The 72,089-nt window shown below is 39.6% G+C and overlaps 1 protein-coding gene across 1 annotated transcript; it reads left to right on the top strand.

The window, feature by feature from the left end:
* Positions 1–12,756: 12,756 nt before the first annotated feature.
* NDP (norrin cystine knot growth factor NDP) lies at positions 12,757–41,837 on the top strand. The gene is made up of 3 exons (XM_056131238.1): positions 12,757–13,089; positions 27,249–27,615; positions 41,575–41,837. The coding sequence occupies exons 2-3, from the start codon at positions 27,454–27,456 to the stop codon at positions 41,800–41,802; spliced, it is 390 nt and encodes a 129-aa protein (XP_055987213.1). The 5' UTR covers positions 12,757–13,089; positions 27,249–27,453; the 3' UTR covers positions 41,803–41,837.
* The last annotated feature ends 30,252 nt before the right edge of the window (positions 41,838–72,089 follow it).

Genomic DNA, 72,089 nt, shown 5'->3' on the forward strand with positions numbered 1-72,089 from the left:
GGTGCAAATAACAAGGATGTACACATATGAGTAGTATTAAAGTAGAAGATTAGAGAACTTGGTCCCTAGTGTGAGGTGTCAGTGGGATACTTAAATGGTGATTTATTGGGAATAAGTGTAAATTCTTGCTTCAAAGTTCAGAAAGCAGACTAGGAACTAGGAACAGAAATTAGCACTTGAACCATAGGAGCTTTTCTGAAGAAAAGAATTGAGCCACGGAGAAAGAGATTACAGAAAAGGAGTTAACATGACAAAAACTAAGGTAAAGAAGAATTTTAAGAAAGAGTTCCTCACTTGTGTAAGAAACTATTGAAGGATAGAAATAAGACCTTTGGAATAAAGTGGAAATGAGGGTCTATGCCTTTAGTGTGGAATTCCCTCGGCAGTTTGGCAAAGTACTGAGGAGAGTATTAATAGTTCTGTTTCTCAGCTGAATAAGAACGGATATATTTCAGAACCATAATAAAGCAAGGCAAGATTGCAAGATTAGTATCTTCTTTAAATATGTTGTTTTTTTCTCCATTGTTCTTCGGATACTTTGAATCCTTGCATTTTTTAATTTTGTGTGCAGAATAATTTATCTTTATCTTTACAGACAGGAATTTATTTGAAAAGGACTAGATAAAGATCTTTAGTTTTTTTATTTCACCAACAATGCTGCTTTGAATGTGATTTTCATGAGGTTCAAAAGGTGCTTAAATTTAGAGCTGAGAATTCTTTATTCTTTCGTCATCTTTTTATAAACCCAAGATTATTCATGATTTATGCCTTTGATGATATATACAGTATGTCTTAAGAAAAAGATGTCCTCTCAATGCTTTGAAGATGGTCATAAAATGCAGAAAAAATGCCAAAAACGATTATTCACTAAAATTAGCACATACATAGCAGTTCATTCGTTTGAATTTGCATTTTTATATTATTTATTGAACTGATTTTTAAATCATTCACAGTGACTAAAGACTAGTTTTTAATTCAAATGTGGTTTACAATTGCCAGGGCGCCCACCCCCCCACCCCCACCCCCCATGCTGTCTTCTTCATCAGCAGCATTTTCCTTTTGTGGAGAAAGAAGGGGGAGTGTCATGTTGTTGCTGTTTTTAAAAATATCCTTTATTTTTTAGAGTAGTTTTAAGTTCACAGCAAAAATGAATTTAAAAGAGAGTTCTCATATTCCCCAGCCCACAGGCAAGCATAGCCTTCCACAGTGGCAGATTTGTTGCAATTAATGAACCTACACTGACACATCTTTATCATCTAGAGTCCTGGTCTGTATTCATGTCCACTCATGGATTTTAGCCAAATGTATTGTGAAGTGTGTCCATTATTATATCATGCAGAATATTTTAACTGCTCTAAAATCCTCTGTATTCCGTCTATTCTTCCTTCCCTCAACACAATTCTGTACACCATACTTCCCCATTGTTCTGCCTTTTCCAGAATGCCAGATATTGGGAATCATAAAATAGTAGCCTTTTCAGATCGATTTCTTTTATTTGGTGATGTGCATTAAAAATTCAACTTCATATAGTGTTTTGTGTAGTATTGCCATTTTGATAATGTTAATCCTCACTATTGATGAGCAGGGAATGATGTGTCTCCATTTCCTGGTGTTCACTTTTATTTCTTGAAGAAGTGTTTTACATTTCACCTCTTTGATTAGGCTGATTCCAAGGTACTTGATTTTCTCAGGTACTATTGTGAACAAGATTATTTTTTAATGTCTCTTTCTTCTCTTTTGTTATTTGTAAGAAAACCATGGACTTTTGGGTGTTGATTTTGTAGCCTGCCACTTTACTATATCGACCTATTGTTTTTAGGAGTTTTTCCATAGTGTTTAGGGTTTTCTAAGTACAGTATCATATCACCTGCAAATAGTGATAGATTTACCTCTTCTTTTCCTATCTTTATGATCTTGATATCATTTTCTTGAATAACTGCTATGGCCAGAACTTCCAGTACTATATTGAATAGGAGTGGTGAAAGTGGGCAACCTTGTGCCCATCTTAGAGGGAATGCTTTTAATTTTTTCCCATTGAGAACAATACTAGCCATGGGCTTGTGGTAGTTAGCTTTGACTATATTGAGCAAAGTTCCTTCAATGCCCATTTTGCTGAGAGTTTTCATCATTAGAGGGTGCTGGATCTTTTCAAATGCTTTCTTTGCATCTGTTGATATGGTCATATGGCTTTTATCTTTTATTGATATGATGAAATATGTTGATTGACTTGCAGTCACTTGCGGTCCAATCAGGATACCCATGACATTTTTCAAAGAAATATACAAAACACTCCTGAAATTCATATGGAACAATAAACCCCCCACGAATAGCTAAAGCAATCCTTGGGAAAAAGAAGATGGGTGGCATAACCTACCCCAACTTCAAACTGTACTACAAAGATGTAGTAATTAAAACAGTACAGTGTTGGGCTAGAAACAATAGAACAGAGTTGAATATTCTGTCACAGACCTCCAAATATATGGCCACTTAATCTTTGACAAAGGAGCAAGAAATGTGAAGTGGAACAAGGAAAGCCTCTTCAACAAGTGCTGCTGGGATAACTGGATAGCTACCTGCAAAAAAATGAACGCTGACCTCTGTCTAATGCCAGGCACAAAAGTCAGATCAAAGTGGATTAAAGACCTCAATATCAGACATGAATCCATAAGGTACATAGAGGAAAATGTAGTCAGAACCCTCCATGACATTGAAGCTAAAAGCACATTTAAGGAGGAAACAGTACTGACCATGCAAGTGGAAGCAAACATAAACAAATGGGACTACATCAAACTAAGAAGCTTCTGCACTTCAAAAGAAACAGTGACCAAAATACAGAAATAGCCCACAGAATGGGAAAGAATATTTACCCAATAAGCATCTGATAAGGGATTAATATCCAGGATATACAAGACACTAGTAGAATTATGCAAGAATAAGACCTCCAACCCATTAAAACCCATGGGGAGAAGAAATGAACAGAAGCTTCCTCAAAAAAGAAATACAAATGGCCAAAAGGAACATGAAAAAATGTTCCACATCGCTAGCCATCAGGGAGATGCAAATCAAAATAACAATGAGATATCATCTCACACCACAGAGACTGGCACACATTCAAAAGAAGAAAAGCAACCAGTGCTGGCGTGGATGTGGGGGAAAAGGAACTCTCTTTCACTGTTGGTGGAATTCCGACTGGTCCAGTCATTTTGGAAATTGAGCTTCCATATGACCCCGCAATACCACTTCTGGGACTATATCCCTTCGGTGCAAAAAAGCACAGTAGAAATGACATCTCTACCTATATGTTCATTGCAGCACTGTTCACAATAGTCAAAATCTGGAAACAACCCAAGTGCCCGAGAACAGACGACTGGTTAAAAAAACTTTGGTACATCTACACAATGGAATACTATGCAGCTGTTAGGAGAGATGAAGTCATGAAATTTGCTTATAAGTGGATAGACATGGAGAGTATCATGCTAAGTGAAATGAGTCAGAAAGAGAGGGACAGACATAGAAGGATTGCACTCATTTGTGGAGTATAAAATAACATAACATGAAACTGACACGTGATGACAGTAGATACAAGGGCCAGGAAGATTGCTCCATAGCTGGAAGCCTGCCTCATGAGTGTGTGTGTGTGGGGGGGGGAGGTGGGAAGGCAACTGGAATAGAGAAGGGATCACTAAGAACAGGATGGTTGGAGGAATCGGCCAGGATGGAAGTTGCTTGCTGAAAGTAGATAAAGGAGCAAGCATGATAACCTCTCTGTATCTGCATTGCAAACCATAATGCCCAAAAGTAGAGAGAGTATGGGGAATATTGTCTTCTGTGGAAACTGGGAAAGGGTTGGGAGGAGGGGTATACTGGGGAGATTGGTAGTGGGGAATGTGCACTGCTGGAGGGATGGGTGTTTGAACATTGTGTGATTGTAACCCAAACATGAAAGCTTGTAACTTTGTCACAGTGATTCAATAAAATTAAATAAATAAATAAAAATTTAACTTCCTTGAATTATATTTGACAAATAATTATAAAATAACATACATATGAATCCCTTATGACTTTCTTGACTTTATAACACATTTCATTTTAGTGCTGAATAATATTCTGTCATTTGAATGTGCCATAATTTATATAATTACCTATTAAAGGACATCTTGTTTATATCTCAGTTCTGGAAATTATGGCTAAAGCTGCTATATTACCTATGTGTAATTTTGTCTGGACTTAAGTTTTCAACTTCTTTAAATAAATTTCAAAAATTATAATTGCTGGATCATATGGTTATATTATGCTGAATTTTCAAGAAACTGCATAACTGTCTTCCAAGTGGATACGTACTGTTATGTATTCCTACACATAATAAATGAGAGTTTTTATTATTGCACAGCCTCACAAGCATTTGCTCTAGATTATGGCTATTCTATATGTGTAGAATACATATGTAGTGGTATGCCATTTTAATTTGTATTGCCCTCATATATGTGGGATATCTTTTATGTATATTTTTAATCTTCCATGAAGTCGGTGTTTATTTGTTCATTTTAATCTGGTTGTTATTTTCTTTCTTTTTTGTTTTGGCTTTTGGGCCACACTTGACAATATCCAGAGCTTACTCCTGGTTTTGCACTCAGGGATGATGGGAATCGGGTGACTGTACAGGGTTCTGGAACTCGAACTCGGGTCTGCTGTGTGCAAGTCAATTGCCCTGCTTATTGTAGTATTGTTCCAACTCAGATGGTTTATTTTCTAATTGTTGGGTTTTAAAACTATTTGGGCTTTTTCTCAGAACTGTCTTTTGAAAATATATTATCCCCTTTTTTTCTATTCTCATGTCTCTGCATTTTGTGGAGCAGAAATTATAATTTCATTTATTTGGGGATTTTGGGCCACACACGACAGAGCTGACAACATTCCTGGCTAGACTTGTCGTGTTGGTGATATAGTGGTCAGCATAGCTGCCTTCCAGACTTGAGGGAACCATATTGGGTACCAGGGATCCAACCTTGGTCACCCACAGGAAACGCAGGAGCCCTACCTGCCATACTATTTCTCCAATACTTGATTTTGTTTGTTTGTATTCCTCATATTGTTATTCTTTCCTTCACAGCTTTCTTTTGGGGGGCGGGGCGGGGGGGAGTTAAGAAGACTACATCTGGCAGTGCTCAGGGATGACTTCTGCTTTGTGTTCAAGGATTACTCCTGGTAGTGTTCAGGGGATCGTAGAAGATCTAAATAAAGTCAGCTACATGCAAGGCAAATGTTCTTTGCTTTCTTTTTTGTTTTTGCTTTTGGGCCACACTTGGCAATACTCAAGGCTTACTACCCATTGTACTATCTACTTCCCTCAGCTTTTTCGGGATATATCACTGCATCACTGTATCACTGTCATCCCATTGTTCGATTTCCTCGAGCAGGCAGCAGTAACGTCTCCTTGGTCCTAGCCCTGAGATTTTAGAAAATGCCACATTTGAGGCTCTTTCGGGGTCAGGGGAATGAGATCCATCATTGTTACTGGGTTTTGGCATATTGAATATGCCATGGGGAGTTTATCAGACTCTGCCGTGTGGGCAGGATACTCAAGGTAGCCTGTAGGGTCTCCAAAAGTAAGAACTAGGTAATAAGAGGTTGTTCGGCCGCGAATGTGGCTGTGCACTTCTGGGAGCTGGATTTTATAGTCTCTGGGTCTTGGCCATTGATGGGATAACACGGGACCAGGGGACAGTTGGTGAGTGTAACTGCCTAACTACTGGAAGATGGAGGATCTGGGCGGAGGAGGCCCAGTTCCAATCTGAGCAGGTTTGGAGATCTCCACCCTGGGTCCTGCACACCTGGGTTCCTCTACCAGTTTCTTCATGCATGAGGCTCGTCCAAACGTGTGGAGAGTGGTCTTAAGCATGACTGTGGCTGGTTCAAGATGTCTTTGGCTTCTGGGGCTCTGCTCAGGGAAGGGAGGTAAAATCAACCCCCGCCCCAGAGGTCCTGGTGAGGACAGCCAGGCACGGGGGCAGGAGACTCTGGGCTGGTCTCCTCTGGGAGCTGGGTTTTATAGTCTCTAGGTCTTGGCTGTTGATGGGATAACATGGCGCCAAGGGAGAGTTGGTGTGTGTATAAGGGATATAAGTGACATATAATATTGTGTAAGTTTAATGTGTACAATGTGCGATTTTATACTTTTATGTATTGCAAAATTATTACTGCAGTAACCTTTATCATGCCATACACTTACTATTTCCTGTTATGGTCAGAGCTCTTTGTAACTTGCAAGAACACAGCAGTATTATTAACTATAATCACCATGCTGTACATCAACTCTCCAGAAGTTATCTTCAAACTGGAAATTGGTACTTCTTATCAGTATCTAGTTAATTATCCTACTTCCTTCTCCTGGAATAGTTTCTAAGTGTTTGACTATTTATATTCCACATATAAATGGTGTCATACAGTAGTTGTCATTCTTTCACATTTTATTTAGCTTCAATGCCTCAAGCTTCATCCATGTTGTCCCCAATTGCAGAATATCCTTCATTCTTATAATCAAATAATAGGCACTGTCACTGTCACTGACCTCCCATTGTTCATCAATTTGCTAGAGCGGGCCCAGTAGTGTCTCCATTGTACATACAAATTTTCTTTATCTAATAATCCATTGTAGGACTCATAGGTTGACATTATATTTTGGTATTGAGAACAATACTTCAATGAACATGACATTGCAGATATGTCTTTAAAATCTTTCATTTCTTTTGGATATATATCCACAAGTGGGATTAATGGATCAAACGGTGTTTCTATTTTAACCCTATGTTTTTAGGAATCAAGAAGAGGTCTTAAAAATACCAAATACCCAATATCCACCCATAAACAGACTGTTTGTTTGGGGACCACACCTGATAGTGTTCGGGAACTACTCCTGCTTTAGAGCTTGGAGGCTCCTCCTAGTCCTATTGGTGATTACTGAAACAAACGATTGCAGGTATCAAACGTAGGCCTCCTATAGGCAAACTATATGCACTAGACCTTTGAACCATCTCCCAGGCAATAATTTATTTTAATTTGTCTAAATTTTCCCTGGGCAATAGTATTTTTAATTATCAGTGCAACAGTCAGCTGTGCTGGGAGATGACAGAAGCCACTCCTAGGTATGCTCAAATCCAGCAGTGCTTGAGTGTATTCTAGGGCTATACCCAGTGTTGAATGCGGATGTGCGACATACAACCCAGGGTCCAAAACTGAGGTCTCACATATTTTAAACATGTACTCTTCCACTTGAGCTAATTCTCTCACTTGGGGTTTAGAATTTTAAACTTCTTTAAATGTTAATTTTAATGTTGAGAAACACTTGTGCAATGCCACAGTAGCTTTTCCTTAAATTTTAGTCTTTCTATGATTTAGTCTTCCTTACTGACTGTAATCCGTCTGTACATATGAGGCAAAGTGAGCCTCTTCTGAAAACATCAAGCATCACCTTAAATCTCCTGCAATTAATACCCACCCAATTGCAAACAAAACTGTATTAGTTTTCTTGGGTTGCTATTTAAAAATATAAAACACTGGGTTGTCACAAATAAAAAGTGTTTTTATCTTTAGTTCTTGAGGCCAGAAGTCTGAAATCAAAGTGTTAGCAGTGTCATTTTTCTGACGTCCCCATAGAAGGATCCTTCATGGTCTCTTTTAGTTTCTATTGTCTTTAAGCAATCCTTATGATCCTTGGATTATTGAAATATCACTATAGTCACCTGGTTTACTCCCTGGTATATCTTTTTTGCAATTCTTCCTGTGCTCCCTATCTTGGTGTTTAAATTTCCCAATTTTGATTAAAGATGTGAATCACATGGTATTAGGGCCCACTCTAATGACCTTGTTTCAGTTTAATAACCTTAATTCCAAATAAGGTTACATTCTGTATTACTAGAGACTAGAAATACCTTTAGCAAGTCTTTTGTTAGTAGGGACACAATTCAACTGTTAACAAAACTCCCAAAGTTGTACATAGGATAATAAAAATTTTGTGCCCGTACATATGCTTCCTGTTTCACTTCTGATCATATCTTGTCTTTTTCACTGTTCTAACTACCTTGACATATTTATGTATGATATTCACTCTTAGCATTTAAATGAAAATGTTAGCTCCACAGAAAGACCAATTCCATTTAACTCACTCTTCTTCCTGTATAATTTGCTTTTATTATTGTGGCAGATACTACTTGCTAGCTATCCAACTATAATTCATCCTCTTTCACGACTAAGAATCTGATGATGTTTAGTTTGCCATATAGTCAGTTCCTTGGATATGGACTATGATGGTTGCTATTCCCTTGTCAATGGGATATAGGAAGCCCTTAGGATTTCTGGAAAGATTTTTCTTTTGATCGACATATCAAAAAAACAAACTCTTCTTTCCTTCAATATTTAGATATGCTTTTTGAAAAGTTAAATTTGCTTTTTAGAGTTTCAATTGCCATCTTTGATCCATCACCTTCCAGAGGAGTATCCATGTAAACAATGTATTATATATACATACCCATGTTTGATGAAGTGGGAAGATCCTGGGTTTTTTGGTAATACCACAGGTAATGTGCCAACCCTACTCTAATCTACTTATTGACTGAAGATTATACAACTTGTGTTTGATGCAACTGATATTAAGATTTTGGCTATTTGCCTTAATAGTGTCTTGGGGCAGGGAATGCCTGGAAATACTCAGGGGTTATTCCTGGCTCTCTGCTCAGAAGTAACCCCTGGTAGTGCTTGGGGGCCTAAAAGTGGTGCTGGGGATTCAATCTGGGTCACCTGCATGAAAGGAAGTGCCTTGCCTCCTATATTATTTCTTTGGCCCCCAAAGTGTCTTTACTGACTTATTCAGTCATTACTAGAGAAACTGTATCTACCTTACCCATTGTTGGGATGAGAACAACATCTGACTGTGAAATACCTGTTTAATCAACATATGGATGAATGAAAGTTTCTATCTGTATCACTGCTGTGCTTCTTCTGCCTCAGGCTTCTTCTACTTACATAACCTTGCCTTTGTCTGACTGCCTTTTCATTCTGTCTCTCTCTCCTTTAACCCCACCAGACCCTTGTTCCTGGTATGTTTTCTCTGCTATTCACCTTATCCTCCTGGCAGACCACTGCACAGGTTTAGAACCAGTCAAATATCTATGTGTCACTCCATAGACTCACCTTTGTCCTCTGGTACATACTTTGTGCATTCAAAGCCCAGGAAAGTTCTCCTGTATAAACGTCCCTAATCTTATCATATCTTTTTTTTATTAAGCCTCTGGTAACATCTGTTTTACAGTACCTGTGTAAATCAACATTTCTCTATTGACTTCAATGTGGTGGCCATCTTAAGAATTTGATACATGTCCTACTTTTATTTTTATCATATACAAATACAGACTATTACTATAAAGGGGCTACTAAATTAATTTCTGTTGGTGACAGCATTAATAATAGCTAAGTCACAAGATTTTGATGATAGAAAAATCAGAACTCATATCTACCTTTTGCTTGCTGTTTTAACCATAGTGGAGTCACCTAACCTCTCTGAGTCTTAGCTTTTCCATTAATAAAATTAAAATCTACTCCTAGTGTTTTGTGTCTCTAAAAGAGACAGTAAATATAAAAATCTGGCCCAGAGCCCAGCAGAGTAAAGATTCATTAAATTGCTATTATTATCAATAGTTTTTAATAAATAAATTCACATTCATTAGGATGGCAAAAATTACTATCATAATAGATGATTATAAACCTGTTAGACTATACTTAGACTCTGCTAGTATGTTGGGATTTTATAGACACATACACCATTTGTATCTATGTTATTGACTTTCAGTGGTTGTTTTATTTTGTTTATTTGGGCCACACCCAGTTGTCTTCAGGGTTTATTCCTGGCTCTGTGATCAGGGATCACTCCTGGTGGGACTCGGGGAACAATATGGAGTGCCAGCTAGCAGACTGGTAGTGAATCTGAAATCATTTGCTTGGGAAAATAGCTAGAAGGAAGGAGAAGCTACATTTTCATTTGTATGGTAATGATGTTAGTTTGACTAAATTTGGAAAATTTAATGTTCAGATTAGGATTCCTGGTTGCTAACCTCAAAAGCAGTCTCTAGTTAATTAAATCAGAAATAAATTTACTAGCAGGATCTTGGTGGGTCTGGTGATTGGGGGGCAGTTCACATGGCTGGGCTTTGTCACCCCCTACTCTTACTGTAGTAGTCTCCAAACTGCTTATTACAGAGAAACCATAAAGGTATAACTTGTGAATATCTGCATAACTTGTCCTTCCTTTAAGAATGGCACATCTGGTGACCCGTACTTGGTCATACCTAGATTTCCAGCTTTCTTGAGGAGGACAAAGGAAACACTTGTTCCCTTCAAGTCTTGCACTGAGGAAGCAGGGAGGACTTGCTTCCTACCTGCTTTGGGATTACCCATATTTCCAAAGATATTTGCACTTAATGAATATCCACTACAGCTACCAAGAAAGAGAGGGGAAATCTGAAACAACATTAGAAATCAAAGGTTTTGAAATGAGCCTTTGAATGATTGCTTTCCCATCCAGCTGGTAGACATCACCTCCAAACTCTTCCCACCGGGAATGCCTATGAAATAACAGTATTTTCAAACCTTTCCACTTAGATAGAAATTTAACAGGGGCCCTTCTTTCTCAGCAATGTGAATGATGGCCAGTAAAGTAACCACATATGGCACTGTGACCTTTCTAAAGAGCAGGGTGAAGTTGTGAAAATGTTACTGTTGCCAGATACCTATTGCTAGGCTCAGAAATGGGTCTTCTGGAGCCAAATAGGTGGAGTCAACGACACCCTTTTGAAAGAGGCAGCAGATGGTGTTCTTTGCCATTTCTGACAGAATAATGGCTGGACAAAGCTGTGGGCTCCATCTGGGAGAGACATACATCTGTCTACTGTGGCCAAGGAGCCAATGTGTTTGCAATCTCTGCACTTTCTGTGGTGCTCTTTCAGAAGAGCAGATTGTAGAAGGCTGGAAAATTCCATCCAGGAAGAACTCCACCTTTCATGTTACTTCAGACCAGCTAGAGGGACTCTGTGAATCCAAAGCAGGGTGGAGTGATGAACATAGGTTGAGAACGCTGCAAATTATTTCTTAGGAGACAAGAAAAGGTAAATGGACATCAAGATAGGATCTTTGTACATGTTGGTGGTCAAAACATTAACCTCCCAGTTTGACCCACAAAATTGAGCCAGAAAATGTGTTCATGACTATTTCCATAGCTCTTACTCATCTACAAGTCATTTCCCCTTTCAGATTATTTCCGATTTTGAGGCCCAATTTCCATTTGCATTCTGAATTTAAGACAGTTAACCTTTACCATCATCAGTCAAGTGCCAGTTAATACAGGGTTATAAACTTGTCATTTGTACTCTATCCTTTCAGGTACTCTGTGACATACTTGCTCTCAGGTAGGGCTTTCATGATAGCATAAAAGAAATGTGAACAGAGAGATAGCATAGCAGGGATGGCACTTGCCTTGCATGTAGCAAATTTGGGTTCGATCTCTAGCTCTCCCTGAGTCTGCCAAGTGGTGATCCCTGAGTACAGTGCTAGGAGCAAGCCCTAAGTACCACTAGGAATGGTCCAAAAACAAACAAAAAAGAAAGAAAGAATGAAAGAAATGCCACTTCATAGTAAAACTGAACATTTTAAAGACATTTCATTCAATATCAGTGACTGCAGCAAAGGTTTTATGGAAAAATTATGTGATTATTAATTAATTACAATGATGTTATACCATTGAACATGATAGTTTCAGCATCAACAATTACGCAAAGCTCCTCAAATAAATTTCTTCTTAGGTTTTATGATATAGTTCTTCTGTGAAATAACATTTTTATGCTCTCAGTTAAGTTTTAATCATTGTTAATAAAAAATACTAGGGATTGGATCCATCTGACATTAAAATAATTACAGTGGTTCAATGTTTCTTTGTATTTTCCATTAAAATTGCCAATGATTTTCTGTCTTAATTTTAAATTTCTTAAGGGCAAGAATTATGAAAAGTTTCCCTTTGTATTCTCACAGCTCACAACAGTGTTATCCAGCTAACAGACACTTAGCCCACACACATAATTTGCTTTTGCCATTTTCTTCCTGGTTATAATGAGGTGGATTGGTCTTACCTGTTAGTCTCACACTCACTTATCTCAAGGAGTCATGGACTACATGTTCTCCTTGTTTCTAAATCAGATCTGAAATTTTATTCTAAATGATGCCAACGAAAATGCTTATTAAAGTGCCATTGTGGATTTAATCATGTATACGCTGCTAAAAATCATTTAATGGTAGAAAAACCCAGAAAAGGAGAACTCTCACCACCCACACACATGGTGATAAAATAGGGCAGAGTTTTGCACTTGCTTTAACAGCATCACTGGAGAAGTAGTTCTGTTTCCCATCGTTCTCTCTCTTACTTTAAAATTTCAACTTCATCCCAGTCAGCTGCCAAAATGCTTAAACAGAATGCTACTTGGTCTTTGCATTTCCAAATTGATGTGTCTTTACTGGGAGCTGCATATCTCTGTGGCAGCCACATGTGTGCAAATGGAAATCCAGAATATTCATTAAGACCCATATTATTTCCATAATGCCAAAAAGAGAACAAGAGAAAAAGGGAAAGGAAAGTTTGTCGTTGTTCTTCTATGTAGTTCCCATCGTTAAGATGCTCTGTGGAAGGGAGCCGAGCGGTGCGCAGCGGCTGAGTCCCTGATAAGGAGCGCCTCACATTTCCATGGCATTCCCATTTGCTAGTGCGCTGCTGCGGCCGCACGCCTGATTGATATATGACTGCAATGGCACTTTTCCATTTGACATTCTCTCTCTCTCTCTCTCTCTCTCTCTCTCTCTCTCTCTCTCTCTCTCTCTCTCTCTCTCTCTCTCCCTGTGTCGCTTAAACAACAGTCCTAACTTTTGTGTGTTGCAAATATAAAAGGCAAGCCATGTGACAGAGGGACAGAAGAACAAAAGCATTTGGAAGTAACAGGACCTCTTTCTAGCTCTCAGAAAAGTCTGAGAAGAAAGGAGCCCTGCGTTTCCCCCAAGGTAAGCAGGAAAACAAGCGCTGACGGCTTGTCTAGGAAATTTCTTCTTTCCAAACAGAGCATTTCATCCTCCTCTCAGACAAAGAGACAACCTTTAAATACCACTTAAATTTGCATTAATTTAATTTGCATTAATCTGTAGCATGCTAGCATTGTGGGTTTTTTTTTCTTTTTAAATGAACGGGTCTTTGAAGTCGGTGACAGAGCGAGCAGAGGAGACTCACAGAGAGGCTGGGAAATCTCTTTTAGTTTGACTTCAGAGATTTTATTTTCAAACTTTCTGCGTAGTTAGATGTAACTTTGTAATTATTATTCTATTTGATCCTGCGAGAGGAGACTGAGAAGCAGCAACTTGCGGGCATGGATTCCTGCAGCCCCAGTATCTTCCTCACCGCTCTCATCCCACTGACAATGGGGGCACTATTAACGCGGGCAAGCCTGCAAGTTTAAAAGTGCACTGTTTACTTTTATTACTGCTTCTGTATGCTGCTGATCTCCTGCCAGGGTTCTGCCGGAGGGTTTAGAATGACTCCAAACAATAGGCAACATTTATTTCTAGCTTTCTGTACCATGCTTTGCAGAGATCCAGTTCCTTTGCACCCGTCTTCCCACTGTGCAATGACTTGCTGCCATAAATGCGGTCAGGAGCACTTTGGAAGAGGAGGATGGGTTTACTATGTTATTTTGATTGGGCAGAAAGTCCAAGGAAATGCATGCTGTTTGCTTTGGCCTTATTGCAAAGTTATTTTTAGTAGTCCGCTTGTCTGTGCTGCACAACTGATGCTACAATGTCCAAGAGGTGACCAGGAAAGGATGCTCCCAGCAGCACAGGGACCAGGATCTTTAAGCTTGACTCCTACAAACACCTGAGGAATATTCAGATGGTTCTTTCTAACTCCTGAATACAAATTCTCTCTTTGAATGAACAATTAGACTGTAGGAGGCCTGGGCATAACTCTTGCTTGGGCGACGGGAAATTTGATTGTGTACAGAATGCTAATGACTCAGAACGCCCTGTAACTGAGGCTCATTGTAATAATGGAAGAACATAGATAAACCTGTATTTGAGAGATTGACTCTTTTCTCTACTGAAATTCAAGTGCAAGAAAGGACGTTATTTCACAAGAAAGGAGTCCCGCATCCTAGTTTTTTGGTAACTGTTATTAATAACTATGAATATTGCAATTATATCTCTTTTCATTTCTAATATTAGTGTACTTTAATTATAAGGAGCCAGCTCTGGCAAAGTTTATTAAATACATAATATTAATTACAGGTACATTTGAAAACATAGACGCACCTAAAATGCAGTGTTTGTTGTGGGTGTCAAGCAAGAACAGTAGGGACTACAGAATGCTACTCAATTGTGTTACAACAATTGTAACAACATGTCCATTTTCTTCTCTCTAATTCTGCAAAGTAAACTTTAGGGTTTTTTTTGCCCGGTTTCATTGTGGAGTAGGGCTATGGTTTATGGGTGAAAGTTTCTGATTTTTCTGGATAACTAGACTAACAAACAATGTTGATTGAAAACTCTGGCTTTTGAATAAGTTAATTTATAACTTTGGAATATTAATTATTTAAGAAAGTCTGAAAAACTATTATGAATTTAATTGCTAAAGAATATAACGTGATTTAAAACACCTCCTGTTAAAAACATTTACCTAAATCAAAGCAATTTTCTTAAGCTAATATTCAGATTACCATGATGAGAGGCATCTGAATCAAAATGCAATGGTTTCTATCATCTTTTAAAACAGCACCGGGTTTAGGTAAAGGGAGAAGTGGCTGAAGCCTTGTGTATGATTATGATTGTGTACCAAGCAGCTGACACCAACAGATGGAAGTATGCTTGTGGAGTTTTCAGTTTTAATTCAGTAACAATTACACTATCATTTTTCAATACATTTAACAATTTCCAACTCATTTATTTCCCTTGACCCTTGAAGAATGTGCCAAATTTCTTGGAATTACAACCACCAGTGACAACCACCAATTTCACCATATTGTAAAAACTCACAATTCAACTGCTATTTTTCATATTGCTTTATTATTCATCCCCTTATTCTTGCCATGAATTATGCTTGTTCTGGTGGGTGCAAGATAAATGAAATGCTGTCCCATGCCTTATAGTGTTCTCTGTTCTATCTCCTGTTAGATTTTGGAACTAAAATTAACTTTGCCAAAGGCTAAAATGGTCAATGACTTCTTTGTTATAAAGAACCATTTAAAATATTTGCTGATATCCAGATTTCTTGAAAATGGCTGTCACTGATAAACAAATTTTCTTTCATTTTTGATTAAGGAGTTCCTCTTAGATTTTTATCACCGGAGCCTAGGTACTCATTGTCCCAAACTAAAACAATCTGATCTTTTCCACATGAATAGAAGCCTAGAAAGGAACAATTGTCTTTTCTCTACTCCTTTAGGAAGGGCCATGTGATGTCTCTATCTGGGATAGTAATGAGTCATTTATTCAGCAAGTAACATCAGGTGCACTTGAATTGATAAATCACTGAATTAGAAATGTGCACAAAGAAAAATACAGTCACTGTCTCCCACTGTATACTTGCTCCATCCCCCAGATAAAAACTAATGACTTTTGGACCAGGCCTGAAGTTATGAGGACCCTGGAAAGAATTTACAGGAAGCTGTTCCTCAAACCATGAAAGCCATGCACAGTACTGTTTTCAAATAATCCAGTCTCATATTTTTCTCAGATTGGTAGGTTACTGGGGAGAAAACTTGAACACAGCATCATCATGGTCCTTCACTTGGCCTTTACCAATAGATAATCCAGTGGCAATTGGATTAAAAAACCTCTGACTCCCTGGGGTGCCTGACTCACCCTAGAAGACCTTTAGCTTATTTTCTAGTGACCTTTGAGTCCATTCCCAACTCTTCCCATAATAGCCAATTACTGCTACTTTGTTCAGGGTCCCAAGCTGTGCCAGTGGGAGCGGAAAGGATGGAGAGGCAGGTGGAAGCACAGAGAAGCACTCAAGCCAAGGCAGAAGTAGGCACCTCGGAGCGTTGGTGAGCTCCAGGCCCCAGATTGCTATGGCTTGCCCTAGCTGTGATCAGCTGTCATTTCCTCTTCATGTATGACACTGTAGAACATATTAAAATTTCTCTGAGATGGTATGTTTGGAATTTCTCTGATGCCCCACCTCACCAACTTACCCAGACAATAAAAGCAAGGTTGTAAGCCTTTGAACAGCTGGCAGGCTATATATTTCTCTTCTTTCTTTCAGATAATCTAATTCAGAAAAGAATCCAGCTAGACTGGCAGTGCCATGTCTGGGTACTTGTTTCCTGCAAGTGCTTCCTCCACTACCTCCTTTGCCTTCCCTGGAGTCTTCCTGGGTGGCATGTGGCTTTTCTTTGCTTTTGCTCCCTACCACTCCCACTCCGCCCCTTTTCCCTTCGCCTGAGCTCCTTCCATTGTGAGCTTGTTCTTTGCTCTGCCTGTTTTGGGCAGCCCGGGTCTTGTTCTGTCCGCAGACAACAGCCCGTGAAGTCTCCCCATCTCCATAGTATTCCCAGCATGTCATTCTTGGCAGAAGTTTTGCTGGACTGTTGCGGTTGGGGGGCTTTTGGAGCACTGAGCCTGAACCCACTTACAGAAAACAGCAGCTTCATAGCTCAGCTGCCCTTTAGGCTGCAGAGAACTGGACTGCAGTGACTCGGGTTGGCAGGGAGAAGCATACCATCACAGTGATCTGCACATCTCCGGCAAAGGCTAAGGGTTGGGCCCAGGGAGCGTTATGGGAACGCCTGACTGCACTTCAGCCTACATTAAGAGAAATGTGCTATTCTGTATCGGGAGAAAAACAAGTGACTTGAAACAAAGCTCCCTGGATTCTGCCCCACCCCTCTCCTCCATCCTTCCCATATCCTTCCCTTCTCAAGCATAAAGGAGGAGAGAATGGACTTTTAATTTGACTTTCATGGGCCTGAACGTCTTTATGAAACCCATGTGGAGAAAGGGAGAGGGGAGAAATGAATCTCGAGTTGAGGCAAACAAAAAATTCATGGAACTGGGGAGAGTAGGGAGGCTTTTTTATTTTTTCTCCTAATAGCAGAACAAGAAATTGCTTTCTGCTTTGTAAATGGAAGGAACTGGACTTCTCAATTAGACATTCCCATTTAAAAGCCTCATGTAACCCCCTCTGTGCAGCATCTTTAAAAGATGCTGTTCATGTCCTGGAGACCAAAAGGTATTAAGGAACAATCTACAATGCAGCTTCCTATTCCTTTCTTTTCCTGGGGGCTTTGGTAGTCTTTTCCGAATTAGCTAAAGTTCATTAAAAGGCTCAAAAGAAAAAATTTAACAGAGCTGAATTAAAATGAGTTTTCCCCTATTAGCTTGATAATAAGGGAAAAGAAAGGAAGGAAAGAAAGAGAAGAAAGAACCAACTTCTCTCTTTTGCCACATCTTGAGATTTAATATGAATTATTCCATACAAGTCCCTAGACTAGAGGATCTATTTAAAGACGCCTGGCAGCATGAAGAGAGAGGGTAAAAATACAAGCACTCTTTTGTCCAACAAAGGTTTTCTTAGGGAAGACATTAAGAGCATTCCTATTTTTCCTGTCTGCCCCTGCCAGTGGCACCATTCCAGCTGCTAGTACCCACTCCTCACCCATCAGATCAGCCACGAAGGACATCTATATTTAATTCTAGGAGAAAACAAAGGGTGGTAAACCATTCTGAAACCCCACATGTGGGGGTAGAGAAGGAAGGTAGAGTGGTGGCTTGGCTGTGCAGGTTGCATGCTACAAATTCATACACCCACACATTTGAGTTTTGAGGAAGACTGTGCTGATGGTATTGTTTCTGATGCTAACTGCCCTCACATCTGAACCACTTTTTCCCCTTGTGTCTTTGGCAATATTGCGTGGCAATATTTGTGTCCCATTCATCAGAGGGTCTCAGAGTCTCATGGGTGAACATATATCACTGAAAGTCACACCCTCGACTCATTTTCAATAGTCAGAATGTAACACCCTCAATGGGGTTCACAATCTTGAACAATTACTTTCTTGTTAGAATAAGTGCTGACTCAGAAAATTCAAAGAATGGTTGACTTCAGTTGGCAATGTCTCCAGTGCTCAGAATAAGAAACTAATCTAATTGAGGGACGCTTTGCCCTCATCTCAAAATCTAAACAGGAACATCTATTAGTAGTACATTTAATTTTGGTTCTATAAGATTTCTGGTAGATATGTATTTCTCTCTCTTTTTCAGAACAACTAAGTTTTTCCATACAATTTTCTCTCTTCTAGAACCTGGCCCAGTTTCAAAAGTTTCTTTTAAACTGTGATCCAACCAATTGCAATATCATTTAAAAACAAAAGGGCAGCAGGTTCATACATTCAAGAAAGTTGATGAACTGACAGAAAATGTGTAGGAGTGGTATTTCTACAGTGTTAAAAATCCAAAAATAGCCCTAAACAAGAAGTTCCATTCTATACTTCCATTAAGATAGGGAATAAAAATAGGAAAAGAGAAGATCATAGAAGGAACAAAAGAGAAGGGGGGGGTGATTATTTTTGTTGTTCAAAATCTGCCACTGCAGATTTTCAAATAGCCCAACCAGAAATTGATGCTTTCTTTAATTTTACCTACTCCTTCTCAGTAAGAGGGGTTGAATTTTGAAGCTGAATTATTTATTTGACATTAGAAAAGGTCACCTCCTAAAGTGAAAAAATATTCCCATCCTTAACAGTAAGTAAAAAATAGATGCAGATGCTCCTTACAGGGACAAGAACAATCAAAGAAATCCAATCAAAGTTCAATTTCTCTTTAGAATGCCAGGTGATAATTTAGAATGTGATTTGCCCCAAATTACAGAAAATTACTCCCTTTCAGAATTAAATTTTTTCTTTGAAGGTTGAAATCCAAAGGCTGTCAGGGAGAGTTGTTAAGAAGAGAATTGGCAATCAAAGGACATAGCTGTTTTGTGGGGTGATTGAAGCAAAGCAAAATTGAAATAGAAAACAAGTAGTCCAATAGCTCAGTTATTAGCAATATGTGGAAACATTTTTATGTGATTTTGCCTTGTTATAGGTCCGTGTCCTCAAGTTTTCTTGATTAGACCAGGATTGAGTTTAGAATTCAAATCCCATTATCGGGGGGGAAAAGGTAAATTGAATGGATGATGGAAGACTGATCCGTTCCTATTGTTTATATCTCATTTCTAACAAAGGGCTCTACAGTTGTTAGGTGAGATAACTTCTTATTTATTTTTGTGTGTGTAAGAATATTCAAATCAATTTGGAAACACTTTACTAGACACTTTGAAGAAAAGCCAGCAAACTCATTTGGCTCCAGGGCAAAAGAGAGCCATACTTTGAGCTGACCTTGGCCACTTCTCTTCTTCTAAGGCTCTTTTAAGCCAGAAGTCTTGTGGCAGTGTAAAATTATCAGCACCAATGTCTCCTGAACACCTGCCCGCCATTTCTTTTTTACAGGGAAGAGTATACATTCATGTGTTTTGGCAGCACTGTATCGCCAGGATGGTGTATTTCAGAACTACCCCAGAACTACCCTGATTTCATTCCAAAGGGTCTTAGACAAGATGAACAGCAAAGAGTGTCTCATTCCTCACATGAACCTCCCTTCCTGGGAGGGATGTCTGAAATGAAAGGAATTTTTGCTTTTTGAAATTTGTGCTCTCTGAAATCACTAAAAGGGCAGTGGCAGGTTTTGAAAATCAAAAGTAATCTGTCTTCTGTGCTTTGTCTGTGACTTCCTCTCTATTTTTATTCCGTATTGATAAAAGGAAGGAAGAGAACTGCATGTTTAGGGCCATTGTTGATTTGTAATCCTACAGTAAAGGCCACTCCTAAGCATTTTCTGACAATCACCTACCTTATCAGCCAGAGTCCTTAGTGGGCTGGCTAGATTTACAGAAATAATTCAACCCCTCCAAGTAAAAGGCTCCAAATGTGCTTCCTTGACACATGAGGAATCAGGCATGGTCATTTTCAAATTTTGCAAGATTTGTATTCTAAAAGTCAGTTATGTCAACCATTAAGAATTGAGAATTTTCATGGGCACTCTAGTAGCCCACAGAAGACCAGAACAGTATTAAAAAACCATACTCAGTGAGACTGTCCCAGGGATTTATGAATGTATCCCTCCTGGCACAGAAGATCCACAGATATTTTTTCCACACATAGTCTCATTCTCTTGACTACTCTAACTCTATTTTTTCTACATTTGAAGAGAATACAGCTCTTCTTAAAAATCTTCCTTTTCTATCCTGAACCAGATTGTCTCACAAAAATCCCATAAAGGCATGAGGATCTGTGACTCAGTTTGGGAATAAGAAAGAAGAAGGAGGCTGGGACTTGAACTGTAGCATCACCATAAAATGAAAGACATCTACTTCAAGCATTACTAACTATTGGTAGTCTTTCTTCCATCCCCATTTAGTGGAAACTGGAAAGAAACACAACAATTTTCAAAACCACTTCAACAGAGATGGGAACTGGTTGGTTCAATATCCTTACACACTGCTTCCTATTATAAACAACGTACTACTAGTTTACAAGCCACATTTACTATGTTTCTAGCATTGAACTAAACCAATTGGTTCTTAATTGCTATTTTTATTTCATATAACCAATATGGCCTTAATATGTGTGAATTCTTCTAACTCAGCACTTGATGTTGTCTCAGGTACCACATTAGAATTTGTTTGAACCTTACTGCTTTACTGTACTCTTTAACTTCTTGAGTGAGGAAGGAACTCTTGTGGGATTCCTGTGGCAAATAAATAGCCCCAAAGTAGGTGTTGCTCTCTGAGAAGAGAATATTAGAAATGGATAGAACCATAGAAGCTTGTAGGCCATTCATTCATTTTATAGATGAGGAAACTGAGTCTTAGAGCAGGCAAGTGACTTAATCAAAATCACACAGCCTATGATGGGATGGTAGCATTCAGAGCTGGAGACACCCCATATCAACCTCCCTTCTACAAGAACAGGACACCTTAGATGTTCTTTGGGACTCAGAATGCATTAGTATGGTTATCCACTGTTTCTAACAAACAAATACAAAATATAGGGACATGGGAAACTTTCGGCATAGGCTAGAAGTGGGTATTGGGGAGGAAGAGATCAAAGCTGTAGGCAAGAGTGAGTTTGGATAATAAAGAAAGCTTCTTTTGCATTTTATGAAAATCAATATTTCAAGTATCAGTCATTCTCAAGGTCAACTCGTCCCAGACTATCCTTTTCCAGACAGTTTAAACAGAAGATACACACAGGTGGGGCTACTTGACAGTTGGCCCAGTCCCAGAAATGCATCTACTTCTATTCTTCCTTTCCTGCATCTCTGTTTAACTAAACATTGTGTTTTTATTTTTCTTGTTTGAGCTACATTTCTCCTTCCCTTTTGTTTCTTCTATCTCTTTATGCACCACCATAGCTGCTGAGCTTAGTCACACTGGCCAGTATTGGAGACTGGGAGAACATAGAGTTCTATCTATCACAGATATGGAAGGTTGTTGCTTTATCTCTAAAAGTGGAACTATAGGAAGAGACATTGCCAGGCACAGTCAGGAAACCTTGAACTGCATTCTACAATGACTTTTCTTGATACTGCCAGATGACTAGATGCAGGAGCTACTTTCTTCCAACTGACCTTGTGGTTTCCCATCCTTGAAGATGACTTGGGGGTGGCAGGATGGAGACGTGGAAGTATTCAAGATCAGTATTCTTGCCTCTGAATCCATTCAGGAATGGCTTCTTGGCTGTTACTCATATGCTGTCAAAATGGAATAATATTCAATACTAATCACTGAGCGCTAAGGATGCTTCATAAAATCCAACATGCTATTTACAAGTTTATAAATTAAGTGTCTCAAGAAGAGACATCTGACTTATTTTCCAAAGAATCTAGTTGAACAGATCCAGTTGGAATGCTTTGAGGGCCTATTTACTGCTTCAAACTTCAGATTATACCTAGAATTTCTTTCTTAGCTAATCCTAGTACATAGAGTATTATCCAGTGGAAATCTTTCATAAATTCCTTTGAGAGAAGCGCTATGTTGTGCCATCTTTACCTTACTCATGCCTAATATAATTATTTTAAATTATAATAAATATATAATAATTCTGTTATTCTGGTGCCATTCCAAAGTCATTATGTTTTGTTTGCTTTAACTAATCTCCCTAGAAATGAGGCAATGCATGCTTCCACAAATTTCCTGTTAAGGGAGTTAATCAGTGTGTCAAAAAATTACACAGAAAAACAGCATGTCAAGACTTTTTTGCTTGGAAATATATTGAACTGGACAAGGAAATTGGGATAGAGAAGACCTATGGTTTCTACTGTTCCTTGACTCTTATCTGCTAGATCAGAAGGAAAGAAATAGGAATAATATGATTAACAAACATATATTAAATCAACACTTGAAGAAAAAAAAGCCCAAAGGTAGCAATACCTGTATATATTAGTACTGAAATAAACCCAGAAGTGAAACGTAGATACTAATACCCCCTCTTTCCTGGCAAGCAAAGTAATAAAAGAGGCATTTTTGGCACATGTTACTTATCTTAGTCTGTAGCTGTTTTAACTTGTGTGAAACCAGTACTCTCTGCCCTCTGCCATGTGGAAGGTCAGCCCAAGAGTGAGTTGATTTTTTGACACAGCATCATTTCTCACCCACCCAGGTGGCTAGGCCACTGTAAGCTTTGCTCTATTATCTCGTTGAGGATCACAGGTGGAGAAATCTGGGAACTAGTTGTTCTTGTCCACTGGTATTGTTTGGAGGGTAGCTCAAAAGTCGGGCACGCCGACCTACATAGTTCTTCTGTTGGCAAGGGCTCCATGTTGGTGCTATTAGAATGTGGGCTCTGTACATCAGCCAAGTTCCTGTCTCAGAGACAGTACCAAAGCAGAGGGCAGTTCTGGTGCTATTGAGTTCAGGAAGAGAGTTACTTTCTCATTCATTTGAGTCAACATTTGGCTTTAAGTTACATGGCTTTTAAAAATTAAGTCAAATAATTAATTTAATTTTGAGGCAACTATAGACTCTCCTAAAACAGTTTACCATAAAATGAAGTACTTAGTAATGTATATTTCCTTCATTCTTGACTTTATTTAAAAGAACACATACACACACACACAACTCTGCAAATTCTCAGCAATCTGTTCTCCAACCAGTGCAAAAACAAATTCACCCATTTCCATGCTTTTCTTAAGAATCATACTTATTTATTTCTCACACAATTATTTTATTCAATTTGAACACTTTAGACAAAAAAAAAACTCGCAATGCTATGTAGCAAAAATCTTTCAGTTTTGGTTTGGGAATTTGGTAAATTCAGTGACATACTTACATTGTTGCTTAAATTCTTATTCATAGTTTAATATGAAAAGTGAGAAAAATGGTTATGCTTTGTGAGCATGTTGAAATGAAATATCTATTTCTTTTTTGTGCCGATACATTTCCTCTGTTATTCTTTTATAATTTATTACTTCTTTGGTTAGAACTTATTGTATTTAATGAAAAAAACAGACAATAAAGTTACATTTTAAATGACATTGATAAATGTTCGTTAGGATAAAACTCATAGTACTTTCAGACAAGCCATTAATTCACCGTTTGTGGGGCAGTGAGGGGAAAGGGATTCACTGTGCTTCCAATTCAGGACATTGTCACTAGGTGGCAGTAGTGCACAAGAATTATCTGACCAGGGACTGGAGCGATCGTACAGCCGGTAGAGGGCATTTGCCTTGCACACGGGCGACCAGAGTTTGATTCCCCGCATCCCATATGGTAACCCCGAGCACCTCCAGGAGTTGTTCCTGAGTGCAAAGCCAGGAGTAACCCCTGTGCATCGCCGGGTGTGAACCAAAAAGAAAAAAAAGAATTACCTGACTTGTCATAATTTAAAAAAAAACGGAAATGAAGAATCACTGATTTATAATTTAATTATTATTTCTAAGCAGAGGTTTAAAATCTTCAAAAATGTAATAGGTGATAAATCCGCAAGTTCAAAAAAGCCTACAAATAAAAAAGGTATACATTAAAAGTCTTTCTTCTATACTTGTCACCAAACTCCCATAACTAATTCTATTAGTTTTAGAGTATCTTCCCAGAGGTTTCCTATGAAAGAAGACAAATTCATACTATACATATACACACATATGTATTTTGTATTTATCCCACACCGAGCTGTTCTCAGGCTTGCTCCTGATTTGCTCAGGGATCACTCCTTGTGGGCTCAGGGAACCATATCAGGTACTGTGGATTCAATCTGGCACTGATGCATGCAAGGCTCAAATATATATCCTTACCACTTTGTGTTTTAACAAAATCAGCACATAGGGTTTCTGCATCCTCTTTATAGTAGCATAGTGGCTCATGACATAAAAAGTTATATATTTAAACAATGCCCTTAGTGATGAATATTTTGTGCTACTGTGATATTTCCAATTTTACACCGTGGCAATAAACATTGAAGTGAATGACCAGATGCTTATGAGATTTCACATGTGAGATAATTCCCAGAAGTGGAATTTCTCATTCTAAATTACATACATTTGCAATTTTAATAGATATTGCCAAATGGTCTCTATAGAACTTTATCAATTATACTGTCTCATCAAAAGAATATATGAGTAGACTTTGAAACCTTTGTAAATCTGGTTGAGCAAAATAGTTTCATTTTAATTTCTCTCAAATGAGTGAGGGTGCTCATCTTTGTTTAAGGATCTTGTATATTTCCTCTTCCACAGAGCTACAAATGCATTCACATACAGACATATGTGAGGTTTTACTATGGTAAAGCATTGCTTGCTTCTGCTATTGAACTGTACAATTTTTTCCATTTACTTTACTCATTTAGCCATATCTTCGGGGCATAGCATTGAAGAGAAGTTTCTGCACATGGGGTAAAAAGGGCTAGAACTTAAATTGTCTATTTCTCCTGTCATACATTTGCCATTTGACTCCTTGAGGATATATCTGTAGATTGGAATGGTGAAAGGAGAAATATAATAAATCCACATCCGGAGACTAAGACTTCAAAGAAATGTATAACCACTTAGAATATTTTATTCATATGAAAATTCATGGGAAGGCCAGTAATAATGCAGCTGCTGAATATAGTACTCAGAAAGCTCTACTCTTTGAGCCAAACTTTTGGTGAGTTTCATGGAAATTGCATAGGGATATCTAGACTATTCATCTGAACAAGTAACTATAAAATATTCTCTTCTAAATTTTTTTCCAAGATAGAGCTTTAGAAAGATTTAGGTCAATTTTAGTGGGATGCTACCATTACCATGTCCATCATAGGAAATTAATACAAAGTTGAATGAAAATATTGTGTTCTCAATTTTAGGATTATTCTTTGGTAAAGGTAAAGGTAAAGGTAAAGGTAAAGGCCCTCCTGTTGATCGTCGATTTGCTCGAGCGGGCCCAGTAACGTCTCCATTGGAGACTTTGTTGTTACTGTGTTTGGCATATCAAATACTCTCGGTAGCTTGCCGGGCTCTCTGAGAGGGGCGGAGGAATCGAACTCGGGTCGGCCATGTTGGCCGCTTATAAGTAGTGGTAACTACTTATAACCACTTATAAGTTATAAGTAGTGGTAACTACTTATAACCACTACTTGCATATGTAAGTAGTGGTAACTGTTTCTTTAATTAGCAAATAGTTGCGTTTTAGAGAAACAGTGAACTGAACCCAATATCTATTTCAAGCTCTCATAGTCTACAGATAAAGAAACTGAGGCTTGAAGAGTTGAAATGACCTTTACAAGCTTCCTTAGCTAAGCTATGGTAGTGCTAGAGTCTGTGTTCCCTTATATCTGGCTTTTACTTTCCTGAAAAAATTATAGGCTTGAACTTCCTGAAACATATCCTTGGAGGTTCTGCCATTGAGAAGAATGTTCCACTTTGAAAGAGTCCTATGTCATATTCCTTAGGATCCCTTACCAAAGACTTGCAAAGCAGCTTTCTGGGGCTAAGTGTGTCTGAGGGCACTAGACTCAATTAGCTTTGCTTTAACAGTTTTGCTGTTAAAGCAGAATGAATTGACTGATATGAACTTGAATGTCTTATCAACATGTTTACCTGTTTGTCCAGATTGTCTAGTAGTAGGAAGTGGGAAAAAATTATATTGCGAACAAAATAATCAAATTTTGATCTTAAATAACTTTGAAAGTTTTCCCGAAGCTTTAATGTTTCATTATGTTTAATATCATGTCTAGTCCCCTTAATTTGACTCAAAAAATCAAAATTAGTTTTGGTACTGTGTTTTGGTATGATAAAAGATATCAATGTTGGTCATGCCTGGGTAGTAAATGAGGTGATTCAGGGTGGTCTGTAGATCCCATTTCTTTGGCCAAAAATTATGTTTAAAGGAACAAAGTAAATTTCAAGGGTATAAATATAGCATGATCCCATTTTAATGGTAAGTTTCCACTCCAACTGCTACTTACTTTTTCAAATTATACCACATGGAAAGGCTCCACAGAAGTATACTTCGTTGGCAAACACATGTGTAGTCCTAAACACACTGGAATCCAGTTAGCATTATTTCAGATGCAGGTTGTCACTGAGGCTGGGTGGCATGGGACTAACAAAAACAGGATGAGTCCATAATGCAGAAATGGAAAACTAAGTGGGTGGGTGGATATGAACTTGGAAATGGAAAATATGGTCCCCCCTGGGGCATGGCCTGTATTCATTAGTACTGACCTATCTCCCCTTAAACCAGAAAACTGACATTGACACTAAAGCTTGTTGAAAGACTAAAGAGACTCTCGTGTCCCCACCAGCCAGGGATAAGGATGAGACCACCCAAAGCAGTTATGCTGTTCCCAGAACCATATGTTTAATTTTTATACTGGGTTCAATACTATCCTTACTCCTAGGAACATAGATTCCAGTAATTAAAGGCAACATATGCTTCCATTAAACCATTGTGTCCACCTCCAAATGTTTTTAAATATTTAGTATAAATTATGGGATGTGGTGGGCTAGAACGGATGACAATTTATGCTAGTGAAACTCTAAAAGCCAGTATTCTTCACTAGCAATGACATGGGAAAATTCTATTCAATACCTCCTGGGTTCCATTTTTGTCTCTGGGCAAATGTTTCTGGAGAAAATAATTTCTGTTTTCATTCCAGCTGTGTAGCAGATTCTGTGATGATTGACTGCAAGTGTAAAGAATAAGAAAAACTTCGGCATACAAAGGACAATGACAGCCAGGAAGCTTCAGCCATATCCTGCCCTTTCCTTGAAAGGAACTGGATCCTAGAAGGTGGAGCATTTCCAATTTTTAGTACTCTGCCTCCCTCTACTGTTCTTCTTGAGAACTTTTTTCTTACAACAATGAGAAATCATGTACTAGCTGCATCCTTCTCTATGCTCTCCCTGCTGGCGCTAATGGGAGATACAGATAGCTCCTTGATGTTGGACTCGGACCCTCGGCGCTGCATGAGGCACCATTACGTTGATTCTATCAGTCATCCGTTGTACAAGTGTAGCTCAAAGGTAAGACCAAGTTTCTGTGAAGATAAAAAAAATTACTTCTATAAGCAGAAAACAAGCTTTATTTTGTTTTGTCAGAGGATGGAGAACTATGACTATAACCTGGACCTGACGTATATGGTTACAAGATAGAAAATTTGTGGCAAAATCATGCTTTTAGGGTTTCACACCATGCTTTTTCCCTGCTCCTTTTAAAATACAGTGCTGGGGATTTTTTTTAAGGTAAGGTAAGGTAAAAAGGTAAAGGCCCTCCCGTTGGTCGTCGATTTGCTCGAGCAGGCCCAGTAACGTCTCCATTGGAGACTTTGTTGTTACTGTGTCTGGCATATCCAATACTCTCGGTAGCTTGCCGGGCTCTCCGAGAGGGGCGGAGGAATCGAACTCGGGTCGGCCATGTTGGCCGCTTGTAAGGCGAACGCCCTACCGCTGTGCTATCGCTCCAGTCTTTACTTTACTTTACTTTTTTAAGGTGTTAAGGATTAAACTCAGGGCCTCACACCTGCAAGCTAAGGGCTCTGCTAATTAGCTATGTCTCTGGCCCTGCTTTTCACTTTTTGTCAGTAAGACGTATTAACCGTGTTATACTTAGCCAAGTTCTCGCAGGCTGATCAAAGTCAGTAAGAAAGACTTGTAATGTTCTCACATTAAAACTGTTACTAAAAACACAAGATGGATATGCTTTGTCCCTGGCTAGAAAATTGTTGAGTGATTGTGTAATTTTTTTAACGAAAGAAAATAGTCTAACAATTATTATGACTCCATTCTGCAAAAATAAAGAGAAAGGGAATATCAGAAATAAAATTAAGTGGTAAATAAATGTACTTATTGAAGAGGAGTTAGTAAAACAGTTGGTTTCTGGATTTATAACCCAAGCTTTTCTCCATCTACCATCACGATCACAATCATGATCATCCTGTTGTTCATCGATTGCCTCGAGCAGGCACCAGTAACGTTTCCTTCTTCCTAGCCCTGAGATTTTAAAAGAGCCATATTCAATGCTCTTTCAGGGTTAGGAGAATGAGACCCATCATTGTTACTGGTATTTGGCATATTGAGTACGACACAGGAAGTTTGCCAGACTCTGCCGTGTGGGCAGGATACTTTCGGTAGCCTGCCAGGTTCTCCAAAGTAATAATGAGATAATAAGATGTCGCGTGGCCGCAAATGTGGCCGTGCACTTCCGGGAGCTGGGTTTTAGAGTCTCTGTGTCTTGGCGGTTGATGGGACCAACCTGACGCTGGTGGCACCTGTTGTGTGTGACGCCTACCTACTGGAAGATGAGGGATCTGGGTGGAGAAGGCCCAGTCCCAATCCAAGCAGGCTTGGAGATCTCAGCCCCAGGACCCGCATGCCTGGGTTCCTCTGCCAGTTCCTTCATGCATGAGGCTTGTCCAGATGTGTGGAGAGTGGTCTCAGCATGACTGTGGCTGGTTCTGGAGGTCTTCGGCTGCTGGGGCTCTGCTCAGGGGGGAGGGAAACTCAACCTGCCTCCCTCCAAGGGGCCCCGGTGAGGACAGCCAGGCACGGGGGCAGGAGTCTCCACCTACCATGTTTATGCTAAAATGGTTTCAAAAGGCAAATGGCAATGTTATTTTTGATCCTTTTTACATTGATGACACATGTACTTCCTATTTGGAATACTTCGTAACTTTCTTGCACAAGCAAACTATGAAAACAAAACACTTAGTTTTGAGGTTAGGTGTACAAAGGAATACCATGCTTCAAAGGCCACCATGGTGGTGGCTGGTCCTGGAGGTCTTCGGCTGCCGGAGCCCTGGTCGGGGTGGGGAGGAAAGCTCAACCCACTCCCCTCCAAGGGACCCCGGCGAGGAACAGCCAGGCGCAGGGGCAGGAGACTGACTGCACTGGTCTCGTCCGGGATCTGGATTTTATAGTCTCTGAGTCTTGGCCGCTGATAGGATTACACAGCGCCAGGGGGCCAGGTGGTGGGTGTGACCCCCGCCTACTGGAATTTGGAGGATCTGGGTGGAGGATGCTCGACTCCAATTCGAGTAGGCTTGGAGATCTCGGCCCCGGAACCCGCGTGGCTTTGTCCCTCTGCCAGTACCTTCATGTGTGCGGAGAGTGGTCTCAGCATGGTGGTGGCTGGTCCTGGAGGTCTTCGGCTGCCGGAGCCCTGGTCGGGGTGGGGAGGAAAGCTCAACCCGCTCCCCTCCAAGGGACCCCGGCGAGGAACAGCCAGGCGCTGGGGCAGGAGACTGACTGCACTGGTCTCGTCCGGGATCTGGATTTTATAGTCTCTGAGTCTTGGCCGCTGATGGGATTACACAGCGCCAGGGGGCCAGGTGGTGGGTGTGACCCCCGCCTACTGGAATTTGGAAGATCTGGGTGGAGGATGCTCGACTCCAATTCGAGTAGGCTTGGAGATCTCGGCCCCGGAACCCGCGTGGCTTTGTCCCTCTGCCAGTACCTTCATGTGTGCGGAGAGTGGTCTCAGTACATGAAGGTACTGGCAGAGGGACAAAGCCACGTGGGTTCCGGGGCCGAGATCTCCAAGCCTACTCGAATTGGAGTCGAGCATCCTCCACCCAGATCCTCCAAATTCCAGTAGGCGAGGGTCACACCCACCACCTGGCCCCCTGGCGCCGTGTAATCCCATCAGCGGCCAAGACTCAGAGACTATAAAATCCAGATCCCGGACGAGACCAGTGCAGTCAGTCTCCTGCCCCTGCGCCTGGCTGTTCCTCGCCGGGGTCCCTTGGAGGGGAGCAGGTTGAGCTTTCCTCCCCACCCCGACCAGGGCTCCGGCAGCCGAAGACCTCCAGGACCAGCCACCACCATGCTGAGACCACTCTCCGCACACATGAAGGTACTGGCAGAGGGACAAAGCCACGCGGGTTCCGGGGCCGAGATCTCCAAGCCTACTCGAATTGGAGTCGAGCATCCTCCACCCAGATCCTCCAAATTCCAGTAGGCGGGGGTCACACCCACCACCTGGCCCCCTGGCGCCGTGTAATCCCATCAGCGGCCAAGACTCAGAGACTATAAAATCCAGATCCCGGACGAGACCAGTGCAGTCAGTCTCCTGCCCCTGCGCCTGGCTGTTCCTCGCCGGGGTCCCTTGGAGGGGAGCAGGTTGAGCTTTCCTCCCCACCCCGACCAGGGCTCCGGCAGCCGAAGACCTCCAGGACCAGCCACCACCATGCTGAGACCACTCTCCGCACACATGAAGGTACTGGCAGAGGGACAAAGCCACGCGGGTTCCGGGGCCGAGATCTCCAAGCCTACTCGAATTGGAGTCGAGCATCCTCCACCCAGATCCTCCAAATTCCAGTAGGCGGGGGTCACACCCACCACCTGGCCCCCTGGCGCCGTGTAATCCCATCAGCGGCCAAGACTCAGAGACTATAAAATCCAGATCCCGGACGAGACCAGTGCTGTCAGTCTCCTGCCCCTGCGCCTGGCTGTTCCTCGCCGGGGTCCCTTGGAGGGGAGCAGGTTGAGCTTTCCTCCCCACCCCGACCAGGGCTCCGGCAGCCGAAGACCTCCAGGACCAGCCACCACCATGCTGAGACCACTCTCCGCACACATGAAGGTACTGGCAGAGGGACAAAGCCACGCGGGTTCCGGGGCCGAGATCTCCAAGCCTACTCGAATTGGAGTCGAGCATCCTCCACCCAGATCCTCCAAATTCCAGTAGGCGGGGGTCACACCCACCACCTGGCCCCCTGGCGCCGTGTAATCCCATCAGCGGCCAAGACTCAGAGACTATAAAATCCAGATCCCGGACGAGACCAGTGCTGTCAGTCTCCTGCCCCTGCGCCTGGCTGTTCCTCGCCGGGGTCCCTTGGAGGGGAGCAGGTTGAGCTTTCCTCCCCACCCCGACCAGGGCTCCGGCAGCCGAAGACCTCCAGGACCAGCCACCACCATGCTGAGACCACTCTCCGCACACATGAAGGTACTGGCAGAGGGACAAAGCCACGCGGGTTCCGGGGCCGAGATCTCCAAGCCTACTCGAATTGGAGTCGAGCATCCTCCACCCAGATCCTCCAAATTCCAGTAGGCGGGGGTCACACCCACCACCTGGCCCCCTGGCGCCGTGTAATCCCATCAGCGGCCAAGACTCAGAGACTATAAAATCCTGATCCCGGAACCGCGCTGCCGCATTCGCGGCCGCGCGACATCTTATCAGAACTTCTCTTTATGACATCTTATTATGTCATTCCTACTTTGGACAAACTTGCAGGCTATCGAATGTAGCCTGCCCACAGGGCAGAGTCTGGCAAACTCCCCGTGGCGTACCAAATATGCCAAATACCAGTAACAATGATGGGTCTCATTCTCCTAAAGAGCCGTGAATATAATCTCAGGGCTAGGATGAAAGAGACGTTACTGGGGCCTGCTCGAGGCAATCGACGATTAACAGGATGATGAAATGATGAAATGAAATGAAATGAAAGGCCACCAAGAGTGGTCAGCCAATGGACTACCCAGAATGGAGGCACACAGGAGACAAAAACACATTTAGAATGAGAGTTTTTATGACTGCCACTGCCCCTAAACAGTCACATGATATATATTTCCGCATTTGGCAAATACAATTTTGTTTATGACAAAATTAGAGATGTTTTTCACTTTTAGTCCTGAATAAAATTATTTAAGATTCTAATATGTCAAGTACTTTATTAAATGACTAGAATAATTAAAAAGCTTCTGTAATCTTAACTGCTATAATTAAGGACATATAAGTCAATATCTCCACTCTACATTTAGAAACAGTACTTCTGCTATCTGCCTTTAAAATTTCCATAACTTATCTGTTTATAGCTCAAAGATGATGGTTTATTTTAACATAGAGGAATCATAATTTGAGTTAAATCTCTTCAACCATTATATTATTAAAATCTAGGACCATGGGGAAAATAGGGACTTTCCGCTTAAGAGAAACTATTTGGCTCTTATTTGTATTTATAGAACTAAAAAAGGAGTAAATAGATAAACTCAAATTGTTTCAAGATTGCACTCCCTTCAGAAGGAAAAAATGAAAATAATTTTTAAAAAGATGGGAAGTGTTTTTATGACTGTGATTACTCAAAAATTATAGGCCCAAAGGAGGTTGACTGGAGCAATTATTCACTTCTTTTCCCTCTCCCTACCAAAGCAGATTGCATTAGTATTTAGTGTCCCTATTTCATGGATAATTTTTTGCTCTATTAAGATGTTCTCCATACTTCTAGCGCTTAATTCTTTTAATTTAAAACATTTTATTGAGGTACACTAGCTTACAATACTATAAATGTTTATGTTTTATGAGTATTATGTTAGCACACTATGCCTTCTATTAGAGCATAATCATTTTTCTTTAAACAGAGTAAGTAAAATTATTTCAAAGATTGTGTCAGTGTGGTGAGAGGAAGGAGCAGAGAAATTAGAATGTCTCCAAAATGATCTAGTAAATGATCTGGAAATATTTGATGGGATGATGGAAGAGCAAGCGCCTTAGCAATTATCACGTTCATTAGTCTAGGGACAGCAAAAAAGAGACATTATCAACTCAAACCTAACAGATTTACAGTGTTGATCATGAGCCTAAAAAAACAGATTACCTTTGTTCACTTCTTCCAAAATTACACAGTAAATAACAGCTTCAAAATTATGATATTAGGAGAAATGTTCATAATTTCATGGTAACAATCTGTTTCCAAATATCCCACATTTAGCCAAATTTTATGTAAATTATGTTTATAATTATAAACCTTGTTGTCTTGGCCATAAAATATGCCTGGAAGTATCTCAGCTACTGAGAACTTTTCTGGATTATATTTTCTCAGTATCGAGGAACAAAAAGTGTCTTTCCAAGGTTAGATACTGGGAAAACAAAAATCTTCCCAAGGTTAGATACTGGGAAAATAAAAACTTTTCCCAGTATCTAACCTTGGGAAGGAAGATGAAGGAAAAGAGGATTGTATAATTAATATTCAGCATCTTAAACTATACAATTTAATCACTGTCAATAAATTTGTGATGGAAGGCATTAAAACTCCATTTTTCCCCAGTAAGACAACCTAATAACAGAAAGAAATATTAAGTAGTTTGTTCAATGTCATTTAACTCAGACATGAAAATGTGTGCTTCCAATAAACATTTTGCTTCTATTTGGATCTTCATGTTAGAGGAAAGCAAATAGACCATAGGAACTAAGTAAAATAGTCCTGATGCAATTTATATTCTGCTGGAAAAAAATGATACTCAGCAGATTTTCTTAAATGTAAAGAAAAGACACAGTGAAAGCTTTCTAGGGTCCTTCTGTGAGATCTTGTTTCCCCAAAACTTCAGTTTACAATTGGTCAGCTCTAGGGTCCTATCTTCCATTTCTTTGTAATTTAGGAATGATTGAGATGGAGTAAGGCATAAAAGATGAGTCACAGAGGTCCGCCAAAGAATCAGTGCAGTCACAGATTAGGATACCTCCCCAAAATTTTAGGAGAAATCTCCTAAAATTGGGTATAAGAAATCCTGGGACTGGTAATTTCATAGTTATTTATTTATTTATATTCCCTGAAATTTTGAATAAGTAAAGGCTATGTAGCAAGGAGGAATAATATTCGTTTTGAGTAGAGTTATCTGGGAAAAAATTTATTTTGCTTTTGGGTCACACCCAGAGATGCACAGGGTTTAGTCCTGGCTCATGCACTCAGGAATTACTCCTGGCAGTGCTTGGAGGACCATATGGGAGGCTGGGAATTAAACCCGAGTCCCCCACGTGCAAGGCAAACGCACTACACACTGTACTATCTCTCCAGCCCCTGGAAAATGTTTAAGGTATATAAGGTATATAAGGCATCTCAGGCTTTGAAGTGGTTTTATATTCCACCACCAGAGCTTACGAAATGGTGACTTGGGGGGGAAAAGGAGTGATTCTTTGTACCTCACATAAAATGGTACTAATGTTGTCTACCTAATGGTTTTGTCATGAGTATGGGTAAGAATATTTGTAAAACATCCTGCACTGTGGGCATATAATGGATATTAATTAATCAAACCTGATTAAGTTAAAAACTGGAGAGGTGTTTTGATCATATTTCTGTTTTCTTCACTACTGAGTCCTTGATTAATCTCTCATGACTTTTATTGAACACAAACCTAGCCTCAGTCTGAAAGCAGCCAATTTGTGGTAGAAAGAGAAAATGTACATTTAGTATGTGGGGGGACAATAGTGAAAGATACACAGATACTGCTTTGTGACCTCCATTCCTATGTAAGTTGGAGAGAGAAACTGGATAAGATCTCTAGTTTCTGGATAAGCATGGGGTTTGGGAGCAATGGAATGAAACTGTTAAGTCTGAATTAGGTGAGATGGTAACCCAAGGCCAAAGGTGTGAAACTAGGATATAAGTCGACTGAACTTTGAAGGGTCACAGAAACAACAATAAAGGAGAAATGGGGGTCAGGATAAAAAATCTGGCAGAATTTCCTGAGGAAAGGATGTCTGGCATGCAAAGAACTAAACTTTTGGATTAGAAGGACAAGGTACTTGTCCCAGGTAATCTCCTACTGCTATCCATGTAATTCATAACATTGTAGGAGAAAGGAGGGGAGCAAACTATTGAGCTAACAACACAGTTATCAGCACAGAAGCAAACATTTAATTTTTAAAAACGAAACAAATATAATAGGGCATTTAAACTTTCAGTACAACAGGATCCTCCGTGAGCTATATTGCGGATTTACTACAAGGATCTCAATATTCTACAGGGAGGTGATCATTGACTTCAAGAGAGGGGTTCAGCAGGATGATACCATTTCACTGAAACTCTTCAGTGCCATCCTTGAGAACATCATGCGATGACTGGAATGGGAATGGAGTGAAGATAGATGATAGGCATCTACATCATCTCCACTTCGCTGATGACATCGTTCTAATAACACCAAACATCAGCCAAGTGGCACAAATGCTGGCCGACTTTGACTGTGAGTGTGAAAAGGTCAAACTACAGCTGAATCTCACATAGACAATATTTATGAGAAACGTTCTCATTCCTGACTTCCATTCACTCTCAAAGGGACGATCATCTTCAAATGCAACAGTTATGTATACCTAGGTTGAGAAGTCAGCTTGACAAATGACCTGGCACCAGAGTTGTGCGGGAGGAAGAGAGTGGCTTGGAACACCTTCAAGAGCATCGAAGAAATAGCTAAGAGGATGAAGAACCTCTGACTTTGGGCACATCTCTTTGATTCCATTGTTCTTCCTGCATTAACATATGCCTCAGAGACCTGGGCCCTATGAAAACAGGATGATAACGCTATTTGGGTCTCCCAGAGAGGAATCGAAAGAGCTATGCTTGGAGTATCACACTTCACTCAACTGAGAGAAAGAATCCGGAGTTCTGACCACCATCGACAGTCAAGAATCAGGGATGCTGTCTTGTTTGCCAAGGCGTTTAAAATCAGATGGGCTGGACACGTAATGATATTTAGAGACGACCTCTGTACTAGAGCCATTACGACTGGATTCCATGAGATGTCAAAAGATCGCGTGGCCACTCACCTATGATATGGTCAGATTTCTTCGTCAAGACCCTGAACAATCGGTTTGAGGCTGTTCGTTTTCCTAGAACAAGCAGATGCCATTGGGCTACACTAGAACTTGACAGGGACGAATGGAGACATTACTGGTGCCCACTCGAGGAAATTGATGAGTAACAGGATGTCAAGTGATCAAGTGAAATAAGTATTTACTGAGTACCTGCAATGTCTAGGCAGCATGAAAGGTATTATAAGAATAAAAGTATAAAACTAAGAGTAAGTTTTTATACAAATGTTGTTCACAAGTAAATAGAAGGTAAATGTTCCATGTGCAAAGGAGTGTCCATTGGAACAAGACTGGAGGAACTAGATTCTAGTTGGAGTGACCACACTTCCTGTCTAAACTGCTCCATGCCTGGTGACTGCTTCATCACCCTGTTCACAGGTCTTTTCATCGCCCTACTCAGAGTTTTTTCATGCCTTCGGCTTAATACAGACCCTTTGTAGGTTCTCAGAGCAACGGTTCTGATTCTTCAAGTGATTTCATTGAATAAGGTGTGCCCAGTCTTCACTGCTAAACTCTTCTTGAATGTAAGAACTAGTTCTTTAATCTTCTACTGAAAAAGACGTCTAGTTAGCCATGGCCTCAACCAAGAATTCATGGGAGCTCCACATGAGATGAGAGAAAAGTTATGGTGATAATCTTTCAACAAGGGGTGATGAAAACCATCTGTGTTTAGGCTTTCACTCAGAAGAAAGTTATGAATGGCAGTAAAAGACATAACTTTCTAAGAACTGTGGTAGATCATCATAGAGAGCCGGGGATGGAGTTCTTCGGGTGCAGTCCTTGGTCTGGACCCAGAAATCCCAGCTGGCAACAGTCCTCCCAGTGTAGCCTAAACTGGCCAATGACCAACATGACAGCTTAATGAGCTTAACTTAACTTAACTTCCCTTTTGAAGTGGGTGTTAAGAATTAAGTTGAAAATGAATGATCTAGTACAGTGCCTGGGACTTGTAAATGTTCAACCAAAGTTACATATCATCATATTTTTAAATTCTTCTTCTTATTGTTATTAGAATTAGCATGTGAGAATAAGACTAAAATACAAAATAATTAATCACTGAGCAAAAAATGAACCTAGAAGCACATTTCATATTAGAAGAAATTGGCTTGGAGACAAGTGACTATGAGGATGGGAGTTAAGAGAGAGGAACTTGAGGAATTGTGTAGTTTCTTAATCTCAGAACAATTTTTGGTAACCTTCTATAGAAAAATTTAACTGGATGAAAAATTAATAGTATGTATCTGTCTCCTATCTGAATTATGAAAAGTCCATATAAAGGCATATGAGCAATATCAGCCATTGGACTTACTCCTCTAATGGTGTATTCCCTGTCAAAGGAAGTTAATCTTTTTATTTGATAATGTAATGGTGTGCATGCTGTCTACAAAGAGCAGTTAAGTGCAAAATACTATGATATCAAACACAGCAGACATATCACCCAGCCTTGAGGAATGGTCTTCAACCAGAAACTGGGTCAAGATGTCAAAAGCTCATTGAATTGAAAAACGTTGTGGTACCTAAATTGTTGACAATCACAAATCAAATGAGGGAAGAATTAGGCATGTATTTTGATTGTGGAAGAAATATTAGACAAGTCATAAATATTAGAAGATTTTGTTGTGTGTATGGAAGTGGTGATGATGTGTTCCTAGATGCCACAAGATAAGGATCATACCTGAATGTCTCTGATTAGAATGTGATTAGTGTTCCTAGAAGAAATCAAAGAGGAATAAAGCAGGGTATGAGTTGATTCATGCCCCAGGAAAACCTCTATCTGGATGCAAGGTTTTATAGTGGTTTAGATCAGGGGTTTGGTTTAAGAAATATCTGAGTTTCATTTTATTGTTGCCTCTACTAGTTATGTGATTTTGAGCAAGTTGTTTAAACTCTCTAAAGTCTCAGTTTGTTCATCTTCATACAGCAGGTGATAATGAAGCCTTTCTTACAGGATGGTTTTGAGATGATATTAGATAAAATGTTGCAGGTATTCAATAAATTTTAGTTGCCATTGTTATTGATAGCTAAATGATTGCTATCTAGTAATGCATCTAGATCAGAATCTTTCAGACTTCTATAGATCCAGAGCCTGTTACTCAAAATGTGTGCTTTAGTTTAGCAGTATAGAATAAACATTAATTTTATGAAAAATGCAGAATCTCTGATGCCACCCCAGAACTATTCATCCACAATTGCACATTGACAGATTTTTAGCAGATTTATGCCCCTTTCTTAAAGCACACATTTATGGGTCTTGTATTACAAATCTCTTGTTAATCCACCCACACCCTGCCTCCACACACAAAAGCTAGATTTTGGCATTGTTTATTATTTTGAGATAGAAACTGTGAATCTCCCAGACAACGAATTTGTATATGTGTGATGAGAACATCATGGGCCCCAACTTGTTTCAAAGTTTATTTCTTCAAAAAAAAGAGGACATTTGAATTTTAAATGGGTGATAGCTGTTGGGATTTCATTAAGCAGAGCTAGGTAAAAGGACATTCCTAAAATACTTTAGTAGAGAAAGTCAGAGCAGTTCAGTGGGCAGTCCTAAAATAATTAAGCTTGACTGGAGCAGGGAGTGGGTGATGAGAATGAGAATAGTTGTAAGAAAGACTGCGAAGATATGTGAAATCTAGGTCAAGGAGACTCAATGTCTCAAATTTCAGGATTTTGGATTTTATCCTGAAAGCTGGAGATAGTCTCTGAAGGTGTTTGTCTACATCTGTGAGATAGCCCAGAAATTCCATTTTCTGAGAATGAGGGGCTAGATAAAAGTGGCCCCAATATCTTCTGTGTTGATTGAGTTGTTCTTCAGAATGAACTGAAGGTGGAGCTTGAGATCCTAAAAACTAAGTGAAATATTTATCATTGTCACTGTCAAGGTCCTCCCGTTGTTCATTGATTTGCTCGAGTGGGCCCAGTAACATTGTGAGACTTGTTACTGTGTTTAGCATATCGAGTACATCATGGATAGCTTGCCAGGCTTTGCAGTGCAGGGGAGATACGCCCCTCTCAGAGATACTTTGCCGGGCTCTCCCAGAGGGGCGGATAAACCGAACTCGGGTTGGCCGTGTTGGCCGCATGCAAGGCAAACGACCTACCCGCTGTGCTATCACTCCAGCATAATTCTTTTTTTTTTTTACAAATACATAACTGAGTTGATCACTTTGTGGATTGTGCTAATTCTGTTCTCCCAGGTATATAATTAACCCCTATGCATATTATTTGGGTATAAAACATCCCACTCATTTTTTACAACAGACACCCACATTGAAGTTGGATTTCTAAAGACTCCATTTTTGGAGTAATGCTTTGAATGACTGCCCAATGCCACTATCTGATAATTCACATTAGATACAAAGGAGTTTAACTTAACATTACTTCAAGGTGTTTTTCCATTTACTGATTTTAGTGGAGAGAAGGGACTGAAGATGATTTGGACTCTTATCAGATAGATGTGGGCACTAGTGACTGACCTATGTATTCCTACCTAAGGTAAAAACTTCAATTCACTTTTGTTTTGCCTATCAATATGAAGAGCATACAGAAAAGAGTCTAAGCTTTAATAAAACCTTAACAGCTCATGGCTGTCATTTTCTCGTTTTGTGAAAAAAAATCAGTTGGACTACTCCAACTTATTTTCACCAAGCCCTAGTTCCTATATTCTTTGGTGGTTGCTAAGAGATTGTTGGACTCATCCCAGCATCATTGTAGATAATGATGTTAATGATCTATAATTACCAGGAGCCATTTTCTCTTCCTTTTGGAAAGATAAGCAGGCCGGTTCCTCCTTTAAATCCCTGGGGATTTAATTCTCTCCTATAAGATCATGTTAGAGAGATAATAGTTGGTGAGATTTTTATAAAATATCACAAAGTAAATGTCACACGATATTGTGCAGACATATGTCCTTTAATCTATTGTTGAATAGTTCTGTTTTTCTATGTTCTGCTGTTGATTCTGGAAAATAGGGAAACTTGTTTTTCCATTGCATGATATGTAATTTCCAAAGCAAGAACCTCTCACAGAGACATGGACACATATGGGTTAATTATCCTGGTTTCCTTCCTGTCCCTGTGTTCCATCAAGTTACTCCTCTATCCCATCTATGACTGTTGTTCTGAGAATACCATAATTTATGTGTAGCACACAGAAATGAGTTTATGACTCATCTCCTTAAGATTTATGCCAAATATATAAGTCTTTGTGTGTGTTTATACCTACTGTTTTGGAGATAACTTGTTAATTTGCATAGAAATCTTAAAGGAATCTGTTTTAAAAAGCCACATTAAAAAACCACAATAAAGAATTCAGACGAAGCTTTATTATCACGCACAACTACTTTTAGATATGGAGCTGGTAGAAATGAATACATAATAATATTTGATCCTAAATGACTCTGAGGATCAATTGCACCAATCCTTTAATATAAATGATTTTAATATATATATTAATATATAAATCCTTTAATATAAATATAAATATATATAAATATATAAATCCTTTAATATAAATCAGAGTCATTTGATCCTAAATGACTCTGAGGATCAATTGCACCAATCCTATAATACTCCTTAATATATTAAACCAGAAGTGCCCCAAATGCAGTTTCTTTTTCTAAAAGTATTTCTATTTCTTTCTCTTGTCTTAACTTGTAGGTCCCAGAATATTTCTTTCTGTGCATCATTCATAGTTTCCTCTTTTTCTTCTTCAGAAACCATAATCCTTTTGATCCCTGGCACCACATATGGTACCCAAACCCTGCCAGGAGTCATCCCTGAGCACAGAGCCAGTAGTAAGTCCTGAGCACTGCTGGTTGTGACCAAAAACAACAATCCCAAAAGTAAAGAAACCATAGTTTCCTTGGAAATTCCCTTCACATAGAACATTTAAAGTATTTTTATATTTGTATTTTTATTGCACACTTTATTTTATTATTTGACATTTTTTTTCTCTATGTCATTGCTTACTACCTGATTTCAACTTGGACTGATTTCCTACATTTTGAGATTGCTCTAACTGGCATTAAGCCAGTGGTAGACTGCCACCTGTCAGAGGAAAATTTCTTCTTTGCTTTTTATTTGTCATACTGTTGGACCTCATTCAGTGGTTCTGAACTCACATTAGATTCCCTCAGAAGCTTTGAAAACTGCAAAAACCCAGGCTCTATTCCAAGAGGATTTTTAATTCAATCTGTCTTAAAATGGGGCCTGGGTGTTGAGGGTTTTTTTGTTTTTTGTTTTTTGTTTTCAAAAAAAAGCTTGTCAGGTGATTCTCAGTGCACTGAGGACTCAGAGTCACTGGTCTGATCCAGCAGGACTTGACAGGAAGTGTTGGGATCTTTTAAAGGATAGTGTGGTTGGAGCTTGGCTCCAGGGTAACCACTTTTCTTCTCTCCCCAGATGGTGCTCCTGGCCAAGTGTGAGGGGCACTGCAGTCAGGCGTCACGCTCTGAACCCATGGTGTCATTCAGCAGTATCCTCAAGCAGCCCTTCCGCTCCTCCTGTTACTGCTGCCGGCCCCAGACCTCCAAGCTGAAGGCACTACGGCTGCGCTGCTCGGGAGGCATGCGACTCACAGCTACCTACCGGTACATCCTCTCCTGTCACTGCGAAGAATGCCGCTCTTGAGACCAGCTTTTGAGTGGTCTCTGGGTGGCTCAACCTCACCCTCACCAAGGCAATTCAAGCAGCAGAGAAAGACTGACGAGGAAAGAATTACGGGCAAATAAGCAATTCCCACGGGGATTCTGCATATTTTAGTAATAAAGACTCTACATGCTTGTTAACAGAGAGAGATGCTCTGAGAACTTGTTTTCCATTCCCATCTTCATTCCCTGTTACAGTTTCTTTTGGTCCCTTTTCAGCTCCAAACATTTTGCCATTCAATGCTGAATGCTGTTCTTGAACACACTCAGCATCAGTGAGAATAGTGGTAAGGCTGTCAGTGTTCGGTGCAGAGAACCAGGGTAGAGAACCACTCATTTTGGAAAGCTGAAAAGACCAACTTTTTTGGATACTATCTTTTTTTTTGTCTTGTGAGTTTTGTCTAAGCAGCCACATTAAAGGTTATCAATTTTAAATTCTTCACACCAAAAAAAATATGTTTAGTCAGGTTCACTCATGTCCAACTAACTGACATTAAAATAACTAACTAGAAGACTCTTATGTAATGCTGGAAATCCTGATTGGCATAATTATTATCTAGAAATGATATTAAGAATGTAAAGGTGACCAAAAACACCTGTCACCTGAAGGCTCTCTAAGATAAATTATGTTAAAATGTAAGAGAGCAGAATTTTAAAATACAGATCCTGCACTGACTTTTAAAAGGCATATATGTACTAGTGGCATGGAAAATATGCTGTACTCGTGCATGCAAATTAGACAACAAAGTATGAATCTATTTGTGGGTGTGTTACAACTTTAGCCATGTTGTGGGTATTGTTCTATACATCCACTATTCCATGTGAAGCTTACTGCCCAAATGGTGGCCTGGCTCGTGTTCTAAGCATTTGGTTCAAATATAGTTTGATCATAAGGCTCAAAGTTTGAGTTATTTTCATCTTTTGAAATAAAAAGAAAATATCTTCAAAGCTTTTACTGTGTACACATTGCTTTTTTCAATTCAATCTCTTACTGTGATGCATACCTATGGTATGGTAGAGGTTCAGAAATAGACAAAATATGTGTTCTAGAATGTATGGAAGAACATTTTTGGTTTTTGGAGGGGTTATTTGGGGACTATATCTGGAAGTGCTCAGGGCTTACTGGGTCTGTGCTCAGGGATCAATCCTGACAGGCTTAAGAAACCATATGGGATGCTGGGGGGTCTGCTGCATGCAAGGCAAACACCCTATTATCGTTCAGGTACCTACTGAAGCATTTTGGGAAATTAGTGTATTAGGATGGAGAGGACCTAAAATTTTTGATGTTTTGTCTCAGAATTGGGCTGGAGCGATAGCACAGCGGGTAGGGTGTTTGCCTTGCACACAGCTGATCCAGGTTCAATTCCACTGCCCCTCTCGGAGAGCCTGGCAAGCTACTGAGAGTATCCTGCCCACACGGCAAAGCCTGGCAAGCTACCCGTGATGTATTTGATATGCCAAAAACAGCAACAACAAGTCTCACAATGGAGATGTTACTGGTGTCCGCTCAAGCAAATCAATGAACAACGGGAGAACAGTACTACAGTCTCAGAATTTAATTCATTGAATGAGCACAAAATCCCATGCATTCTAGCTTTCTTACACACTATAGAATGAAATAGAAAAGGTGTCTGTTTTTTTTAGTTTTCACTTTTCTAAGAATAAATATGTGTTAGTAAATGAAATCTAAAGAACTAAAAGTAGGATAAATAGTTTACAAATAGTTTCTGTGCCATTGACTGTAGAGCACTCCAGGTTCAATGATAATCTTGAACATTAAGAGAGTACAGAATTCTCCTTGTGGTGAATTTAATAACTTCCTCCTATGGTGCTAACATAGAACTAAGTCCTCTTTGAATAGTTCAACATTAAACTAAACTTAGTGACTCAATCTCCAGGACAACCTTGATACCATATGTCCTGGAACCACCATAGATACCTGTGCACCCTACTGTTACTGAGCAAACTCGTGAATTGATTTTACTGTAGAAATGATGGTTTTGCACACCATCTGGTACAGTTTTCACACATTTTTTTAACAAAAACCAGGAGGGTTAAATTTGTAGTGGGGACTTTGGGATAGAGTGAGACTAACATTATTAAACCTTGACCTTGATCTTAACTTTCATGGTGACAGAGTCAGTCAGTCCATTAAACTGGAGGGTATCCCCATTCTAAATGCAAATATGAAATGACAAGTTAGAATATCATATAAAGAGAGCTCTCATTATAAAAATCACATTTGATATCTAATGTTAAGTTATTCTAATTCTAACCTGATAATGAAGCACCAAACTGTTGGTCACATTTATAGCTTCTATTCAATATCATTAATCAAAAAATGGAAATAATGCTACTAACTCTAAAATAACTCAAAGCAAATAACTCAATTTGCTTTGAGAGTCATGTGCCCCAAACTCCAGTTTTTATTTCCTTCCTACAAATTTGGGACTGGAAGAGTTTGCTATATGACTCATATTTTCCAAATTCTCTGAAGTTCACAGGAAAGATTCCCTTCAAATTCCATTACACGATCTATTGTCAGAGCTTCCCCGTAGAAGTAAGCAGAATATGCCTGGAATATTAGAGCTTCATAGAACAATGGCATTGAAAGGGTCATTAGAAAGCATCTAGCCTCCTTTCATTCTCTATGAAAGAGACGAACAAAGGGAGTTCTTTGGACAGTCCAAGAATTTTCTCAAAGTTTTAGAGTTTGAAATTAGGAGCTAAAACCTATTCTTCTCTTTCTTCACAGCCAGATTTTCTTTCTCTCTTCCTCTGCCAGTGAAAGGAGTCTCACTCTTCTGGTGAAAGAGTCTGACAAGACTGGAAAGTTTAATGGGACATATCGAGGCTAAGAAAGAGGATAGAATTATATTTTCCCTAAAGACCTAAAAATATCCGTGGGAACAGAGAACTTAGACATTATTGCATATGAAGTTACTATGGAATTTGTATTGTATCCTTAAAAAATTAAATACATTTAGCCATACGTTAATATCTACCCTTAAGTACTGATCAAAAACCAAATGAAAACATTTGATCAGTTAAAAATTCTTCATGCAGCTGTTAGAAAATATGAAGTCATGAAATTTACATACAAGTGGTACTACATGGAAAGTACCATGCTAAGGGAAATGAGTTAGAAATAGAGGGACAGACATAGAAAGATTGCATTCATCTGGGGAATATAAAGTAACAAATTGGGAGACTAACACCCAAGAATAGCCGAGAAAAGTACTAGGAGGTTCACTCCATGGCTTGGAGGCCAGCCGTACATGCTGAGGGAGAAGACAGCTCAGATAGAGAGGGGAGCACCAAGTAAAGGGTGTTGGGAGGACCCTCCCAGGATGAGAGATGCATGCTGAAAATAGACTATAGACCGAACATGATAGCCACTCAATGCCTCTTTTGCAAACCACAGCACCAAAAAGGAGAGAGAGAACAAAAGTAAATGCCCTGCCACAGGGGTGGGATGGAATGGGGAGTGCAGGGGTGGAAGGGATGCTGGGAGCATTGGAGTTGGGGAATGGGCACCGGTGGAGGGATGGGTACTCAATCATTGTATAACTTAAACCCAAGCAAAAAATTTGTAACTCTACAACTGTACCTCATGGTGTTTCACTAATAAAAATTTTTTAAAAATTCTTCTGGAATTCATAAGGAATGTTCTTGTCATCTCCTTTTGATATGCATGAATAAAAGGAAATAATAATGTTATAATATTAGCATCAGACATCTTTTCAGGAGGCAGTGTGGACCTTCCAAGCATTGCTCAGAGGCCCCAGGGACCACTCCTAGCAATGCTTGGTAAACGAGGTCAGCGGTTCAGTATACAACCAGAGGAAGCATTGCTGCTTGTCCCTGTGGTGTTGCTACTGGAAATTACTTAGCCTACCTCAGTGGTGCTCAGGAAGTCTCTAGGACTATACCTAGTGATATCGGGGAGCATATGATTTTAGGATTCAAACCAGAGTTGGTTGATGCAAGGCACGTACCGTAACATCTGAAATGTCTTTCCATCCCGAATACTTTTTATCATTAAAATCTGTGTGCAATCCACAAGGTGGGGGGAAAACATGTTATAAACCAATCTTCCTCTCATTCATAAATAAAATATGCTGACACTGCAGAGGAAGGTAGAAAAATTAGGGGTAAAATCTATTTCCTTGAGTTCTCAGACTGATTTCTTAAATTTCTTAAATTTCAGTCATATAAGTGCATTAATTTTCCCGGGAAGTTTAACGTGGAGGACAGATGAACCGTTTTTCGGTCCTAAGGAAATAATGGTTGAATTTCTTCTGTGTTCAAGTGTTAATTTACACAACACAATACATTGTTTGGTATATTTGGTATTAACTAGAGTATGTCCCATTATCTGTTCGACTGGTGAATTTTTCCAATAAGTTGATTTCTTCTTTTTGATCTCGGAAGTCTCAAGGTATGTATTTGCTTCTGGTTACTTCTTTGTTGCATATGTGAAACATACACACTGAGTAAGAAAGCACCCCAAAATAAAACACCAAATGTCTGGGGGATAAGATGAAAAAACAGGTAAAAAAAAAGAATACTATCATACTGATGGTGCCTCTTCATGACCCATTCTGATGTACAGCCCCATTCTGGTGTACAGACACACTTTATTCACTTCTAGAGCTAGAACAATGGAGAGAGGTAGATCTGAAAAGAGTTCTGCCCATAGCCTTAGTACCACATCCTAGAAGGAGCACTTTGTTTGGTAATGCCAGTTTATATGCACAAAACAAAAGGAGCAACTCCTTCCAAAGCATAATATTTTATGAGAGAACAGTATTTCACGCCATCAAATCAATGTTAGAGCCCTTTCATTATAATCAACCCTTGCATATTGTGGGGGTGTGGGGACCAAATTTCCAAGCAGTAGGAAATTGTTGTGCAACTTTGGACTGCCCCAGAACTAAACAACTAATAGCCTGGCTTTCACTTATTGATAAGATAAACAAACTATTTTTTTGATAAACTATCTCGCTCACACGGCAAAGCCTGGCAAGCTACCCGTGATGTATTCGATATGCCAAACACAGTAACAAGTCTCACAATATTACTGGGCCCGCTGGAGCAAATCGATGAACAACGGGAGGACCGTGACCGTGACCAATTAAAACATATTTTGTAACTATGTGCATAATATACTTATTCATACAATAAAGCAAGAGCAAACAGAAAGTGCTACTAAAGTCATAAAGAAGAGAAAATATATTTAGAGTACTGTACTGTATAGTTACGGTTTTTATTTATTTTCAAGAAAATCTGCATGTATGCGCAACCTTGCTATTCAAACGTATGTGTTAAGAATCATATAGTTGTGTATATTAACGAAATATTTTAATTCATTCTACCAAAAATTTGTGACAGAAAGGGCCTTTAAAATTAAATTTTAGTGTAGTTTCTTAATGAAAATTTTCACTGATCAAAGTCATTCTGTGTCCTCAAATATTAATATCACTTTCTCATGTGATAGAAAGAACATTTTTAACTTGGTGATTGTAGTGAGCATGAATGCACACCAAGGAAGGAATTTTTGTCTGCTTAAGCTCAAGATGCAGAGTGATCTTGGCCAAGGGTATTGTCTATCAAATGTGGCTCATATTCACCTCTGAAGACTCATCGAAGTAGGGAATGAAGGTTGTGTTGGCCATGGAAGACAACTCTCGGGGAAAATACTGCACCAGAACTGTCTAATGGAATTGGTTGAGTGCCATTTCTACTTCTCTTTCTGTAAAAAGCTTGCTCCCTTCCCTAGCCTTCTGTGGGAACCAATTCTTAAGTGTATTACAAACTTCATCTCAGCATCTGGCGCTTGGAAACCAAGCCTGCAACAGTAATTTTTGCATATTTTATTGACCTAGAGAAAGAAACTATTGCATCTAAACTGTCTAGTCTCATTATGTGGTTCATAATATTTAGGATTCAAATCAACGTTTCTACCTCTTTTAAAGGCATGGTTTAAAAATAGGTGCCAGCACTTTTTGTGTGTTAGCTACAATGCTAAAGGCTCAAAATAATGAATTGAAGAAGAAACATAGTTTTAAATTTAATATATGCTTAGACTAGGGAGGGTGAGAAATAACTGCAATAAGTGCTCTGCAGACATATAGAGAAAATGCACAAAAAAGCTGATCTTATGTGCTTGGTTTCAAAGTGTCTGTCTTAAAGTAAGGTGATACGACATTTAATAATAATATTAGCATTTATATAGCTGTTTCACAGATACTAAGTTATTTGGTTTTCAATATCCTTATGTGGTAAGTTAATTATTTTAAAAATATTATGGTTAAGAAGGCAGAGATTGTGTTATGACCTCAGTGTGTTTTTTGTTAATTCAAATAACCTCCTTTTCTCCTTCTCGCTCTCCAAAGTGGACAAGAAGGAAAAGACTCTACTAATAATCTTTTTTATTTTTTTAATTTTTGTTAGTGAGACACCATGAGGTACAGTTGTAGACTTACAAATTTTTGTGCTTGGGTTTCAATTATACAATGATCAAATACCCATCCCTCCACCAGTGCCCATTTCCTACTAATAATCTTTTGTTGGTATCTTGCACTTCCATTATCAAACTCTGAGCCCATAATGTGAGTGAGAAACTTACTGACCAATAAAACAAGGTTCTTGAACCAATAAAGCTATATCAACTCCACTATTATAATATATACTGGAGAAAAGAAATGCATTTCAAATTAAAATTTAAATTGTGTATTAAACCAAAGCTTAGCTTAGAGTGAGTATGCTTACTAGATGAATTTACATTCTTATTTGACTGTAATCTTTAAACACTTTCAATGTCCTAGGGTTGTACACATTTGTTGACTTGAATGTTTTACTTAAAATTGTGGGAGCAGGAGAGATAGCACAGGGGTTAAGGTGCATGCCATGTATGTGGTCAGCCTCAGTTTCATCCCCAGCACCACCAGCTGCAATCCTGGAGGTCCCTGAGCATCACTACTTGTGGCCCAAAGATCCCAGAGCTTCACCAAAGTGGCCCAGGTAATTACTCACATTTCAAGTTTCAAGCAACACCATATTCTCAGACCCTTGCATTGAGCCACAACCTCTGTCTGAGGGGCTGAAGAGATAGTACAGCGGACAGGGTGTTGGCCTTTCATGCAGCTGACCCGGGTTTGATCCCTGGCACCCAATATGGTTCTCTGAGTGCATCAGAAGTAATTCCTGAGCAAATGCCAACAGTAACCCCTGAGCATTGCCATGTGTTGGTACAAAAGCAAACAAACCAATCAAAACAATTAAAAAGTCACTTCTTCCAAGAGCTATCATTTAAACTCTGCTATGATTTTAAGTAACTACCTAGTATCGCCTCATTCCCTGACCCTGAAAGAGCCTCCAATCGTTGGGAAAGACGAGTAAGGAGAGGCTGCTAAAATATCAGGGCTGGGAGGAATAGAAATGTTATCGGCGCCCACTCGCTCGAGTAAATCAATGAACAACAGGATGACAATGATTCAGTGATACTTAATAATGCCTATCCTCAATATTTGGTATGTTGCAGCAGTATTCTTTTTCTTTCCATAATCCTACCACATGAAATTATATTCTCTTTTGCATCAGGACAGTTACCTTCTCTTTACCTTATCATATCACACAATTCTGATTATGATTCCTTTCTTTTAGGTACTTGTTGGAAGAAAGCATGAGAAACCATAATGCTGGCAGAATTACTGATTTTAAAAGGAATATGAAGAAATTCTTTCACCCATTTAATTTTTTTCTTTATTTTTAATTTTTTAAAATTTAAATGCTTTTATTGAATCACGGTGAGATAGACCCTTAGAAAGATGTTCATGATTGTGTTTCAGTCACACAATAGTCCAACACTCATCCCTCTACCAGTGTACATTTCCCAGCAGCAGTGTCCCCAAGTTCCCTTCCCCCACCCATTCCCCAGCCTGCATCTATGGCAAGGACTTTTCTTCTCTCTCTATCTCTGTCTTTCTCTTACACCCATTTAATTTTATAGGGTTTTTTGATCCTGTATTCTGAATTTTCAAGCAGAGCACATTTCACTGAACAATGCTATATCCTTGATTATTTATGCATGGCATTTCTGTGAACAACAGAAACGTATTCACCATTTTTGTAAGCTACATTCTATAATTTTTTCTGGCCACTTTTATCTACTAATTCACGATGTTTAGCACACTAACTGCACATTAGGGGCATCTCAGGGGTCAGACTGCCTGAGCTCACATATCGAATCTCACGTTTATTAGTTATGTCACATTTAGACATTTTATTTGGAAATTCTGTACCTGATTTCCAGACCTATAAGATAGGGTGAGCCTATATACACACTTCATATATTATTATGAGGATTAAATAAGTTAATGTAGGACAAGTAGAAACTTAGAACCATACTTGGAACTGAGTAGCACACTTATATACATTAAATACCCTTTTCATTATGTATTCATAATTGAAATAAGCTATAATCTCTCAAATAGTTTCAGTTAAGGTGAGTATTTTCCCCATATTTTTCTCAACAAAATGGATTTTTAAGATTTCTTTTTATAGTCGACCTACAATAAAAAATTCTCTTTCAAAGTTATAGTACTATAGAGATAGCTATAAATAAGAGCTGGTTGTTATTCTCTGGTTTAATTTTTAGCGTGTGTATTCTGACCTAAAATTACACTCATAGCACTGTCACTGTCACTGTTCTCCCGTTGCTCATGAATTTGTTCGAGCGGGCCCAGTAACGTCTCTATTGGAGACTTTGTTGTTACTGTGTCTGGCATATCGAATACATCACGGGTAGCTTGCCAGGCTCTGCCGTGCGGGCGAGATACTCTCGGTAGCTTGCCAGGCTAGCTTGCCAGGCTATCCGAGAGGGGTGGAGGAATCGAACTCGGGTCGACCATGTTGGCTGCGTGCAAGGCAAACACCCTACCCGCTGTGCTATTGCTCCAGCTCCAGGCAGAAGATACCTATCAGATTATTTATTTGTCCAATTACGTGCCTGAATTGGGATTTTGTGGCAACAACTAAAGGGCTGAAGTGTACACGTTTTTCAATATTTTTCTGCAAAATTAATTTACTCTGAAATGTAGTCTTCTCCCATCATATAATTATTCCCAGAAACAATGTTTCCATCCTTCCCTCTCCTCCCCTTTAGCAATCCTCTTACAGGCAGAGTTAATGAACCAAATCTCAAGCATATTCTGCACAGTGGTTTCTGAAGAGCCTTCTAAAGGCAAAATTTGGGTTTATATATATGCATATATATTTCATTTTTGATCACCTGGCTGTGATCAGGGCTTACTCCTGACTCTGCACTCAGAGTTACCTGTGGCAGTCTCTAGGTACCATATGGGAGATAAATGCTTTACCTGCTGTGCTATATCTCTGGCGGGTGGGCTATATTTCAATTTAAGAAGACCAAGAAAGAAGGGATTTTAATACATAATATAAGTTAAACGCGCCTAAATCACTAATTCCATACATTAGTTTTTTTTTAATTAGTGAAACACTATGAGGAACAGTTGTAGATTTACAATTTTTTGTGCTTGGGTTTCGATTATACAATGATCAGATACCATCACTCCACCAGTGCCCATTTTCCACCACCATGGATAATATCCCCCCCACCCCCATCCCCCCATTCCCCCCTGCCTCTGTGGCAGGGCAATCCCCTGTGTTCTCTCTCTCGTTTTGGGTGCTGTGGTCTGCAAAAGAGACATTGAGTGGCAAACATGTTCAGTCCATACTCTACTTTCAACATGCATCTCCCCTCCTGGGAGGATCCTCCAAACACCCTTTATTTGGTGCTCCCTTCTGTATCTGAGTTGCCCTTTCCCCTAGATTGCACGGCTGGCCTCTAAGCTATGGAGTAATCCTCCTGGTGTTGATCTCAGCTATTCTTGGGTATTAATCTCATATTTTGTTACTTTATATCCCCCAGATGAATGCAATCTTTCTATGTCTATCCCTCTCTGACTCATTTCGCTTAGCATGATACTTTCCATGTTGTACCACTTGTATGTAAATTTCATGAATTCATCTTTTCTAACAGCTACATAGTACTCCATTGTGTAGATGTACCAGAGTTTCTTTAACCAGTCATCTGTTCTTGGGCATTCAGGTTTCTTCCAGTTTCTGGCTATTGTAAAGAGTGGGGCAATGAACAAACAAGTGCAGATGTCACTTCGACTATACATTTTTGCTTCTCTGGGATATACTCCCAGGAGTAGTATTGCTGGGTCAAATGGGAGCTCAATTTCTAATGTTTTGAGAATCGTCCATACTGTTTTCAAGAAGGGCTGAACCAGTGGACATTCCCACCAACAGTGAAGGAGTGTCCCTTTCTCGCCACATCTGCGCCAGCATCGGTTGCTTTTGTTCTTTTGAATGTGGGCCAGTCTCTGAGGTGTGAGATGGTATCTCATTGTGGTTTTGATCTGCATCTCCCTGATGACTAATGATGTAGAGCATTTTCTTATGTACTTTTTTGCCATTCGGATTTCTTCTTTGAGAAAGTTTCTGTTCATTTCATTTCCCCATTTTTGGATGGGGTTGGATGTTTTCTTCTTGTGGAGTTTAACCAGTATTTTGTATATCCTGGATATCAACCCCTTGTCAGATGTGTATTCGGTGAATATCCTTTCCCATTCTGTAGACTGTCTTTGTATTTCGGTCACTGTTTCTTTGGAGGTGCAGAAGCTTCTTAGTTTAAGATAGTCCCATTTATCTATCTCTGTTTTCACTTGCTCGGCCAGTGGCGTGGCATCTTTGAAGATACCATTAGCTTCAATGTCATGGAGGGTTTTGCCAACTTTGTCCTCAATGTACCTTATGGTTTCTGGTCTAATGTTGAGGTCTTTAATCCATTTTGGTCTTACTTTTGTACATGGTGTTAGGTAGAGTTCTGAGCCCATTTTTTTGCATGTAGCTGTCCAGTGATGCCAGCACAATTTGTTAAAGAGGCTTTCCTTACTCCACTTCACATTACTTGCACCTTTATCAAAGATTAGAAGATCATATGATTGAGGGGAGATGTCAGTGTATTCAACCCTGTTCCATTGGTCTGCAGTTCTGCCTTTGTTCCAGTACCATGCTGTTTTAATTATTACTGCTTTGTAGTACAGTTTGAAGTTCGGGAGGTTGATTCCTCCCATTTTCTTTTTCCCAAGAATTGCTTTAGCTATTCGTGGGGGCTTATTGTTCCATATAAATTTCAGGAGTGTTTGCTCCATTTCTTTGAAGAATGTCATGGGTATCCTTATAGGGATTTCATTGAATTTATACAATGCTTTCGGTAGTATTGCCATTTTGACAATGTTAACTCTCCCGACCCATGAGCAGGGGATATCTTTCCATTTCCTCATGTCCTCCTTTATTTCCTGAAGTAGCGTTTTGTAGTTTTCTTTGTACAGGTCCTTTACTTCCTTAGTTAAGCTGATTCCTCGGTTCTTGATTTTCTGGGGCACAATTGTGAACGGGATTGTTTTTTCATGTTGCTTTCTTCTCTCTCACTGTTTGCGTATAGGAAAGCCATGGACTTTTGGGTATTGATTTTATAGCCTGCAACTTCACTATACGAGTCTACTGTTTGTAGGAGTTTTTTGGTGGAGGTTATTGGGTTCTCTAAGTAGAGTATATATCATCTGCGAATAGTGAGAGCTTGATTTCTTCCTTTCCTACCTGAATGCCCTTAATAACTTTTTCTTGCCTAATCGCTATTGCAAGTACTTCCAGTACTATATTGAACAGCAGTGGAGAGAGTGGGCATCCTTGTCTCGTCCCTGATCTTAGAGGGAAGGCTCTAAGATTTTCCCCATTGAGGATGATGCTTGCTGTAGGCTTGTGCTAGATGGCTTTAACTATGTTGAGGAAGGTCCCCTCTATACCCATTTTGGCTAGGGTTTTCATCATAAAGGGGTGCTGTATCTTGTCAAATGCTTTCTCTGCATCTATTGATATAATCATATGATTTTTATCATTTCTTTTGTTGATATGATGGATTATGTTGAATGATTTCCGAATGTTAGACCATCCTTGCATCCCTGGGATGAATCCTACTTGGTCATGGTGTATGATCTTTATGATGAGTAGTTGGATTCTATTTGCTAGTAGTTTGTTGAGGATCTTTGCATCTGTGTTCATCAGGGATATTGGTCTGTAATTCTCTTTCTTTGTGGTATCTCTGTCTGCTTTTGGTATCAGTGTGATATTTGCTTCGTAGAAACTGTTCGGAAATATTTTTGGTATTTCAATTTCGTGGAAAAGCTTAAAGAGTATTCGGAGTAAGTCCTCTTTAAAGATTTGGAAGAATTCACTAGTGAATCCATCCGGGCCAGGACTTTTGTGCTTGGGGAGACTTTTTATTACCATTTCAATTTCCTTAATAGGTGATAGGTCTGTTCAGGTATTCCAGGTCTTCTTGGTTCAGCCTTGGGAGTCTGTGGGAGTCTAGGAATTTATCCATTTCCTTGAGGTTTTGATGTTCCTTGGCATAAAGCTTCTCAAAGTACTCCCTGAGGATCCTTTGAATTTCTGTAGTTTCTGTTGTAATGACCCCCTTTTCATTTCTGATTCGGTTTATTAGGGTTTTCTCTCTCCCTTTCTTTGTGAGTTTTGCTAGAGGCTTATCGATCTTGTTAATTTTCTTGAACAACCAGCTCTTGGTTTCATTGATCTTTCGGATTGTTTTTTGGGTTTCCATCTCGTTAATCTCTGCTCTGAGTTTTATTATTTCCTTTCTCCTGTTCGGGTTGTGCTCCTTTTTTTGATCCTTCTCCAAGCTCTTAAGCTGTGAGGTTAGGTTACTTATGTGTGCTCACTCCTCCTTCCTGAGGAATGCTTGTAGAGCTATAAACTTTCCTCTTAACACAGCTTTTGCTGTGTCCCATAAGTTTTGGTAACTCGTGTTCTCATTTTCATTCGTTTCTAGGAATCTTTTGATTTCCTCTTTGATTTCCTTTCTAATCCACTCGTTGTTCAATAGCTCACTGTTTAATTTCCAGGTGTTTGATTTAGTTTTCTGTTTTTGTGTGTGATTTACTTCTAATTTCAGCTCATTATGGTCTGAGAAGATTGTTGCTACAATCTCTATCTTCTTAATTTTATGGAGGCATGTTTTGTGGCTCAGCATGTGGTCTATCTTGGAGAATGTTCCATGTACGCTTGAGAAGAATGTGTATTCAGCTTTTTGTGGATGAAGTGTCCTGTATATATCTACTAAGTCCCTTTCTACCATTATTTCCCTCAGATGAAGTATGTCTTTGCTAAGCTTGAGTCTGGTTGATCTATCAAGAGGTGACAAAGCGGTGTTGAAGTCTCCCACTAGTATTGTGTTGCTATTGATGTCTTTTTCCAAATTTATGAGTAGTTGTTTTAAGTACTTTGCTGGTCTCTCATTAGGTACAAATGCATTTATTATTGTAAGTTCTTCCTGTTGTACAGATCCTTTGATCAATAGGAAATGGCCTTCACTGTCTCTTATGACCTTCTTCACTCTGAAATCGATGTGGTCTGATATTAGGATGGCTACCCCAGCTTTCTTATGGGAGTTGTTTGCCTGTAGGATTGTTTTCCAGCCTTTGACTCTGTGTTTGCTTTGACTATTGAGATGTGTTTCTTGAGGCAGCAGAATGTTGGGTTCAATTTTCTAATCCATCCTGCCACTCTATGTCTTTTATTTGGTGCGTTTAGCCTATTGACATTGAGAGAGATTATTGTTATGGGATTTTGTCCCATTGTTCTGTTGAAATTTGGTGTATTTGAGGGGCCTGTCTTGCCTTAAAGTATCCCATTTAGTTGTTCTTGTAACCATGGTTTTGTGTCTATGAAGTTCCTGAGCTGTTGTTTGTCTGTGAAACTGTGTGTTGTTCTTTCTATTATGAATGAGAGTCTCGCTGGGTAAAGTATTTTTGGGAAGGCATTTATTTCATTGAGTTTTTTCACTATGACGCACAACTGTTTTCGGGCCATGAGGGTTTCATCAGAAAAATCAGCTGTGAATTTTAAGGATGCTCCTTTGTAAGAGATTTCTTTCTTCGATCTTGCTGCTTTCAGAATTTTGTCTCTGTCTAAGGTTTTGGTCATTTTGATCAGAATGTGTCTTGGGGTATTTTTATTCGGATTTCTTCCAGCTTTGGTCCTCCTGAATGTGGTCACAAGTTTTCTTCAGCTCTGGAAAAGTTGTAGCAATGATGTCTTTGACAGTTTCTTCTTCATCAAGGTTTTCTTCCTGTACCTCTGGGACTCCAGTAATTCTTATGTTACCCATCTTGGCTTCATCACGATCTTCTCTTGCCATCTCTTCCCGAATTGTGAGTCTCTTTTCCATTTTCTGCTCTTTTCAGGAGAGTCTCTGAACTTCATCTTCGAGCTCACTGATTCTGTTCTCAGCAGCTCTTACTCTGCTGCTGAGGCCTTCCACTGAGTTTTTCAATTCGCCTATGAGATTTTTCAGGTCTGACATTTCCGATTGCATTTTCCTCACTTCTGCCTTCAAATCCTCTTGTCTTCTATTGGCATTGCTTTCCATTGTTTCTTTTAGTTCCCTAAGCATCCTAAGTAGCTCCCTTCTGAATTCCTTGTCAGAGAGGTTGTCTAACACTACAGTACTGTTGGTGTCATCTGGGCTAGACTCTTCAATAAGAAAGTTTGGTGGGCTTTTGCATTGCTTTACCATTGTGAGAAGTGTGGTTTAGTCCTTCACGTTCACTGTTACTATTCTGCTTGATATGCAGTGTGAGTTAAGATAGGCTTATGCGTTATTGGCTACTGCGTTTCTAGTGGGTGAGCTAAACTAGAGAAGTTTCCATCTAAGAAGGTAGCTTATGGTTCCTATGGCATATGTAGTGGGAAAATATTTTGCGGCCGTGTTAACGGCCGCGGCTCCGGAAAGAGTCCCTGGCACTGGGCGAGGAGTTGGGAATGTCTCCTGGTTGGAATGAGGAGCCGTTCAGCTTTGTTGCCCAGAGTTGGGCCTCCGTGCCCGTCCCGCACAGATCAGGGGAGAAAACCGGCTTTCTAGGAGATGGATCTAGCTGTGCATGCCCAGAGAGGGTCCCAGGCCCTTGGGGGCAGGCTGTACCTGGTTGGAATTGGAGCCATTCAGCTTTGTTGCCCAGAGCTGGGCCTCCGTGCCCTTCCCGCGCATATCAGGGGAGAAAACCGGCTTTCTAGGAGATGGATCTAGCTGCGCATGCCCAGAGAGGGTCCCAGGCCCTTGGGGGCGGGCTGTACCTGGTTGGAATTCTCCATACATTAATTTTCACTTTTTCCCAGGAGTACTACTGTTGACTAATATAATTTTAAGTTCTTTATATTTTAGAGAAAGATATTTTTAGCTTCTCCAAAATGTTAATATTACTCATAATTGTAATTTAATATATTCACATACTTTATGTACTATTTAAATTCCTATGAAATTATGTAATTTTTATTGTTCAGACACACTCAGTGGTGCTCAGGTTTTACTCTTGGTTCTGTACTCAGGATCAATCCTGACAGTGCTCAGGGGATCAGCCAGTGCCTTAAGCCCTATACTATCATTCTGATCCTGATTCTTATTATTTTCAAATAGCAGTAATTTACTTAATGACATAAATCTTTGTAGAAAGTCTTGAATTTCAACCAACAGTAGGCTTGAATTAAAAATGGAAAAGTTTTATATTACCCAGCAATTTTATATTGCCTAGCTAGTTGTACCTTAACAGAAATGTAATCCATGTATATCATTTTTAATTTCCTAATAGTCAAATCTTAAAATTACTTAAACTTTATAAACATGTTTTATTTAACATAACATATCCTTAATATTGCCATTTCAATATCCAACCAACATAAAAATTTGTGAAGGAGAAGAAAATTTATTTTCATCAGTATTACAATAGACATTTTTATATAGCTTTTTATACTGAGATTGTAACAAGAGATTTGTTCCAATAACTTTAATTTTCTTCTTAATTTGCTGAATAAATGTATTTCAATTTTTTTTGCTTGTTATATTTTTACTACTCCCAGTGGTGCTCTGAGCTTACTCCTGGCTCTGCAATCAGAAATAACTCCTGCTGGAGCCCAAGGGACCCAGGTAAGCTGTGTGCAAGGCAAGCACCCTCTTCACTGTACTATTTCCCAAACCCCCAAATTGTATTTAATACAACCTTTAGCTAAAAATAAAACAGTTGTGTGGAGTATGGAAAGTTAATAAAGCCTAAAATATATTAATGTTGAAAACATTAAGTGCAAGTTTATTTTCAGTTATTGAATTCCTTCATTTTTTCCCTTCTCTGACTTCCAAGAATTGTGCATGAGTACTGTTTGATATGCAATTAAAATTGAGGATAAGATCATAATGACGTTGCCTTGACCAATCTGGGCACATAGTAAATTTCTAATAATGCAATGGTTTGAGATAACTTTTTCCTTTTAGAATTTAAGAATATTGTACATTTCATTAAAAATGTATTATATTTGTTCTTTTCTTTCCTTCCTAGCTAGCCCTTTCCACTAAAAAAGGACACAAGCAGCAGATGGATGGGAAGGGACTCAGGGCTGTTCAGTAGTGGGTGGGTCAACCATCCCTTTGCTTTTGTGTACTGAGGCCCTGGATATGTGCCAGTGGAATGTAAGAGTAAAAGAGCAATACCGGCTTTAGGCAGAATGTTCATTCATAATTAAGTTGCTTTGTAGCAAGACCATCAAAGGAAAACTTCAAATACCTCGACAGCAAAGCCACCTGTGCTAAAAGAAGCAAGATCATGCAGGGAAAAGGCAATGCTGCTGGCAAATACTCAGGAAGCACTGAGCAGAAAGGATATTTTGAAATACAAAAGCAAGACCCTTGTCAGAGGAACCTGGAAAGTTTTTGTTAAGCCTGAGAAAGGATTTATTGCTGGTCTGATATTGATGTGCAAGCAACTATATATCATTAAGTCTTGGTGCATTGTGTTGTCACAAATTGGAGGTAAATTATAAACAATGACATCACTCATGGAATATTTAGTCTACATCAATTAGACAAGATGAGTACAATATCTAATTGAATTCTGTCAGCAACTTTGATGCTAGATGCATTTTCCAGACAGGGAAACAAAAGCTTTGAGAGTTGCAGAATGGCCTCTGCTCACAACCATTAAGAGAAACAGCCAAACTTTGACCACAGATCCCTGTCTACTCAGCTTATGATTTTTGTGCTTTTGTACCCTAGCTCCACACACCTGGATCTGACCATTAAAGAGGATACATTCCCATGACTAGATGACTGTTAGAGATTCTAGGTCAGGATTAACAATTAATCTATTTTAAAAATCTCTCACATTCAGATTTTTTAAAAAGCCAGCCCCTATAGCTAAACTCTTCTTAGGAATTTTGAGGAATTTTAGGGTTTCCAGCTAACCAATGGGTCTATCTAAACTTCCTAAAGTGACTTCACAGTCAGGTATTCCATGGTTCTGAATTCAAAGGATTTGGATCAAACACAAATAAGCTTAAGAAAATCATAACAGAACCTGCCTGGATCATTTTATTATGCTTCCTGCAGTGATATTAAATAGAGTTAGATGCATGGACCAGGCCATTCACATCACCTTCTAAGAGCCTGGGTTCATACTGATGATAGAAAGGATTTGCTTGAGCGGGCCCAGGAATGTCTCCATTGTGAGACTTGATGTTACTATGTTTGGCGTATCAAATACATTATGGGTAGCTTGCCAGGCTTTGCCATGTGGGCGAGATACTCTCAGTAGCTTGCCAGGCTCTCTGAGAAGGGTGGAAAAATCAAACCTGGCTCAGCCTGGCTGGCCACTTGCAAGGCAAAGGCCCTACTGCTGTGCTTTTGCTCCAGCCCAGGCCTTTTAATACACTCTAGTTAAGAAGACTTATTTTATTCATGAGGAACTCAAAGAGGTAAAGATCACAAGCTTAGCAAACAACAAAGACAGTCTGAAACTCACATCCCTCTTGACCAAGTTAATGACCACTGGATGAATTTCCAGTCCTCCTCCCTATAACCCCCTCTACCCCCAACCCCCATGCTCATGGCCAACTATAGTCTAAATCCACTGGCAGAGTTAATTTTCTTAACAGCTTCTTAAAAATTTATTAAAAAACTGTGATTTACAAAGTTATTTATAGTTGAGCTTTAGGCATATATTTCAACACCAATCCTACTGCCAGTGTCAACTTCCCTCCAACAGTGTTACCATATTCCCTCCCTACCCCAACCCCCAAGCCATCTCCGCCTGTCAACTCAACAGGCACATTACAAAGTTTCAGTGGTTGCAGCTTATATCTCATGTTTTTAGTTTTGTTGAGTCTATGTTTTGGATATACGGCTATACCATGCATTTATATCACCAGTGTAACTGAAACTGATTCCTTCAACAACAGCTTCTTATAAAAAATATTCTACTTTTTCAAGCACTGCAGATAGCAAGTGCCTCTCTAGGGTTATGGTACTTGGACTTATGGTAATCTACTAGTATTTCATTCTGGAGTATGCAGAAATTTTTAGTATAAGTCCCTCAAATAATTTTATTATAATTATCATCATCAAACATACTTTTGAGCAACTTTCATGCTGGCATGACATTTGGTATGTAGCCTTTAGATGGTGCTAATGTTCTACACAAAGTCTTTAAAAATTCAACTCAGAATCAAGGTAGTCGAAGAGATCTCAAGAAACTGGAGACAACTGATATCACCTATTCCCTTGTTCCCCCCCCCCCAAGTAGCAAACCTTAGGCTTTGGATAACACAATAAAAATACCAGATTTGGGGGGTAGTTGTGAGCAAGAATGATGGGGTGGAGTGGACACAAGGACATAGGTGGAGGGTCTTGGACACGTTGAAAAGTGGAGTAACTTACCAAAACTGTAAATGCCAGTACTATTGTAAATATACGACCTAAAATAAATAATCAAATTAAAAAACACATTGGTGGTGATGTAATAACTGTTCGTTGTAACTAAGATCACTAACACTGTTATAATCCCGTTACCTAGACTATAATTTTTTAAAAGAATCTAGTTACATTTCAGTGCTCTGTGTCTTGCCCTGGGAACATCCTCACAAACACCTTTAGAGGTATTTTGATAAAAATACATCTCTCTCCAGCCTGGGTCCTTGGGAAAGAGCCCAGTGGGCTGGAGCACAGATCAAGAATTCATAAGGCCCTTGGAAAACAGTATGGACGATTCTCAAAAAATTAGAAATTGAGCTCCCATTTGATCCAGCAATACCACTCCTGGAAATATATCCCAGAGAGGCAAAAATGAATAGTCAAAGTGACATCTGCACTTGTTTATTCATTGCAGCACTGTTTCCAATAGCTAAAATCTGGAAAAAACCTGAGTGCCTGAGAACAGATGATTGGTTAAAGAAACTTTGGTACATCTACACAATGAAGTACTATGTAGCTGTTAGAAAAGATGAAGTCATGAAATTACATACAAGTGGTACTACATGGAAAATATCATACTAAGCAAAATGAGTCAGAAATACAGGGACAGACATAGAAAGATTGCATTCATCTGGGGAACAAAAAATAACAAAATAGGAGACTAACACCCAAGAATAGCTAAGATAAGTACCAGGTGGTTCAATCCATGGCTTGGAGGCCAGCTGCACATGCTGGGTGAAAAGACAGCTCAGATAGAGAAGGGACCACCAAATAAAGGGTGTTGGGAGGATCCTCCCAAGATTAGAGATGCATGCTGAAAATAGAATATAGACCGAACACGATTGCCACTCAATGCCTCTTTTGCAAACCACAGCACACAAAAGGAGAGAGAAAACAAAAGGGAATGCCCTCCTGCAGCGGTGGGTGGGGTGGGGGGGTTGGGGGGGTGGGATACTGGGAGCATTGGAGGTGGAGAATGGGCACTGGTGGATAGATGGGTACTCAATCACTGTATAACTGAAACCCAAGCACAAAAAATTGTAAGTCTACAACTGTACCTCATGATGTTTCACTAATAAAAATTAAAAATAAATAAAAATTTAAAAAAAGAATTCATAAGTCCTTGAGTCTGATGCTTTCCCAAGCACAACTGGCATAGCCCTGGTGGCCCCCAGAGCAGCACCACATCACTGTGCTCAAACATTAAAACATCAAATACACAATATCATGCTATCATCAGGTGTAGACCTTGGCTCCTCTTAGCTCCTATAGGAAGGCCCAAAAATATATTTCTGTGACGTTGATTGCCATAACGTTTTGCTGATACTAAGAGTACCAGACTTCTCTAAGCAGATCTCTTACAATCCATGATTTCAGGCAAAACTTTAAACATAAAAACACATTCTCAGAATTCAGATTCATGTTATGTATTTGTGCACTGACTAGAGCTTACAGCAGTCTTGTTTTATAATATCCAATTCTGTGGCTGGATTGTGTGATGGAGCCATTCATTTTGTAAGGCACTTTTCTTTAGGAAAGCCTCATTCATTCACTTAAGAAAAACTAGGTAATCCTAACATCATTCATTTTTTTCAGGCTCTGAAAAGAGGGGTTAAAACAGTCCATGTAACACCATAGTAACCATTCTATAAAAAGCTTTTATGTCTTATTTCTGCTCTTTTCTACACATTGTGAGTGCCTGAGATTCCATTTGTCTAATAGTCCTTCCAAAAGAGACAATGCTTTACTAGCCAGTATTTCTTTGCTAATGCCATGGGTGACAAGCTGTGTGTCACAGTTGCATTGAGAAGTCCTGGACATTGTTGAGGTTTTCTATGCAGAAAAGAAAATAGATCCTGTTCCATTTTCAGACAGTTCTGCATATGTAAGAGATAAAAGAGGTTCTCCAAAGTAGCATGTCATATTCAGTATGTATATGTACATATACACATGAACACACACATAACACACATACACACTCATACACACATATATGGCCTGAATAACAGAAAAAGAACCTGAGTACAAGGGAACAGGGAAGGAGGGGTGAGGTTCTGGAGGTAAGTTATTTTTTCTTTTCTTTTTTAACTGTTTTACTAATTGAGGTTCTGTGATTTATAATACTGTTAAATGATTGTTTCTCATAAACATAATTCAGCACTACACCAATCACTAGTGTGCCCTCCTCCTTCCCCCAGGACCTCAACACACTCCCTGTAAGACTTCTCCCTATCCCCTTCCCCCTGCCTCAACTATGTGCATCTATTATTCTGTTGTGTTACCTTTGGTTGGTCCTTTTTTGCTTCCTTGCTGTGTATCATTAGGGCCTACGTATGAGAGGTATCATTCTGTAACTGTTTCTGTCCTTCTGACTGACTGGTAAATATAGCTTTCATCTATATTTTTTGCAAAAGAAAAGTTTTGGAGAGTCATAACACCATTATTATATTGTCTAAAAATTACAGTAGAGTAGGGAAAATCTTTTCATCCAGAAAAATTATATAAAGGCACAATTAGATCCAAAGGTTTGAAAATCTTTGGGATATAGTTTGAATTGAAGTACAGCAAGAGCTTTTTAACTAAGTAAAATAGATCCCAACTTAGAGAAGAGTTAGAGAAAAAGAACAAATAATGCCTGTGTGCTATTCACTTAGGTTGTTAATTTATGTCATGTTTGTTTTCTATCATATATTTATATTTTCTGAGCTATTTGAGAGTAAATGGTATTATAATGCCCCTGTATTTCTGAATATATATCCATGCATTTCCTAAGAAGAGGATATTTTGTGCCATAAACAGTAAAATTGTGTACTCCACACTCAAATTTCAACAATTATTTCAAAGATTATTTATAACAAGTTTTCTTTGATCCAATATCCACTGGGATACATTACCGGTGAAGTTATTTTATTTGAATTTCATAAGATTATTTTCAGAAATTTAGGTATTGTATAAAGCAGCATTTTCCGACCGCTGGGATGCCAGTCAGGGGCATCTGCAGCCACTTCCGCAGGGAGCACCAGCCCAAGTAGTCCACGCCCCTCCCCAATAGGTCTGTGGACTAGCATCTGGACTGGCTGGGGGCATGGACATCACTGTAGGGGCGTGGCCCCTCAATGTAAGCGTGACCTCCTAAAAGTGGGCATGGCCATTTCTGATGCTCATGTGGCCACAGTTATATTTCCCACTCCCAGCAGTCTGGACTCTCATACCAGCCTTTATCATCAAAATCTGTGGAAAAAATTCTGTCCACCTAAACTACAATACAACAACAATCCACTGGCCTACTCCAATTCTAACAAAAGACCAGTATGCAATAGAAGCTGTGTAAACCCAATATTAAAAGAGCACTTCCTACAAAACTTCACTAGATGCCCATCATAAGCCTAAGAAAAATGCCTGAGAGGATGCTCAGACCCTAGAAAGAGAAACGGGTGTCCACCATCAACAGGCCTTATCTAGAATCCTTTCCCACGATAAGAGGGAACAGTGCTAGTGAATTCCAGGGTTTTACCACTAGACAACCAAAACATGAAGAAACAGAGTAAATCTCCACTACAAGGAAAAAGAGGAAGAAAAGATTCTCGAATTCTCAACCGCGATGACCTACAAATATGCTCTCTCTGATAAAGACTCAAAGTTAAACGATAGAAAACAAGCCTGCAAGCAAACAGCTCCCTCAAAAAAGCTGGGGTGGCCATATTAGTATCAATTTCAGGTGGAAGAAGATTAAAAGGGACAGTCAAGGCCATTTTCTATTTATCAATAGATATATACAACGGTAAGAAATCACACTCCTAATGAGGGAACAGCTAAATACTTAAAACAACTGTTAACAGATCTTTAGAGGACATTTCTAGCAACACAATCGTAGTTGGAGACCTCAACATCGCCTTATCACCTCTGGATAGATCAACAAGAACAAATCTCAACCAGGAAACATTGGCTTCGAAGGAAGAAATAGAAGAGAGAGGGCTAATAGACCTATACAAGGCTATACACCCCATAAAGAAAGAATACACGTTCTTCTCCAGTGCACATGGAACATTCTCCAAAATAGACCACGTGTTAGGGCACAAAACATACCTCAATAAAATCAGGAAGATAGAAGTAGTACCAACAATCTTTTCAGATCGTGATGCATTGAAGATTGAAGCGAATCACACAAAGACACCAAGAAACAAATCAAACACCTGGAAATTAAACAACTTAATGTTGAACAATGAATGGGTCAGGAAGGAATTCAAAGACGAAATCAAAAGATACCTAGAAACAAATGAGAATGAAGACACGAGCTAACAGAACCTATGGAACTCAGCTAAAGCTGTGATAAGAGGAAAATTTATAGAGTTACAAGCATTCCTAAGGAGAGAAGAAAGGGCCTACATAGATAACCTAACCACACAGCTCAAGATTTTAAAAAAGACCAACAAAAGGAACCCAAAATTGGCCAAAGGAAAGAAATAATAAAATGTAGAGTAGGAATTAATGACTTGGAAACCAAAAAAAAATATCAACAATCCGAAAGGTCAATGAAACCAAAAGCTGGTTCTTTGAGAAAACAAATAAGATTGATAAACCACTAGCAAGACTCACAAAAAAAGAAAGAGATAGAACCTCAATAAACCAAATCAGAAATGAAAAAGGGGATATTACAACAGAAACCAATGAAATCCAAAAGATCATCAGAGACTACTTGGAGAGTCTGTATGCCATGAAACAAGAGAACCTAGAAGAAATGGACAAAATCCTGGATTCCTATAATTTCCCAAGATTGAACCAGAAAGACTTGGGATACCTGAATAGATCCATTCATTTAAAGGAAATTGAAGCGGTAATCAAAAGTCTTCCCAAAAACAAAAGCCTAGACCCAGACGGGTTCACTAGTGAATTCTTCCAAACATTTAAAGAAGACCTTTTGCCATTTATCCTCAAGCTTTTCCAGGAAATTGAAAAACAGAAACTCTCCCAAAGAGCTTCTATGAGGAACATATCTCCCTATTACCTAAAATAAAGACACCACCAACAAAAAAACTATAGGCCAATATCCCTGATGAACACAGATGCGAAGTTGCTCAACAAAATATTAGCAAATAGAATTCAACAACTCATCAAAAAGATCATACATCACGACCCAGGGTTTCATCCCAGGGATGCAAGGATAGTTTAACATTCAGAAATCAATCAACATAATCCATCATATCAACAAAAGTAAAGAACCATATGATCATATCAATAGATGCAGAGAAAGCTTTTGACAAGATTCAGCACCTATTTATGATGAAAACACTCACCAAAATGGGTTTTGAAGGAACTTTCCTCAAGATAGTCAAAGCCATCTACGACAAACACATGGCAAGCATTATCCTCAATGGGGAAAGACTAAGGGCCTTTCCTCTAAGATCAGGGACATGACAAGGATGCCCACTATCACCACTGCTGTATAACATAGTACTGGAAGTACTTGCAATAGCGATTAGGCAAGAAAAAGACATTAACGGTATCCAGACAGGAAAGGAAAAAATCAAGCTCTCACTATTCACAGATGATATGATACTATATCTTGAGAATCCTAAATCCTCACCAAGAAACTCCTAGAAACCTTAGTCTTGTACAGTAAGTCGCAGGGTATAAAATCAACGCCCAAAAGTTTAGGCCTTCCTAATGCAAATAATGAGAGAAAGGAAAGCAAAATGAAAAAAAAATTCTATTCACAATTGTGCCCCAGAAAATCAAGTACCTAGGAATCAGCCTAACTAAAGAGGTAAAGGATCTCTACAATGAAAACTACAAAACGCTACTTCATGAAATAAAAGAGGACACGCTGAAATGGAAACATATCCCCTGCTCTTGGATGGGAAGACTCAACATATCAAGATGGCAATACTCCCGAAAGCATTATACAGATTCAACGCTATCCCTATAAGGATAGCCATGAAATTCTTCAAATAAATAGATCAAGCACTCCTGAAATTCATATGGAACAACAAAAGCCCACGAATAGCCAAAGCAATTCTTGGGAAAAAGACGTGGGGAGGCATTACCCTCCCCAACCTCAAACTCTACTACAAAGCGGTAATAATTAAAATAGTATGGTACTGGAACTTAGCCAGGGCCTCAGATCAATCGAACACGGTGGAATGTCAGTACACACAACCCCAAATGTATGAACATCTAATCTTTGATAAAGGAGCTAGAATTTGAATTGGAACAAGGAATGCCTCTTCCACAGATGGTGCTGGCATAACTGGACAATCACATGCAAAAAAAATGAGCTTAGACCTCTACCTAATGCCATGCACAAAAGTCAGATCAAAATGTATTAAAGATCTCAATATCAGGCCAAAATCCATAAGATACATTAAAGACAAGGTCGGCAAAATCCTCCAGGATATTGAGACTAATGGTATCCTCAAAGATGACATCCACTGACCAACCAAATGGAAACAGAGATAAATAAATGGGACTATCTTAAATTAAGAAGCTTCTGCACCTTAAAAGATACAATAACCAGAATACAAAGACAATCTACATAATGGGAAAGGATATTTACCCAATACCCATCAGATAAAGGGTTAATATCAAGGATATAGTAAGCACTGGTTGAACTCTACAAGAAGAAAACATTTAACCCCCTCAAAAATGGGGTGATCAATAACCTCCACCAAAAAAATCCTAGAAACAATAGACTTGTATAGTAAAGTTGCAGGCTATAAAATCAATACCCAAAAGTCCATGGCTTTCCTATAGGCAAACAGTGAGAGAGAAGAAAGCAACATGAAAAAAACAATCCCGTTAACAACTGTGCCCCAGGAAATCAAGTACCTAGGAATAAGCTTAACTAAGGAAGTAAAGGACCTGTACCAAGAAAACTACAAAACGCTACTTCAGGAAATAAAAGAGGACATGAGGAAATGGAAAGATATCCCCTGCTCATGGGTCGGGAGACTTAACATTGTCAAAATGGCAACACTACCGAAAGCATTGTATAAAATCAATGCAATCCCTATAAGAATACCCATGACATTCTTCAAAGAAATGGAGCAAACACTCCTGAAATTTATATGGAAAAATAAGCCCCCACGAATAGCTAAAGCAAGTCTTGGGGTAAAGAAAATGGGAGGAATTAACCTCCCTAACTTCAAACTGTACTACAAAGCAGTAATAATTAAAACAACATGGTACTGGAACAAAGGCAGAATTGCAGACCAATGGAACAGGGTTGAATACACCGACATCTCCCCTCAATCATATGATCTTCTAATCTTTGATAAAGGTGCAAGTAATGTGAAGTGGAGTAAGGAAAGCCTCTTTAACAAATTGTGCTGGCATCACTGGACGACTACATGCAAAAAAGTGGGCTCAGAACTCTGCCTAACACCATATACAAAAGTAAGACCAAAATGGATTAAAGACCTCAACATCAGACCAGAAACCATAAGGTACATTGAAGACAAAGTTGGCAAAACCCTCCATGACATTGAAGCTAATGGTATCTTCAAAGATGCCACGCCACTGGCCGAGCAAGTGAAAACAGAGATAGATAAATGGGACTATCTTAAACTAAGAAGCTTCTGCACCTCCAAAGAAACAGTGACCGAAATACAAAGACAGTCTACAGAATGGGAAAGTATATTCGCCAAACAAACATCTGACAAGGGGTTGATACCAAGGATATACAAAATACTGGTTGAACTCCACAAGAAGAAAACATCCAACCCCATCAAAAAATGGGGCAATGAAATGAACAGAAACTTTCTCAAAGAAGAAATCCAAATGGCAAAAAAAGCACATGAGAAAATGCTCTACATCATTAATTATCAGGGAGATGCAGATCAAAACCACAATGAGATACCATCTCCCACCTCAGAGACTGGCCCACATCCAAAAGAACAAAAGCAACCGATGCTGGTGCGGATGTGGCAAGAAAGGGACACTCTTTCACTGTTGGTGGGAATGTCGACTGGTTCAGCCTTTCTGGAAAACAGTATGGACGATTCTCAAAAAATTAGAAATTGAGCTCCCATTTGACCCAGTAATACCACTCCTGGTAATATATCTCAGAGAGGCAAAAATGTATCGTCGAAGTGATATCTGCACTTGTTTGTTCATTGCAGCACTCTTTACAATAGCCAGAAACTGGAAGAAATCTGAATGCCCAAGAACAGATGACTGGTTAAAGAAACTTTGATACATCTACACAATGGAGTACCATGTAGCTGTTAGAAAAGATGAAGCCATGAAATTTATATACAAGTGGTACAACATGGAAAGTATCATGCTAAGCGAAATGAGTCAGAAAGAGAGGGATAGACATAGAGCGATTGCATTCATCTGGGGAATATAAAGAAACAAAATATGAGATTAATACCCAAGAATAGCTGAGATCAACACCAGGAGGATTACTCCATAGCTTAGAGGCCAGCCGTGCAATCTAGGGGAAAGGGCAGCTCAGATACAGAAGGGAGCACCAAATAAAGGCTGTTTGGAGGATCCTCCCAGGAGGGGAGATGCATGTTGAAAGTAGAGTATGGACTGAACATGTTTGCCACTCAATGTCTCTTTTGCAGACCACAGCACCCAAAACGAGAGAGAGAACACAGGGGATTGCCCTGCCACAGAGGCAGGGTGAGATGGGAGGGATAGGGGTGGGTGGGATATTATCCATGGTGGTGGAAAATGGGCACTGGTGGAGGGATGGGTATTTGATCATTGTATAATCGAAACCCAAGCACAAAAAATTGTAAATCTACAACTCTACCTCATGGTGTTTCACTAAAAATAATTTTAAAAAGTGTAAAAAAATGGGGTGATGCCCAAAAGGAGAGAGAGAACAAAAGGGAATGCCCTGCCACAGAGTCAGGGTGGTATGGGAGGGATGGGGTTGGGACGGATACTGGGATCCGTGGTGGTGGGAAATGGGCACTGGTGGAGGAATGGGTATTCCTCATAGTATAATTGAAACCCAAGCACAAAAATTTGTAAGTCTACAACTGTACCTCACGGTGTCTCAGTAATAAAAATTTAAAAAAAAGAAACAACATTCCATAAGAAAAAAAATGGGGTGATGAAATGAACAGAAACTTTTCCAAAGAAGAAATTCAAATGGCTAAAAGGCACATGAGAAAATGCTCTACATCACTAATCATCAGGGAGGTGCAGATCAAAACAACAATGAGATATCATCTCACACCACAGAGACTGGCCCAAATCCAAAAGAACAAAAGCAACCGGTGCTGGCGCGGATGTGGTGAGAACGAGACTCTCCTTCACTGCTGGTGGGAATGCCGACTGGTTAAGCCCTTTTGGAAAACAGTATGGAAGATTCTCAAAAAATTAGAAATTGAGCTGTCATTTGACCCAGCTATACCACTCCTGAGAATATATCCCAGGGAGGCAAAAAGGTACAGTCAAAATGACATCTGCACTTCTATGTTCATTGCTGCACTATTCACAATAGCCAAAATTGGGAATAAACCCGAGTGCCTGAAAACAGATGACTGGTTAAAGAAACTTTGGTATTTCTACACAATGGAGTACTATGCAGCTGTTAGAAAAGATGAAGTCATGAAATTTATATACCCGTGGTACTACATGGAACATATCATGCTAAGTGAAATGAGTCAGAAAGAGAGGGACAGACATAGAAATATTGCATTTATCTGGGGAATATAAAGTAATGATTTGGGCGACTAACATACAAAAATATCCGACATAAGTACCAGGAGGTTCACTCTATGGTTTGTAGGCTAGCCACACATGCTAGGAGAGAAGGCAGCTTAGACAGAGAGGGGAGCACTAAGTAAAGGGTATTGGGATTGGGAAGATCCTCCCAGGATGAGAGATACATGCTGAAAATAGAGTATAGATCGAACACGATTGCCACTCTATGCCTCTTTTTCAAACCACAGCACCCAAAAGGAGAGAGAGAAAAAAAGGGAATGCCCTGCCACAGGGGTGGGATGGGATGGTGGGGGGGTGGTGGGAGGTATAGTGGGAGCATTTGAAGTGGGGAATGGGAACTGGTGGAGGGATGGGTACTCAATCATTGCATAACTGAAACCCAAGCACAAAATTTGTAGTCTACAACCGTACCTCATGGTGTTTCACTAATTAAAAAAATACTATTTTTTTTTTGCGAGGAATGCCGAGAGAGATAATCACAAAAAAACGCCTTTCTTCGAACACTCTTGAACTTATTCGCCAACGTGGCTTGGCACATGCCTCAGGCAACCACAATCGAACGTCTGAGCTGGCAAAACAATGCAGAGAAGCCATCAAGGATGACCTCAAAGACAGGACAACAGTGATGCTGGTAGATGCGGCAGAAGTCGGGAAAAGCATTCTTAATGCCTGCCTGTCCTTCACCAACAACAAGACCAAGATGACTGCTCTCCGACATCCTGATGGATCAATCACATCTTCCAGAAAGAAACAAAGAAAGAAACAAAGAGCCCCTGGCCCAGACAAGATCAGACCTGAACACCTAAAGAACCTACCATCAGTACTCATCAATACACTGGCTCGGGTCTTCACACGCTACCTGTCTGAATGCAAGGTTCCATCCCAGTGGAAAACCAGCAAGACTGTACTACTATACAAGAAGGGAGACATCCATGACATTGGCAACTATCACCCAATCTGCCTATAATCTCTCATCTACAAGCTGTTCACTCGAGTCATCCTGAATAGAATTAGCAGAACACTAGATGAAGGACAACCATGTGAACAAGCCGGGTTCCGAAAAGGATTCAGTACCACTGACCATATCCACACGATTACTAAGCTTATTGAGGTTTCTTGGGAGTTCAAGATGCCGCTCTGTCTAATGCTCATTGATTTAAAGAAGGCCTTTGATTCTGTTGAGATGGAAGCGGTCATAGAAGCCCTAGCCAATCAGGGCGTACAAACTCAATACATCAGAATCCTCCGTTAGCTCTATTAAGGATTTACTAAAAGGATCTCACCTTTCTACAAAGAAGTAATCATCCATGTCAAGAGAGGGGTTCAGCTGGGTGATACCATTTCACCAAAATTCTTCAGTGCCACCCTCAAGAACATCATGCGACAACTGAAATGGGAAGGAATTGGAGTGAAGATAGATGGTCGGCATCTACACCACCTCCGCTTTGCTGATGATATCGTTCTAATCAAGCAGCACAAGTTCTGACCGACTTCGACCGTGAGTGTGGAAAGGTCGGAGGAAGAGAGCGGCTTGGAACTCCTTCAAGAGTGTGGAAAAAATAACTAAGAGGACAAAGAACCTCCAGCTACAAGCACATCTCTTCGATTCCACTGTTCTTCCTGCATTAACATGTGCCTCAGAAACCTGGGCCCTACGAAAACAGGATGAGAACGCTATTCGG

The sequence above is a fragment of the Sorex fumeus genome, unplaced genomic scaffold (genome assembly GCF_029834395.1).
Source record: "Sorex fumeus unplaced genomic scaffold, SorFum_2.1 ptg000086l, whole genome shotgun sequence".
Lineage (NCBI taxonomy): Eukaryota > Metazoa > Chordata > Mammalia > Eulipotyphla > Soricidae > Sorex > Sorex fumeus.

What these genes read in the sequence shown, in the direction of transcription:
- NDP (XM_056131238.1), top strand. Translation starts at nt 27,454, where the DNA reads ATGAGAAATCATGTACTAGCTGCATCCTTCTCTATGCTCTCCCTGCTG. An exon ending in TGTACAAGTGTAGCTCAAAG is followed by an intron (nt 27,616 to 41,574) that starts GTAAGACCAAGT and finishes TTCTCTCCCCAG; the next exon opens with ATGGTGCTCCTGGCCAAGTG.